Source organism: Cibotium barometz, chromosome 56 (genome assembly GCF_041138505.1).
Source record: "Cibotium barometz isolate CiBa-2024 chromosome 56, ASM4113850v1, whole genome shotgun sequence".
Classification (NCBI taxonomy): domain Eukaryota; kingdom Viridiplantae; phylum Streptophyta; class Polypodiopsida; order Cyatheales; family Cibotiaceae; genus Cibotium; species Cibotium barometz.
This window is the reverse complement of record NC_141101.1, coordinates 15,743,209-15,815,297: the sequence shown is the minus strand read 5'-3', so window position 1 is coordinate 15,815,297 and position 72,089 is coordinate 15,743,209. Positions and strand designations below refer to the sequence as shown.

The 72,089-nt window shown below is 44.0% G+C and overlaps 1 protein-coding gene across 1 annotated transcript; it reads left to right on the top strand.

Annotated features, from left to right (window-relative positions):
* Positions 1 to 18,794: 18,794 nt before the first annotated feature.
* On the top strand, positions 18,795 to 63,868 carry LOC147606955 (katanin p60 ATPase-containing subunit A1-like). Its single transcript, XM_086791519.1, has 7 exons — positions 18,795 to 19,568; positions 21,167 to 21,653; positions 56,351 to 56,551; positions 61,816 to 62,060; positions 62,171 to 62,335; positions 62,516 to 62,603; positions 63,163 to 63,868. Exons 1-7 carry the CDS (start codon positions 19,450 to 19,452, stop codon positions 63,439 to 63,441), a joined length of 1,584 nt encoding a protein of 527 aa, XP_086647645.1. The 5' UTR covers positions 18,795 to 19,449; the 3' UTR covers positions 63,442 to 63,868.
* Positions 63,869 to 72,089: the final 8,221 nt, after the last annotated feature.

Below are 72,089 nucleotides of genomic sequence, written 5' to 3'. Positions count from 1 at the left end.
TCTCAAGCCTCTCTGGTGAGTATAAGTCTCAATCTTGTAACCTAATTGTGCTTGAGTCTTACGCTAAATTAGCTTAGTTCATTCATTATGTTTGTTATTAGGTATAGCTTAGCTTAGCACTAATCACATGTTAATTAGATTAGAATTAGGATCTAAATAAATAGTTGATTGTCATTAGGGAGCTTGATCCATGAATTTCAACACATACACTATATCCCTAGCCATGTTAGCCCTCAATTTGGCTTCATGGTTGCGTTGACACTCCTCTATAAGGGCCTTAGATTCCTCAAGCTTTCTTATTTTCTCCTCAGCATTTGGATATTCTCCAACACTCTTGGGGGTTGCTGGTCTCTCTTTTGCCTGCTCATCCGGCCTCAGCACTTGATCGTCTCCTTCCCTTGATTGGTTGAAACCAGTGTCAATGGTATCTTCCTCAGATCCATCCTGAATTACGACCAAGGTGTCACCCTTGCCGACCTTTTTCACTCTTCTCCTTCTCTCAGACTTAGAGGCCATGATGGAGGAAGCCCAACTTAGGAAGCGAAACATCAGGGTCTAGGAAGATGAACTTGAAGAAGTGAACCTAGGAATGACCAAGATACAAAAATAGTCATAATCAGTGCCAAACTGAATCAGGAATTCAGAGAAAGGCTCCTGGATTTGCTAAAGTCCTACAAAGTTGTGTTCACTTGTAATTACTCATACATGAAGGGGATTGATCCTAGCTTCTACCAACACAAGCTGAACTTAAAAGAGGGTGCAACTCTTATCCGACAGAGCAGATATAGAATGAACCCCAACTACGCCAAACAAGTAAAGGAGGAGATTGATAAGCTGCTAAGAGTAAGGTTCATCTATCCAGTGGGTGGACATGGCATAATGGCTTTCACCAATAGTCATCGTCTCCCTAAGAAGAATGGGAAGTTGAGGGTTCATCTATCAAGTGGTGGATAGGGTGGAATGGATTTCACCAATAGTCATCGTCCCAAAGAAGAATGGAAAGCTGAGGGTCTGACTATCGCAAGCTGAACGCTTCCACCATATCGGATCCGCTACCAAATCATAAATTCCCTACTCGACGTAGTAGCCGGGCATGAGACATACTCCTTCCTAGATGGGTTCACTGGGTAGTATAACTAGGTAAGGATGGCCCCAAAGGATAAAGAAAAAATAGCCTTCATGACAGAATGGGGGGCTTTTGCCTCCAACGTAATGACTTTTGGGCTGAAGAATGCTCCAACCACATTCCAAAGGATGGTTCATGAAATATTCTACGAACATTTAACCACCTTCATGAGGGTGTTTGTGGATGATTTTAGTGTGTTCGAAAAGAAAGAAGACACCTCATGATGTGTGTGGAGAAGTGCAAGAAGGCCAGATTGAGCCTTAATCTAGCCAACTGTGCCTTTGCTGCTATAAGTAGATCCCTCTTAGGGCACATAGTATCTGCAAAAGGGCTAGCTATGGATCCGTGTGGCCAAGGTCGCAATCATTGTAAAGTTGTAGCCACCCAAGAATGCCAAAGAACTTGCCATATTTTTGGGACTAATCAAGTGGCATAGGAGATTCATGAGGTTCCTGGTGAATGTGGTAGTGCCCCTCTACAATCTGACGGTGAAAGATGTAGAATATGTCTGGTCAAGATCCTATCAGGAGGCATTCCGGACTCTCAAGCGGATACTGTGATCAACACCCATTCTCCAATAGGATCTGGTATTTCAGGTATTTGGTGATGCCTTTAGTGCTTTGATGCACGAAGCGCAATAAGGCTGGTTCATACTAGTTTACTATGCAAGAAGGAGGTTGTCTGAGCCAGACAAGGACTACTACACCACAGAAAAGAAGACATTGGGGATGATCTACTTAATTAAGAATTTCAGGCACTATCTATTGGGAAAAGTTTTTAAATTTCATGTAGATCACAAAGCACTCTTGTACCTGGTGAGAACAAACTAGACTTGGCTGGAAAATTAGCCAAGTGGATGCTTTTGTTACAAGATTTTGAGTTCACTATAAGGCACACCCCCAAAAACAAGCATGTAGTAGCGGATTTCCTATCAAGACTGGAGTCAACAAAAGATCCAGAGGGGGTGGAAGATGACTTCCCGAATGTGCAGCTCTTCCTCATAAACAGATAAAAACCCAGTTGGTATGATGAGATGTTGCAGTTCCTGTCAGACTTGTCTTTTTTGGAGTACATGTCTAGAGATAAGAGAAAAAAGCTGATCGTTTGAAGTAAGTCGTTCATGGTGGTAGCAGGATAGCTCTACAAGATGGGCATTAAGAAGATGCATACCCAAATATGAACAATAGGCTGTGCTGGTAGAAGCAGACCAAGGAATAAACAAACACTTTTTTGGAGAAGTCATGGGGCGAAAAGTGTTCCAGGCAGGATTGTGGTGGCCTATTGCATCAAAAGACGCAAAAAAGTTCATAAAAGAGTGTGATATGTGCGAGAGGCTAGGGTAATCGAATGATGTAGATATAATGTTACACAACCTAATATTGCCCCTAGACCCATTCCAAAAGAGGGCACTTTTTTGGAGAAGTCACAAGGTGGAAAGTGTTCCAGGCAGGATTATGGTGGTGGCCGACTGCATTAAAAGATGCACACAAGTTCGAAAAAGAGTGCAATATGTGCTAGAGGCTGGGGCAATTGAATGATGTAGACAGAATGTCGCACAATCCAATATTGCCCCTAGAGCCATTCCAAAAGTGGGGTCTAGACTTTGTTGGCCCATTCAAGCCAGTAACTCAGTGAATAGGAAATAAATACATTCTGGTGGCACGAACTACTGCATAAAATGGGTATAGGCCAAGGCCCTGAGAGAATGTAAGGCATCGTCTCAGTAGAAAAGTTTCTTTATGAAACTATCATGATGAGATTCAGATGCCCAATAAAGATAGTGAATGACCAAGGGACCCACTTCCTTAATGAAGTGATCATGAAGCTGACAGGGCAACATATGATAATACATAAGAAGTCAATAATCTACTACCCGTAGGCAAATGGGAAAGCAGAATCCACCAATAAAATCCTAAAGGGAATCCTAGTCAAGACAGTGAATGAGAACAGGACCGGTTGGGACACATAGCTACACTCAACATTATGGACAGTCCGAACAGCGTATAAGAATGCAAATAGAACTTACGCCTTTTAGCATGGTGTATGGACTGGAGGCATAAGTGCCCATGGAGTTCCTCACACACAAAGCCTTAGAATAGTAGTAGTAGAAAGGCTCTCTCCAGAAGAATTAGAGGTGCATAGGATTGAGTAAGTTCTTAAGTTGGATGAAAGGAGACTGCACAGTGCATGGACAGCCGAAATTATACAAAAAAGGAGGAAGTTGTAGGTGGACAGGAACACGAAATTCAAGATCTTCGAAGAAGGAGATGCAGTCTTGCCTTTCTCATCAAGAATGGGACCCCACCCAAGAAATTCAAGATCTTCGAAGAAGGAGATGCTGTCTTGCCTTTCTCATCAAGAATGGGACCCCACCCAAGAAAATTGAAAATGAGATGGACAAGCCCATTCAAAATTCTCAAAAAAATGGGGACAAGAACATTTAAGCTAGCAAGTCTCGATGGAGAAAGCCTAAGGAAACTGGTGAATGTGTATAGGCTAAAGCCTTATTATGGAAGAATGCCAGAATAAGAAGGAAAAGTGTGTCCAGATCCAGATCCAAATCCAGATCCAAAGAATGTTCAGCAAGTAGAATCAGAGTCCAGTCAGGATTAAGAATCGAAAACCGGATAGGATTTTGGAGAAAATAAAAATAGAAAAGAACAAAATCTAAAATTAGGCATTACATATGTAAATATGATTGCAGTGTGCATAAAGATCGAGGAGTCAGATGGTAGCAGCGTGGAGTTGGCAAGATAATTGAGGTTGCTTCCCTGAAAAAGGGTGCATGGATGGGAAGGGAAACGTGTCACATCACCGTTGCCTATTCTCAGCCCAATCATTAATGACCTCACAAATGTTGCAGTAGGCACTCATGGTCAGATTGTGAAAGGGATTTGGGGAAATCATGGAGATGTTGAGCAGTTATGGCCAGATACCTCTCCATCGAAGTCCTAATTCGCAAATCAATGTGCAAAAATGCCTTGCTATCTTGCACTCTAAACTCTATTGCTACTAAACTTTTCTTTCACCCCTGCCTTCTGTCTCTCAAACCAAGCACACTTGAAGCCAAAGAAATGGTGGAATTCCTCTCTTCCACCTTATACAAGGAGGCGGACAGGCATGCCCAATGGGGCTGGAGAAGATAAGATTATAGGAATTTGTGGAGCTGCACTTGGGAGGAGCTTCAACAAACTTCAAGGCCATGGAGTAGTTGAAGCAGCTACAGAAATCGAATATCATCATGCTCCCATCAGGTGAGAAGAGAGTTTTCAACCCTCTATATGTCACTGAGTTATTCAAATTGCCAGCTTAGGGGGAGGCTGGAATCAAGGCTGTTTGTGATGATGAGGACCTAATCAAGGATTTTAGCCCGCTAGAGGGCAAGGCCAAGGAGTTTAAGATCACAGGTACAATGGACGAAGACAGAAAAAATCAAATGCGCTTTGTGGTAAAGATGATCAATCTCACCCACAAGCCATATTGCATGTCGAGGAAGGCCTTTGGGATGGTGAAGGCTACGGAGTCCGGAACAAAGGTGGCTTGGGAGGAGATGCTATACCACAATCTGAAGGACCAAATAGAAAAAATCAATCGCCCAAACACAAAAACAAATATTGGCCCCTATTTGCATAGCCCTGTACAATGCACAAGCAGGAGCCAGAAAGGAGAAGGAGGAAGGCCACAAAGAAGATACAAGGCAAAAGAGGATGCAGGGCACAAGGAGGACACATGCCCCAAAGAAGATGTAGTTAAGAAGCCCTAGGAACAAGAAATTTATGGACAAGGAAAAGACCAAATGACGTTCGAAAAGAAAAGGATTTTTGATACCTGCGAGGAGAAAACAAGCAAGAAGGGGAGGACTACCAAGGAAGGGAGAAGTGGGGCCATAGAAGCCAAAAGCACCAAACTGCTTAAGGATGACTTGGCCGACATTGGCAAGTCCATCCTGGCAACTAGAGCAGCAGCAAGAGGCTGCAACCACCACAAGCTTGTAGCTTGAACAAGCACGGTCCGATCTCCATTGACACAGACTGGGTGTGTAGGGAGCTCTTAACTACGTGCAACGATGCATGACAGATGGATTGAAGGAGATGACCAAGCTGTAGGCTATGGTCAGGGAAAAGGATGCAGCCATCCAGATGATAGGAGCCAACAGGAACCCTTGCAAGAAGAGCTATGTAGGAGGAGGATGGAAGAAAACCACTTGGAAGAAACGTAGAGCCAGATCTGGGATCTCCAGAAGGCCAACATAGAGATCAAAGTGGAAATGGAAAAGCTGAAGGAAGCAATGGCCCAAAAAAATTAGACAAATGTGCAATTGCAAATAGAGCCAGATCTGGGATCTCCAGAAGGCCAACATAGAGATCAAAGTGGAAATGGAAAAGCTGAAGGAAGCAATGGCCCAAAAAAATAGACAAATGTGCAATTGCAAATAGATTTGGACAGGGCTAGGGAAAGCTAAGCTATAATAGAGGGCCAAGTTGCCTTAATGAGAGAGGAGCACCTTAGAGTCATAAAGGAAGTGTAGGCAAGGGCTGATAGAGATAAGATTAAGTTGGTCAAGGCAAAAGCCAGGATGGTGGTCCTGGACGACGCTGAAGAGTTTCCGGAAGTCTACGAGTTAGAGGCAGAAAAGATGGAGAAAAGGTGGCTCCTGGTGATCTTCTTCCTAATTCCTTAGTGTATCCCTTCTCTTAGTCTTCTTGGATGGTGCAGTTGACATATGATGGTTATGCGGCTCATAATCATGGCTATGCGGCTCATAATCATGGCTAAAGTTGTGCAAGATGTTGACATATGATGGTTATGCGGCTCATAATCATGGCTAAAGTTGTGCAAGATGTTGAACCCACAGGTCTTGAAGAAGCTGTTTGGGAACGTAGATTGGGAGAAAACCATGGATGAACAATGGCTACATTGGATGCAAATGAGAAAAAAATGGATGAAGAAATGGTTGCATTGGGGATGCAAATGAGACTTGGGACTTGGTGCCATTGCTTGAGGATAAGAAAGCTATTGGATGCAAGTGGGTGTATAGAATAAAGCACAACTCAGATGGAAGTATTAGCAGGTATAAAAAGCAAGAAAAAACTCATTTGGATGTTTCTTCATGATTGCTTGAGCACCTTTATATATCACCTTGAACCATTTTACATCAAAGATGAATGGACTAAATTCTCTAAACCCAATCTCAAGAATATCTTGAATAGTTCCACAATACTCAAGATTGTCCTTTATGACATTGGTATCATGTCTACTGGTCAGCACTCTCTAGGATCCTTCGCAGGTCACCTAGCGCTTCACTCATAGGAGGCCGCTTCCTTGGTCCCTCATCCACCGTACCAGAAGCTCACCATTTAAATCGAGGTTGGTCAAGACCTCGGTCAACCGTGCTACGCGAGACGTCCTCCATTGACTCTCTGTCAGCAAGCTGTTGCAACTTTATCACATCCACATATCTTCACATCACGTTTACATCTATTTACATCACTTCACATCTACCCAAGTCCACATCACATCACATCTCTCTGCACATTCACATGTCCAATTCTTTTATGCCAAATGTCTGTGTCTGCAAGTTCCTGAAGGATTCAAAGGTTTATACCTTACAAAGGTTAGAGGCTATTCTCACAGTGACTTACTCAAGTGGAATTTCAAACCTTTTTAGGATGGTGTTTCGCCAAATGACAACTCTCCGCTTTTCATACTGCACCAGTGATTTCACTTCGCACTAACAATTCAATTGGTTCCCAAGAGCTTTTCTTGAGGTTGGTGCTTGTGTTTATTCTCTTGCATCGCATTTAGAGGGTTCATATGGAGTCTAATAACCCTAATGAGTCCACAAGTGGAGATCCTAATCGTTTGTCAAACACGAAAAAGGTAGTGGCTGATCCTGATGTCATGATGACCAACGATGATCTTCTTAATGATAATTTGGTTAGCACTAAACAGTTTAAAGCTCTAGAGTCCCGTACTTTGGACATTGAGGCCAAGTACGATAAGATACTCCTCTTTCTTCAGGAGTTAAAGGATAATATGCAAGCTTCTACCACTGTAAGTGCTTCAGTGGGGGAGGGATGCCAGTGGCTCCCGCCCAAGGGGGTAACATGAATGTTGGTACATCTCACTCTAGAGATGTTGCTGCTATTCTAACAGATCTAAAACCTCTGACTTTTAATGGGAAGGAAAAGGAATGCAAGAAGGATACAGTCAACACTTTTTTACAAAAGTTGTAGGATTTGCATCGATTGCATCATACTCTAGAGGAGATATGCACGCTTAAAGCGATCTTAACTCTAGGAGGTAAAGCATATAAGTGGTGGATGAGCTTAGAGTCCGGAAATCGGCCTACTACATGGGCTGAATTTGAAAGTGCATTCATGAAAGAATTTCTTCCAGAGAATGAGATGGATCATAATTGGGAAGCGTGGGACAATTATGAGATGAGAAATCTCACATTGACTTTGTATATTTCCAATTATAGAGAAATCATTCTCAAGTTGAAAGTTATGGATGACTTTCAAAAAAATTGTGGATTTATTCGCGGATTAGATTCGGACTATAAGAATCAAGTCAAACAAAATGAGCCAAAAACTTTAGAAGAAGCAATTAAGTTTGCTCAAATTTTCAACGACACTATCGAAAAGAAAAAGCATGCGCAGAATGCACAATAGACATCTAGTGTGTTCGAGGGTTCGAAACATCAAGGTCAAAATAAAAGAAAGGGACCTAACCAAAAGAATGACCAATCTAAGAAGACTAAAGGACCATAAAGATTTCTGAAGCATGAGGATTTTGAAAGAGCTAAAAAAGAAAATTTATGTTTTCACTGCATGGAAAAGGGTCATAGTAAACGACAGTGTCCTGAGCTAAAAGAAAATGAGAAGAACCAACGTGATCAAAGTAAAGAAAAGCAAGTGCATACAATTCAAGTGCTCCCTCTAGAGACTTCTCATAAGTTTAAAGAGGTTTAAGTTTATCATGTTGATTCTACTCATGTGTGTTGTGTCACGTCATCGATGTGGGTGCCAACATTTGGACCACATGAGTTGGTTCGAATGTATGGTCACGTTAAAGGTCATAAGATACGAGTTATGATTGATGATAGTGCCATGCATAATTTCTTGAACTATACTTTAGTCAAGAAATTAAAGTTGTCGGAAAGTCCAAGTGATCATAAGTATGTGGTTTCTTTGATTAACGGCTATGATAAAGATGTATGGGACACAGTAGTTCGTGATGTTCCATTAGTCATTCAAGATCATGAGATGCATTTAGATTTTCAAGTTATGCATATCACTCGAGCAGATGTTATTCTAGGTCATGAGTGGTTATATAACATTGGTCCATCTTTAACTAGAAGTTATTTGCATAATCCTTTTGAGTTTGAAGTAGACGGTAAGAAAGTGCCCTTGCAAGGTGAACATAATGTACCCTCCTTACCTCTTATATGCTCTATGGAACTCAATCTCGCCTTGTACAAGCTAATGAAGTAGAAAACATCTTTTTGTGCTACATGAGTCTTGATGATGTCATTTCTTTTTCCACATGTGAAAACATAAGTGGTTTGAGTGAGCATAGTGTTTACATGACTTCTTTTTAATCAAAGCATGTTAACAATAAAAAAGTTAATGAATCCTTAAAGCAATTGTTACAACAATTTAAAGATGTGTTTCCAAATGAATTACCGGAAGGATTAACTCTTGTCCGTGATGTTGAGCATCCAATCAAAGTAATACTTGGCTCAAAGCCATCAAGTAAGCCTCCTTATCGACTTAGTTTTAAGGAAGCACAAGAAGTAGAATGACAGTTAAAGGAATACCTTAAAAGTAGATTCATTTGACCAAGTGCTTTGCCTTGGTTGGGCTTCACCAATTCTATTGGTGAAGAAAAAAGATGGGTCTATGCGATTATGCGTAGACTACCATGGTTTGAATTAAATCATGATTAAGAATAAGTACCCTTTACCACAAATAGATGAGTTGTTTGATCAACTCCAAGGAGCAAAGTACTTTATGAAAATCAATTTACGATTCGGATATCATCAAGTGAGAATTCGGGAAGCGGATGTCCAAAAGACTACTTTTCGAACTAAGTTTGGTCACACTGAGTTTTTAGTCATGCTCTTCGGTTTGACTAATGCTTCAGCCACATTCATGACACTCATGGATAGTGTTTCATGACACTCATGGTGGATAGTGTCTTGAAACCTTATTTAGGAAAATTTGTCGTGGTTTTCCTAGACGATATCCTGATCTGTAGTCACACTAAGCATGAACATCTCGAACACTTATAGCAAGTATTTGAGTTACTTAGGAAGCATTCACTTTATGCTAAAGAGAGTAAATATGAATTCTTCGTTAAAAGAAATCCAATACTTAGGCCGCATAATCTCGGAAGATGGCATTCATATGGATCCAACGAAAGTTGAAGCCATATTGAAATGGCCACATCCCACAAACTTAGAGGAATTATGAATTTTTATTGGTTTGTCTAGATTTTATAGAAAGTATGTTCGAGATTATGCTAAGATAATTGTTCCCGTGATGGATCAGCTTAAAGGAAAGGGAAAGACCTTCTTTTGGGGGGATTCCTAGCAAAGAAGTTTTGAAAAACTTAAGGTAGCTATAGCTCCAGCTCCCATTCTTTAAGTTGTTGATCCGAATCAACCCTTTGTGGTAAAGACGGATGTTAGTAATGATGTAGTAGTAGCAGTCCTCTCTATTGCATTTAAAAGTAAAAAGTTGGACCGAGCTCAATAAAATTATTCAGCTTATGAAAGGGAGTTATATGCTATAATTCATGCCTTAAAGAAGTGGAGGCATTATTTATATGGTGCCAGATTTGAGATAGTCTTTGATCATGAGAGTCAAATGCCTATCTAGTCAAAAAGAGTTGAAAGGATGCAAAAACTTGATGGGCACAGTCTCCAAGAGTTTGACTTTTAACTGAGATATAAAAAAGGACGTTACAATGTGGTAGCCGATTCATTGAGTCACATGCCCATGGTTCACGAGTTGAGTTTTACTCAAAGCAAGAGTGATTTTTTGGAATTACTTAAGGAGAAGTGCATTGATAATCCGCATTATGCCCACATGTGGAGTGTCATAGAGAAGAGGGATCCCATTCATGAGACAAACACTTCCACTAGCGGGTAAGTCTCGAGAGATGTCTCAAGGAGACATCTCTCGAGAGATGTCACTTACAAGTGATGATAGAAATCGTTTGAAGAATTTTTCCATCAATAATGGTTACCTACTTTACACAGGTAGAGTATGTATACCTTTGGACTCAAACATTAGGTGCCATATTTTATACGAATGTCGTGATAGTCCAACTGCTCGTCATCCTGGAATACGAAAGAAATATGCACTAGTTAAGAGACAATTTTATTGGTCTGGCTTGAGTAAGGACGTCCAAGACTATGTCTTAAAATGCCAAAAGTGCCAGGTCAATAAAGGAGAACACCTAAAGGTAGGTGGTTTATTAAGTCCACTAGAGATCCCAAATGGCAAGTGGGAGAGTATCTCAATGGACTTTATAGTTGGATTACCTACTAAAACAAACAGAGGCCACGATTTGGTTTGGGTGGTCGTAGACAGGTTGATAAAAATGTGTCAGTTTGTTTCCACAAAAACGACAATGACTACGCCTGAGTTAGCACGGCTGTTCATTGAAAATAACTATCGACTATATGGCTTACCTTCTCTGCTGTGCTGATATAGTTAGTGATAGAGATACAAAATTTAATATTCATTTTTTGCGTGCTGTCTTCAAGAGATTGGACACCATGCTAAGTATGAGTACGGCTGATCATCCTCAAAGTGATGGTCAAACTGAGAGAGTAAACCAAGTCTTGGAAGACATGTTACGAGCATATGTAAGCAAATAGCAAACCAATTGGGAAGAATATTTGCCCATATTGGAATTTACTTATAATAGTATCAAACATTCAACAACGGGATTTAGTCCATTTATGTTGATGTATGGTTTTCAACCATGAGCTCCAGTGGTGGCTGTTGGACTCGAGAAAGAAAAGATACAAAAGGTTAAATATTTTCTTCAAGATCTCCAAGAGATGACAAAAATCACAAAAGATAATGTTAAGAGAGCATAGGACCATGCTAAACATTATGCAAACAAAGATCATAGACGTCCCGAATTTTGTTTTCAAGGACAAAAACTTTTCTTAAGGGGGGAGTAATGTCATGATTACAACGGAATTATCAAGCAACCTAGAGAGCTTGACCGTCCGGGCAAGGCATGGGCGGGGTTTAGGGGAGACAAAACGACCAGGTACGGACTCAAAAGTGGTCGAACACTAGTGAGAGTGGTCGGGCACATGTGAAGAGCTGACTAGCTAATAAAAGTGTGGAGTCCTAGTATAAAGGGTCCAAAGTTAATTTTGGTTGTCGTTGGGAGGAGAACCAAGAGCTCTCAGCACCCTTGTCTTGGAGAAGAGAGTCGTGCAACTATGGCTACCTTACACTTAATTGGAATGTGCGAATGTGCACAAGGTTATTAAATGTGCGAATATGCACAAGGTTATTGTATGTGCGAGTGTGCACTAAGTTATTTCATGTGTAAAGGCCCATTACCATTTATATTTGGGCAAAGGTTTTGATATGTACAAACCTTAGGAACTTTGATATAGTTAATAATATATAAAGCAAAACCCAAAAGTGGGAAAAGCAAGCCCAAATTGTATGCACAACTATTATTAGCTCCTTGGGCTATTTCTATGGAATATAATTCTCTAAATACTCATGTCGTGGAAGTGGAGGTACACAACAGGGGGGAGATTGCACCCAATCTTGTCTTGATGGTGATATTATTCTATTTCTCTTGTCTTATGCTATGCTATCCTCTTGATATCAATTTGATTCAAGTCTTTATTTTAATTTTTGATGTATTTGTGAGTTTTTAATTATTTCTTCAAGAATGAGTTTTTAATTATTTCTTCAAGAAGATTTTAAAAAATCCCGTGATAGCAACACTCAATCAAGTGCTTGCCGAACAACCTGAATCAACGCTTTTCTGGTAGGAAGATCTTGAGTAGTTAGATACACTGTCATTAGGGGTAGGATCATCTCCAATAAGTTTTCATGACCTCAAGTACATGAGAGAAAAAAGTTCAGCAAGCGAACTCACTACTCTAACTCTTTTGCTCGGGTTTTTGTCGAACTAATGTTTCACGTCATGAAACAGTAGACTAGGTTCATGTCATGAAATAGCAGACTATGTCTCATGTCGTGAAATGTATTTCATGCCATGAACAACTTGTGTTTCACGCTTTGAAATTCATGTTTAGAATTTCATTAATCTAAGTCCAAAAGACTACTATAGCGCACTTATGGCACTTTCTTACCTTTGGTATGACAACCGTAAACAACCCTTTTCACATCGTGAAATGGGAATTCTCTATGAAATAGCAAACTGTGTTTAACGTCATGAAAATATTTTCCTGCACTTTCACGAGATAAGACTTTTATGTTTCCTTGTGTTAGTCGTGTCAGGATAAGTTGCGTTAGCTTTAGTAAGGCAATCCTGAGATTTTCGGTGCTAATTGGTGGTAGGGTTTCACGTTGTGAAATTCAATGCATTTCACGTCGTGAAATGCCTTCCTGCACTTTCATGTGTTTATCGGTCGAGCCAACAGAATGTTTTTTTCAGTGATTTAGAGTGTGCTTTTCCTACCCAATGTATCCAGAATGATTGTGTCTAGCAAAAGGAATGTAATGCAAATTGCTAGCACAACCAATGGCTCCTTATTTTTGTGATTTTCGTGATTTTTAAATAATTCCTCAAAAAGCGTGTCACCAACATCTAACTCACAATAGCAAAATCCGTGATGAGAACAACAAAATTAAAAGAAATTCCAAATGAAGCTTTCCTCTAAGCATTACCTACCAAGTACTCACACACACTTCAATACACACAAATTTTCACAACTAAGCTAATTCCTTCACTTCCACACGGTTTTTCACAATGCACTTTTAGAATGCAAAGGCAACATTGAATCTTGTATGGTAGGAGTTGGAGAAGATGGAAGAAACAATGGTGGTCTCCCCAGCTAGCGGTGCCAAAAATGTTATGGCCTACTGCACCTCCCAAGAGAACAACACACATTCACAAATGGAAAAAACAATAGACAACAACCGTCATAGGGTACTACCAATGTTCCAAGCTCACATCTCACTTGTAGGAGCTCCAATCCTCCAATCTCGAGCTCCACTATGTCACCACAGAGTCGCTCACACCATAATGCAAGGCAATTATCCTCTCACTCTCCCACACACAAGCATGGAAGAGGCACATGCAGTAGAGTACTCTCTCTCTCTCTCTCTCTCTCTCTCTCTCTCTCTCTCTCTCGTACACGACAAGAGAAGAGATCTTATAGCACAAAGGGGGATTGTGTCCTTCTATTATGAGAAATTACCTTATATACAACTGGCCCTTATTTAGATTGGGCGCCCAAAACTTACTAACTAAAGCCTTGGCTGGCGAGTATCTCATAATGTACAATATTTATAGTGTCTTTACATAACACTTATTAATGTCCTCAATGGGAGGAGCATCTTTGTTAATCCAAAATGAGATTAACAAGGTGAGATAGATTACTTTTACTTCCAAGAGGTAAGACAAGATGCCCTCACTTCCCTCTATCGAACCACACCAACCACAAGTAGAAGAGAAGTTTATAGGGAGGATCAAGATCTCATCAAGATTTTCCAAGATTAGATGGTGGAAATTGTGGGATAAATAAGTTATGTGAAGATCTGGCACGTAGGTGTATTGGGATCTTGCCCCAAAAATATGATGGTTGGTCACTTCATTAAACAATAAGGTGAGGAAATGTGCTTTGACTTTTAAGGAGTTTAGTGCTATGATTTTAAGGATGAGATGCATCAGGAGGCTAGAGAGAGTGGCGATTTTAACTTTTCAACAACAAGCACAAAGAAAGGTAAGGGGAATGACTTTGGTTACTCCTCTAATTTATTCTCTATTTTGTAGCCCATTACCAAACCATGACTCACTTTGGTCAGCCTTGTGTGGTCATTTTATATGCCAGCGGTAATGTCTTGGGAGAGGAACCAAGCGCAACAATTTGTATGAATTGTTAACCTTGTGTGGTCATTTTATATGCTAACAGTGGCAATGTCTTGGGAGAACAACCGAGCACAACAATTTGTATGAATTGTTAGTCTTTAATGCACAAGCTCGTGTGGCACTAGTAGAGATTCAAACACCTAAGCTATAAGTCTTGAATTATCGACCAAGCACTTACCAACATCTTTAGAAGTGTCAGTAGATGCATTTGAAGTCGTATGATGAGGGCAAGTGAAAACCCTTTCCACAAGAGAGAAACAACATGGATAAGTCTCCTCTAGAGCTTGTACATGCTAATCTTTATGGTGGTTTTTTCAAATTTATCTTATTGCTTATAATAGGAAAATGTGGTGGTTCTTTGTGTTTTATGTTATTGCTTGATGATTATAGCAAGAAGATGTGGTTGTATTTTCTTCAGGATAAGCCCGATGTTTATCTTTGTGGTGGTTCTTTGTGTTTTATGTTATTTTGCTAGATGATTATAGCAAGAAGATGTGGTTGTATTTTCTTCAAGATAAGCCCGATGTTTATCTTTATGGTGGTTCTTTCTATTTTATGTTATTGCTTGATGACTATAGTAGGAAGATGCATTTGGGAAAGTTTAAATACGGTATAAGTTGGTTACATGAAAGAAACCAAAGTAGTTTCATATAGACTAGAGTGGAGAGTTTACATTAGGTAAATTTAATGCTTACATGGGATTAAAGACATTGGGCCATTGCTCATACTCTTGAGAAAAATGAAATTGTGAAACAAAATAACAACATGGTCATGGAGATGGCTAGGAGTAAGTTAAAGGATGCTTAAGGGGAAAGAATTTCCAAATACCTTCTGCGCCAAGGTATCTACCACTATGGGGTAAAAAGGAGCTGTACCAAGGCAGTGAAGGGGATGACTCCTCTATACATGTATACTAGCCAAGGAAACTACCACTATGGTGTAAATAGGTGTTACACCAAGGCAATAAAGGGGATGATTCCTCAAAAGCATATTATGGTAAGAGGCCTTTAGTGTCATCAGATTTTTATGTGCATGTTCTAGACTCATTAGACTTACCAAAGGACTAAGTGGGATTCCAAAAGTAATGTATCTTCCTAGGGTATAATATGGAGTTAAAGGGTTATTAACTCTACGACCTTGAGGTAAGAAAGATCATAAGTGAGTTGTGATCTAGTGTTCATAGAGAACAATCCCATCAGGTGGAGGAGGAGGCTTTGTCCACTTTAACCCCATCAACAAAGATGTAGCCCAGAAATAACCACCACAACCACTAACTACAGACCTACAAGCTCCCATTTCAATGGCAAAGGGGAGGGTTGCACATGATGATGAAGAAGCACATAGCAATTATGATGAAGTAGAAGAAGCACATAGGAATATGCCATATCCAAAGTGGGTGAGTAGCTCTTTGATGGGAAAGCTCCCCTGTCTCTTGAGCATCATGAGCCATTAATAGATGTCCACATATCAAACAAGATCAAAGAGAATAGAGGAGAAAAAATGGGCTCAAGCACATATTGACAATATAACCTTGATGATTGAGATAATGAAAGTCTAGGAGCCAAAAGATTAGAGGAAGTAAAGGTAGATAAAAACTAGATCCAAAATAGAGGGCGGCCATAGAGTTAGAGTATGACTTCATTTTATGAGAAACCGCATTTGGTTTATGAGAAATTACATTTGGGATCTTGTGGATTGTCTAGAGAAACACAAGATCATCATCACCAAATGGGTTAGGAAGGCCAAGTACACATCGCATGGTGTGTATCTTAGGCATAGCTTATGGCAAAGCATCTCAACTTGGAGGGCAACATAGTTTACAAGCTCATCAGCATATTGGTATTGTAGCACATGATCTGGAAGCATCATCTGCAACTCAAGAATGCTAGCCAATGCCATCTATTCCACACCGAAATGATATATCTTGTTGTCTCATCATTGGCCAAGAATATGTTTTTTAGCTTCCATGTGGCTACCCCCAAGACGTTTCAAACGAATACATGGAGACCCATTAATTCTATCCATCCATTGAAAAAAAAAGCCAAATGTTAAAATACTTTCAAAGAGTGGAGGTGTTTCTTACAATTTTAAACAATTTGAAGGTTTTTATTGCTAAACCTCCCAAAATTTAGGAATTGTGAAACCTTCAAACTATAGAATTTGCATGTTATTTTCAACTTTAAGAGGAGTAAGAGGTGCAAAATACACTAAACCTCGGTATTTTTTAACACATTATAACATATGCTAATAAAAAGAATACCATAACCAATAGACGCAACCCATGTTTTTTTGGCACATTATATGCATGCTAATAAAAATGCCATAACCAGTAGATATGGTCCTATAATATCCTATCATGGTAGAGCATTTTAAAACTCTATAGCCATTATGAATAAAAACATAATTGTATTCAAGAGCATGACATATTACCATTACTCTATTTGCCTTTAACCTTGAAACCACCTCAGCTGCCCAAGGTAACATTCATGTGTGAAAAAGTTTTAATGAAGAAGGTGGTCATAAGTCAAGTGAGTGGCATCATACCTCATTTAATATAATGTCATATGAACCGTGAAAGTTTTAATGAAGAAGGTGGTCACTATCATAAGCCAAGTGAGTGGCATCATACCTCATTTAATATAATGTCATATGAACCGTGAAAGTTTGAAGGTGGTCACTATCATAAGCCAAGTGTGTGGTGTTATGCATTCTTCATTCAATATAATGCCATATGAAACACATACAAAATTTGTTATTAATGTACATTTTGTCATGTCTAAGTGACTCTTGTTATATTTTGAGGTAATCATAAATGCATTTATCAAATGTGAAGTGTTTAAATTTGTTAAATTTAAAATAAAGCTACACCAATTGATTTAGTCTTAATATATTATACTATAGTAAAATGTTTTGGTAGTGCAATACCTATTATGATTAAAAAAATTTATTGTACTCAATGGTTGAACCTATTGTCATTAGCAAATTGTTGCACAATATAGGCTTAGGCTATGTGTCATCATTCACGAATAACATAGTGATGAATAAATCTGTGCATCTTGACATATCCTTACTTTCAAAGTTCAATTATGCCAGTAATATATTACTGATGAAAATGTACAATTTTTTGCTGCAATTTTAGGTAGATGCTTTCTTATACTTCTTTGTAATTTGTATAATAAGTTTCAAGCATATTCTAACTTTCAAATTTCAATTATGCTAGTAACATGTCATAGATGAAAACGTACACACTTTTTTGCTACAATTTAATGTTTTGTTACATGCCTTATGTGAATTTTGATCACATGATCACATGTAAAGACACATGTAAAGACAATACATGGAGCTTATCTCTTCTTTTAATATGCACATGCTCACATGCACGTACATTACTCTACGTCACAATGAATGAGACTAAACATTTTACTTGACAACCTACTTTCTTTGTGGTATTCTTACTCAAGGGACGTACAAATTTTATATGCACTTTTTATTTACGATTGTCTTATTCCCCAAACTTACTTTTACAATGATAGGTGTAATGGAACTTATTGCCTTCGAGAACACAAAAAGATAACAGGAAACGCCTAGTAAAGAAATGGAATGCACTTGTTATTTAAAGTTGCATAATCTATGCTATGCACTCTTGGTGAAGCATGTGTGTGATGTTTGCTTTAAAGTTCAAAATTACACCATACAGTAATAAACTATTCTCGTTGTGGGGACAACAATGCGTGAGTGTAAAAATGCATCCTCACTTCTATCATAGAGTTCTCAAGGGGGTCTAATTGACTATTGGGTCCATGATGAGGGGGCTTGCATGTGTAATGACATCATGCATAAACTTGCAATGAATGAAACAAGTAAGCATATGTTTATCCAAGGTTTCGATCATGGTAATGCTCATTCTATAAGGTGGGGGAGATTTCATGGAAGGAAAAACTCAGGCTTGTTACAAGGGGACTCATCTTGATGACTACCTGTAAGTCTTGACTACTTGCAAGTCTACCTGCGAGTCTTATGTGTGCGAGTTTTTTAATTGCATAGTCCGTGTTCGAGGTTCATTAGACGGCAATGCCAAAACTTGGAACTTGTGCCTTTACTAGCACTTCAACACATGGGTTCCTCCTTTGACACACACTTAAGTTAAATCTTTTGTCTCCAAACTGATTGTGTGTCAGGATCTTGTCCTCCTTGATTTAGGTGGAGTCCCTCATCAAAGAAAATCCAAGGCACATCAATGAGTCCTAGTTGGGTAATCTTGCTTGAGGGGCTTTGATGGACAATTTAACCGCGGGCGAAAATTCAACTATTGTATCCGACAAGTAGGACCTTGTACATCTTGCCCATGTTTCTCTCTTTTTCATCGAGGTTTAGCTCATGGAAAAAGGTTTAGAGTGCCCAAGTTTGTAGAAGCCCATAGAATTTGGGTTCAAAATGGGAGGGGTTGCAATTGTGGTGGTCCATGCTAAAATTCAAAACACAAAAATTGGGTTCATATGCTCACACAACAGTCTCTCTCTCTCTCTCTCTCTCTCTCTCTCTCTCTCCCCCCCCCCCCCCACACACACAGATTGTTTAAGAAGGGCCCCCCCTTCAGAATACAGTATCTCTGTGTGTTTTTTGTATTTTCCTCAATCACTTGAAAAGGTTCGTATTTCTTGATTTCTAATCGAACATTTCTCTGAGCATTACCGTCTTCTCCATCTCCCAACCTGCATTGGGTTTTGCCCCCTCTTCCCTTGCACGAGCCCTTCCCTCTCCACCTGCACTGCGAGCGTTTCTGCAGGTTCTACGGTTTCTGAGGCACCTGCTCGCATCACATCTTCGTACGAATCGCTTGCTTTTGAATTACAGTGGATAAACAGACTCTCCATGAACCACCCTCGTTGTCTGCTTCGATTCTAGGGTTTCGTAAGAGTGGCACCTTCCTGCTGGCATAAGTCGTTTTGCGGTGCCTTGTTTCTGCATCACAATGAAGAGCAGCAGGAGCCATAGCCCCCTCCATGAACAATGCCTCTCCCTCTGCAGCGTTTGTAGGGTTTTTTGAGGCTTTGGATTCCATGGACAGTGCGTCTTCTGCCGCATCGATTTTACGGCTTCTAAAGCTCTCCGTGAACAGTGTCTCCTTCTCTTCGCGTTTCACATCCTGTTATGAATTGCTTCAGAAGTTGCGTGCGATTTTTTGCCTCTAGGGTACAGTGGAGAACAGGAGGATGGTCGGAGCCATAGCCGGATTGCAGGAGCATCTGAAGTTGGCTCGTGAGTATGCCTTGGAAGGGCTGTATGATACCTCCATCATCTTTTTCGATGGCGCCATTGCGCAGATCAACAAGTATGCACGTGGATCTTGAGCCCATTTGAATTCTTATTATGCTTTCGATTTTTGTTGATATACGCTACATTAAATGATTACGCTTATCTCAGTCACATCAAAATGGTTATGCGAATGGCAATTACATGAAATTTATTTGGTTCTGCTACTTTGTGCTAGCTATGCACTTGTTGATTCATTCTTGCTTATGGGATTAAGTAAAAGTGTAAACATTGCATGTGTTTGGCCATGCTTGCTTGTGCAGGGAATTCTTTTGTTATCCATCTATGCCAATTGAATTAAAACAAGTGATTTGCACCACGTTGTTCAGTGTTGTTGTTACTGCCAGTGCTTACTAATTCTACCTCAGAGGTTATCAATGAAATGACTACATGTGATTATGTGCTAGTGTCATCAATTTATGTATAGAGATATAACCACTATTATGGACATGCGGTACACTTGGGTTTTAATGAAATTAGAGGACAGTCTATGCTGCACATGAAAGTATATATATGAACGCCTAAAGATTTTACAATTTTGCTGAGACATCAGGCTGCAAATGAGAAGCACATGGATGACAACCTTGTGTCACTCTAGCTTATAGCTATCATTGATAGCTGCAACACTTTAAACTCGGTGCCAATGGTGGTTTTTGAATTTGTTTTTTCTAACTTGAGAGAGAGAGAGAGAGAGAGAGAGAGAGAGAGAAGAAAAGGAAAGATATATTAACGTCTTCGCAAGGCCAGAGACAAATCTGTATACAACAAGTCCATGTCTTGAGTATCATGGAAAGAAAAACTGAAATGAAAAGCTAATCCTAGTCATATGCAGCTCACTATGTAGTCACTATCTAGCATGCTATAGATGTACAATCATGATAGGTGGTATACTACTAGTGGAGATGGTGGGGTGTAGTACATCATACATGGGGCATGAGGCGAGGAGGACTCACATTTGTTGTGCCCTGGTGTAGCCTCTGGACTCTCTCCTCCATAGCCCTTCGGTATCATGCTTGGATCTGGGCAGACTGGGCGAGAGAGAGAGAGAGAGAGAGAGAGAGAGAGAGAGAGAGAGAGAGAGATTAAGCGTCTACTAAAGACCCAATGGGCCTATGAGACCAAAGTGATACAATAATGTCCATGGCAGAGAGGCCCAAACTATTTGGGCATGTTCTTTAGGCTTATCATGTAAAGCATCTTGCATCCACTCAAGGTTCAGGTGTGTTGGATATAGCCCTGGGTTATGCATTGTTCAGCATGTGTTTAACACGCAATCAAAGAAACGGAGTGGCCTAGGCTGGGTGGGTGCCATGTGTGTGTTCTTGGCATTGACCTGATTACAAGGGGTCGCATTGAAAGCTATACTTGCGCGTAGGACACTAGGGAGACATCCAATGTTTGTGTAACAATCTTATAAAGAATACCCTGCTTTTGACATGCAATGTGCCTTTAATAGGTTGATAAAGTGCCTTAATCTAAATCTTAATCTTGCCTTTAATTAAGCAACTCAATCTTTATAAAGTGCATTTATTGAGGTAACTTAATTGTGCTGTTTGAGGGTGTCTTGCTATGGAAGACTATTTAGAAGAAGTCTGATTTCTTGCTTTTTTACCCCAGGCATTTAAATACAGTGGAAGACCCTTTGATACGCACAAAATGGCTTAAATGCAAGAAGGATCTTGCAGAAGAAGTTGAGGCTGTAAAACAGTTAGACGCTGAAAGGCAAGCCTTCAAAGATGGTTCTGGCGTCTTTCGCCCGAACTCCCCTCACATCTCCTCTAAGCCTTTTATGTTCACACCAGTGGATGAATACCCAACTTTGGGAGGGGTTTCTGATGATCCTGATGTGTGGAGAGCTCCTCAACAACAGTATGGCAGTAGGAGGCCAACGAAAGCAGGCCAGATGAACACAGGAAGGCGTGGTATTCAAGATGTAGACAGCAAGGGACCTTCATGGGCTCGTAGAGGTGGTGCAGCAGGGTCCGGACGGGGATCGAAAAATGCCTCTGGTACTGCTGGCAGACAAGGTTCTCGATTGGGGAACAGCGCTGGTCAAGGAGGGAAAAAGCCTTCTGGAAAAACTCCAAATAAGAGGGACTCATTGGTATGCTTAATCAGATCAAGTTGTTTTCTCAGATTTTAAAGCATTGCATGACCATTTTTGTGGTATTGGTTATTGTAAGTGATCATTTCACTTACTTCTTTTAAAGAGAATCAAATTTTGATAAATGTGAAGTAAGTTTACAGCTTGCTTTTTTTGGTGCAGCTTGGCCTTTGGAGCAACAGTCATTTTTCCTCAGCATAGATGAGTGGTATCGATAATGAGACAGAGGCTATGGGTCTAATGAGGATAGGTATGCAAGGGATTTAGACTAGGTGCACGTTTATGAGGGCTCCTTATGACCCGGAGGCATTTTGCCTAATATGAGAGTGCTTGGCCAGGAACACATGCAGCAAGATCAGGCAGTTCAGAGAGCAGGACATATGGAAGGAGCTTGTTGGGTGATCATTTTGGAAGGTTTTTGGGCATGTTTCCAAGGCTTAGCCAAGTGCTGGGCAGGTTTTGCTGGCCAAAATGATTGTAAGAGAGCTGAATAGCTCTTTTTGTTGGTAGTAGGGGGTACGACAGTGTGCTGACCTGCAGAAAACAGGGGATTTCATTATAGTAGGCCCTCCCCCCATCCCGTTGCCAATTTATTCATTGTTCAGAGCTTGTAGTGCTGCTGTACATTGACTACAGGAGCTGATTGTGCAGACTCAATTTTTAATACTTCTGAAAGAACTAGGGGCTTCCTTGCTGCTTTGGCCACTGAGCTTAAGAGCATAAGCAAAGTTGTATATTCATACACTTGATGATCGTTGGGATTCGAAGTCTCATGTGTTGTGCGTGTCCCCTTGTGTGTGAACCCCGTGTTTGTGTATGTGTGTGTGTGTGTGTGTGTGTGTGTGTGTGTGCACTCGCGCGCCCTGTGGCATACACTTATTAGGGGGTGTTATTTGTATGGGTCTTCCGGGACCAAATGGAGGATAACTTGTCAGTTGATGGCAGCAGTTGGCAGGAACTTTCCAGTACAGATGTTGGTAGTTCTTGTGTTCGTCAATCAGAGGAAACTTTACAGGTAACTTATGCTCTGATGTCTCGTAGTATTCGGGACAAGGAAACTCCTGTAGATGAGGAAGTTCTTGTCAGATTGCGCAGCAGAAGACTAACGCACGTAGTAGACGCATCACCATCGAGCTCCACGAACACCCCCAACAGGCATTGCAGCATCCCTCCACCGGGCTCCCATCTCCCGGTGAGTTGCCTCCCAAAACACCGACCGGAGGAGATGATTATGACAAGGTGCCATTCTAGTCTATATATTGCTCTTCAACTTCCCATGCTTTCACTTATGGGATAATCCAAGGCACCTTCTAGCCATAGATCACACGCTCGAAATCGCCAACCTTCCAATACCCTCCCGAGACCCTCCCTCGATTCGAGCTCCGCAAGCCACCGAGGCGCGAGGGGGTCGCCTAGGACCACACACGCTTGAGCCGCCCAGGACCACACACGCCTGGGCTCTGATACCATGTCAGATTGCGTAGCGGAAGACTAACGCACGTAGGAGACGCATCACGATCGAGCTCCACGAACACCCCCAACGGGCACTGTAGCATCCCTCCACGGGCTCCCATCTCCCGGTGAGCTGTCTCCCAAAACACCGGCCGGAGGAGATGATTATGACAAGGTGCCACTCTAGCCTATATATGGCTCTTCAACTTCCCATGCTTTCACTTATGGGATAATCCAAGGCACCTTCTAGCCATAGATCACACGCTTGAAATCACCAACCTTCCAACATGTGCTCTATATACACAAAGAAGATCCCGAATACAAGACATGGTATCAGAGCAGAGTTACACGCCTCTCTCTCTCTCTCTCTCTCTCTCTCTCTCGCTGTTTTTCTGCATTGCGTTTGCTTTTGTGTTCCCAGATTTGGTCATCATCTCCGCTGCATATTCTGACAGTTCTTTCCACGGGGACCTCTTGGAAAGCCAAGTAGGTGACAGCTGATTACTTGCAGAAGGAGGTGGATGTTGCACATTCTCCAGGCTTTGTGGTTCCGGACTCAGAGGGGGTTGGTTACAGGTTTGCGAAGGCCTTGAGTGGTCTTCAGCAGGTTTCCAGGACTTGGCATCCCACCGTAATCGGTGTTGATCCTTGTGAGCAGTATGATGCCTCCTTGACTCGAAAGCAGAATGGTTCATTGATTTGGTTGATGATTACCAGATTGGACGGGAGCTTCCTGATGAGGCTGTTGAGCTCATGTTTGCTGATGACTCTTTGGAGCGGTAAGAGGCAGCTATCTCTTGCCTTGTCGACAAAGACAGAGTACCGGGCTGCTTGTGGTGCTGCTTGCGAGGTGGTAAGGTTGCAGAGACTTGGCAGGATTGGGTTTCCATTGGTGGAATCCTTGGTCATCCAGAGGCACTTTGTTCGTGAAAAGATTGTTGCTGATGACATCTTGCTAGAGTTCTGTTCTACGGAGGACAGTGTGGTGGACCTCTTCACGAAGTCGCTATCTCAGGCGTTGCTCCGGCGACACTCCAGCTCCCTTGGGTTGGTTCCACAGCCAGGAGCTGAGAAGGGGTGTTAGAAGTCATCTATTGTCTATACATATACACCAGGGCCTCTGTTGTGGGTGTGCCTGCCCGTATTAGGTGTTTTCTCATTTTTCCCCACTCTATATTTTTCCCTATTTTTCCATGATGTGGGAGGCAGTATTGGACCTGTCGGTTGTACCAGATGCTGGCCGACTGGTCACTGGCAGTCCCGACTTCTCTCTGCTGCTGGCCGACTCCACGTGTGAGGGCCGACCCTGAGAAGCTGGCCGACTGGTGATATTTACTGGTCGTGGACATTTTTGTCCTGTCAGCTGTCCCTACTGCAGGCCGACTGCATATTTGGGGCCATATAAAATGGCCCCATGGCCCCCACTCTTTTGTATCATGTTTTTGGGATTTTCCTTGTGTATATAGAGCAGAGTTACACGCCTCTCTCTCTCTCTCTCTCTCTCTCTCTCTCTCCATTGCTGTATTTTTTCTGCACTTGCTCTTGTGTTCTCAGATTTTGTCATCATCTCCGCTGCATATTCTGACAGGAGCATGTGTAACCTTGTCTATTACCCATGGCAATGCTATGACAATGATCATGTCTTAGTGTAGTGGGATGCAAGATGATATTCAAATGATGGTGTGAATTTTTACCCTTATTTGGGTTGTCTTGTTGATTCCATCCTCAAATGAAATCATGCTGGTAAATAGTGGTTCCGAGGGCGGGAACACTCAACTATCAACCAACTTAAACTCACAATTAACCCTGTGCCCTGGACACCTTCTCTCCAGTCCAGATAGCTTGGTTCTCCAAAGCTCTCATGTCTCAAGCCTATCTGTGCCTTGGGTAGATCGTCTTCAGCTGAGATAGCTTAGTTCTCCAAAGTCTTGATTTACAAATTAGTTGGGCAGCTCTAGTAGGCAACTCCTAGGAAAAGCCCAAAGCCAATGGTTTAGTCTTCAAGTCTATGAGTGTTCAAGGGCCTTCTATGAGACTACACAGTTGAGGCTAGCTGTATGGAATTGCAACAGCACTATGTGGTCTGACCCAAGAGGGATGAGCGAGACCCTCACAGGTAGGGACATCATCTTCTACACAGAGACACACCAAAATCCCGAGAGGGGACTACCATACATAGCGGGTTACGAGTGGGAGTCGGCCTTTTGGGGTGAGACCGGCATGTCATGAGGGGAACGGGGCTCGGGAGGCGTTGTGGTCATCTACAGATCACACCTTATGCAGACTTTAGCATCTTCTGGAAGGACGAGGAGGCACGGTACCTATGGGCGCGGCTAGAACTGACTTGGGAGAAGCTATCCATATTGTAGTATGCTATTTCCCACTGAGCCACTCCCCTTATGCTCAGCAGCATGGCCAGTTACCTTTCCTACCACTCTAAAGTGATATCATGGAATTCTCTTGCCTAGGTGAAGTCCTCCTATTGGGATACTTCAACGCCAAGACCGGGAGCTGCGAGTTCCTCTAGTTGATTCGGATGACCCCATCAGACTGCAAGAGCTGGACATCATTGACACGGGCCTCATGAGGTCATCACAGGACAGGAAGGTGTCAACATCTGGGAGATCACTCCTGGAGCTCAGAGCTGCACACGGTCTTGTTATTTATAATGGGATGCCCCATTGGCCTTCACTTTTATTCCACACTGAGGCGGCTCCAGCACATATGATTACATACTGGGATCTCTAGCGAGGTTCCTCTACTTGATTTGGATGACCCCATCAGACTGCAAGAGCTGGATATCAGTGACATGGGTCTCATGAGATCATCACAAGACAGGAAGGTGTCAACATCTGGGTGATAACTCCTGGAGCTCGGAGTTGTACAGTCTCGTTATTTATAATGCCCCGTCGGCCCTCTTCAGACGCCTTCACTTTCTTTCCACATTGAGGTGGCTCCAGCACCTAGGATTACCTACTAGGATCTCCAGCTTTGGCACACCTCATCCTTGACTTCTCCACCTCTCCACCCCCCATTGATAACGACCACACCCATCTCCACTTCACGCTCATGTGCACACTACCCACCCCCCACCTCTCACTACACCCAGATCCATTTTGATCACGAGTTTGATGGTGTTTACTTGGACCACATTTATCGGCCACCTCCAAGATGTGGACCCTCTTGCCCCGCTTGCCACCCCTACGTCCCAGCTCACCTCCATCCTTCTAGTGGCCGGACAACTTATAAGTTGTACGCACTAGATAGGGCTTATTTAATACACGTGGCAGCCAAAAGACGGGCTCTGGACAAGATTTGGGCCATCTGCATGTAGGCGCCCCCAATCTGGACCTAAAAAGCACACGTTTCAACTATTATTGGTGGAGGAACTCTATTGTTGAAGGGGAACTCCAGATTTGCTCATGCGCATGCGCATGCTTTTCTGTGTGCATGGGAGCTGGTCGACTGGTTCTACAGCTGCCTACAGCCTTATACCACTACTTACCGCGACAGAACTCACCCAGGTGTGGTCAGGGCTGGCTGACTTCTTCGGGGAGCTTTCTTACTGCTGGCCGGCTGTTTACAGCTCTAAAAAGCTGCTGGTCAGGGCAGAAGAGCTGGTCGATTTGAGGAGAAGGGATTTCCTACTGATCGGAGACCTTCAGGCTGTGAACTGCTGCTGGTCGATATCTTCTGTGGCTACTGAGAGCTGGTCGACTGCTGCAAACAGCCCTTCAAGGCTGGTCGACTTGTTTTGTGAGCTAGACAGGAGGAAGATGAAGATGCAGGGCTGTCCTGGGCTGATGTGGGAGTGCTATGGGCTGTCCATGGTCGTCCTACATGTGCTTTACGCCAGGAATGCTCTCTTGTGCGCTGAGGATCGTCATCAAATTCAGCATGTTTTTGTTTTGCTTTCATACTGTATTGGAAGAGATAGGTGCTAGCCAGTGAAGAATCCCTGGGCACCCGTGATGTATTTGGAAGCAGACTCCTTTTTGGTAATCTGACCATAAAGGGGGGGGGGGGTCAGCCCATCTTCTGGCCCCTTGTGTGGTGTACTGTGCAGAGTTGTCATCTTTCCTTATCTGGCATGCTTATGTGTTTATTCAGTTTTGATGATTGATAAGATTTCCGTGTTACAGTTGCCCTTCCGTTACATTGGTATCAGAGCTTGGCTTTCTACAAAGCTTGTCCCTTATATGATACTGGATATGGCTGTAAGGAGTCATTATCCGTGAGAGAAGGTTGGGATTCTGAGGTAGCCCTCGTCTTATGGTCGTGCCTCGAAAGAGGTTACTTTTGGTTTAAGCGGCAGTGAGCGTGTGGAAAGACTTCGTGGCCCTCCTGTCTGTGTAGGGGCACTGTTGCACCCTTGCAGTCTATTCAGTATCATACTTGGGAAGCTAGTAGAGAGTGATTCCGAGGCATGGAAATTCTTTTCTTTTTGAAAATCTGGTAGATACATTATAGCCAGCCAATTAGATCATTCTATGGAGGACTCTATCACTTGTATTTGCTGTATGCGGGAAGAGGATAGGGACAGGGACAATGTTGGGGCTTTGGCAGATAACGATCCACCGTTGCCTGCTAGGGCTGAGGATCAACAGGATATTGATGCTTTGATGAATGAGCTTGAAGAGCTTTGTGCTTTGCAAAGGGACCTAGATGTACATGTTAGAAGTCATCTCCTGTCTTTATCAGACACCAAGGCCTCTGTTGTGGGTGTGCCCGCTCTATATAGGTGTTTTCTCATTTTTCCTCACTCCCTTTCCCATTTTTCCCTATTTTTCTAGGGTGTGGGGGGCAGTGTAGGGCCTGTCGGTTGTACTAGATGCTGGCCGATTGGTCACAGGTAGTCCCATTTGCTCTCTGCTGCTGGCCAACTCCACACGTGTGAGGGCCGACCCTGAGATGCTGGCCGACTGATGATTTTCGCTGGTCGTGGGCATTTTATGTCCTGTCGGCTGTCCTTCTACTGGCCGACTGCACTCATGGGGCCATATAAAATGGCCCCATGGCCCCCCACCTATTGTATCTTGTTTTCATTGCGGGATCTTGTGTATAGAGAAGAGTTACACACCTATCTCTCTCCTTCTCTTGTGCTGTCTATTTTCTGCACTCTACTTGCTCTTGTGGTCTCAGATTTTGTTATCGTCTCCGCTGCATATTTTGACATGGTATCAGAGTCCTAGGCTCTTGAAAGATCTTGGGAGTTTTCTGAGCAAGAGGGGGATTGTTACGTTGCGGATTGGTGGACTGTTAGGGACTGTTCGGGAAGAGAAGTAGCAAGAGGAAGGCGGGCTAAGTTGTTGGGTAGCCACTTGCAGGTTTAAAGTTTTTTTTCCCACCCACCCACCCTTTTCAGTTACATCCCCGAGATGGCAGATTTGTTAGAGATGGCTGAGAAGCATGTGAAGATCCCAACTCTCCCCACGTTCCCAGTGGACCGTCAGTTGGACGGGAACAATTACGGCATTTGGAAGGTGATGATGGAGTCTGTGCTGGAGTCATATGACCTTGCTGATTTCATCGTTATCGAGGTTACACGGCTGGAAGCAGAGGAAGGGGAGTTACTGTCAATGAAGAAGGACCGCGAGGCACAGGCACAGATGTGGGATCGTGTCAACGCCAAGGTCCGGTCATTTATCTTCCTCAACTGCACACCACACGTAATCAATCACGTAAAGCATATGACGCTGGCCAGAGGCATATGGCAACACTTGGCTTCTCTTTATAACAGGGTATCGCCCATGAAGAGGATTTCCTTGGAAGTGCAGATGCGGGTTATGAACCCTGCAAAGTCGTCGACGATGCGGGAGCACATTAACAAGCTGCAGGCCCTTCAGCAGGAGTCCTCCAGGCTGGGAAGGAGATATCATTAGAAGATATGGCCATTACTTTGTTGTCCCACTTGCCTGCTCAGTATTCCGCTTTCTACTCCTCTTTGATTACTAGTGGCAGGCTCAGCACCATTACCTGGGAGGAGCTTGTGTCCATGGTCTTGGACCAGGAGGAACGTTTCATGAACCCTCCTCACAGCGGAGGTTCGGAGGCCTTAATTGGCCAACGGCCGAACGGCCGGAATAACAAGGGTAAAGGGAAGGCTTCACCGGAGAAGTCTTCTGAGAAGAAGCCTGAAACAGAACGAGAGAAACTGAAGGCCGAGCGGTCCTGCAATGATTGTGGCGAGAAAGGCCACTACTGGAGGAAGTGTCCTAAGTGGACTGGGAAGAGTGCTGATTCTTCAGCCTCAGCTGCAAAGACTCCTGCATTTGTGCACTTAAATGATGGACTCCGATGCTTTATCGTCTTCGAGCGAGGAGGCAGTTGGCTTCACCGCAAAGGATACCCGAGAATGGATTCTTGACAGTGGTGCTTCCAGGCACATGACTCCGTCCCGTGACTTCTTTTTTACGGCAAAGGGGGCAAGCGTGTTCCTTACATCCCTGCTCTTGGTTTTCATCTTCTATCAGTGCATGAAGTATGCAAGACTAGCTTTCGGGTGGAATTTGAGGAGCATTCAGTTGCTCTACGGGACCGTGAGACTGGCCAGGTTGTTTGGGAAGGGGGTGTGGACAATGGTATCTACAAGCTCTCTACACTCTCCTCATTGACAGGTTCTCAGGTCGGAGATCTGTGGCACTTTCGTTTTGGCCACTTAAATGTGGATGCTCTGTGGCGAGCTTTCCGGGACCAGATGGTGGTTGGCTTGCCAGATGTTGGTAGCAGGCAAGGACGTTGCAGTTCTTGCATACGTGGTAAGTAGCACAGGGAATCCTTTCCGAAGCAGGCTTCCAGGCGGGCTTCAAAACCATTGGAGTTGATTCACACTGACTCGTGTGGACCTTAGCAGATACCATCAGTGGGAGGATCTCTTTATTTTATGCTGCTTGTTGATGACCGTACCAGATTCACGTGGGTCTGCTTTCTTTCACAGAAGGACCAAGCTTTTGCACGGTTCAAGGATTGGCACGTGATGGTGGAAAAAGAGTCTGGATTACAGGTAAAGACTCTCAGGGTTGACAAAGGGGGTGAATTCTCCTCGAATGTATTTCTCAGATTTTGTGCAGATCATGGCATCAAGAGGGAACTGGCCAATACAGGATCGCCTTCTTCAGAGAATGGAGTTGTAGAACGCAAAAACAGGACTGTGGTGGAGATGGCGAGGACCATGCTAGAGCATCTCGTCCACTTTGGGGAGAGGCTGTGGCAACGACTGTCCATATCCTCAATCGGTCTCCAACGACTTCAGTGTCTAATATGACTCCGTTTGAGGCATATTTTGGCAGGAAACCTGATGTCTCGCACTTCCGGGTTTTTGGGAGTGATGCGTATGTACATATTCCGAAGAAGCAGAGGGGGAAGCTTGACTCCAAATCCCGCAAGCTTATATTTGTGGGGTATAATTCTCTTTTCAAGGGTTACAGATTGTATGATCCAGATAGGAATGAGATTGTTGTCAGCCGGGATGTGGTCTTTGATGAGCATGTTCCAGTATCCACTATCGAGGAGCCGCCACTTCTTGGAGATCCAGAAGAGTCTGATGATGATTCCCCGACCATTGTTCAATTGATCCACCTCAGTCAATACAGGAGGTTGAGCCCGCAGCTGGAGTAGAGCCCTCGCAACGGCAGGAGGCTCCACGATCTGTTGGAGTACCCGGGTGGTTGTTGGACACCCTTCGGGAGTCAGGTGTCACGGAGTTACCCTTCGAGTGGACCACAGAGGACGGCCCTCGAAGATCGCACAGAGTCCGCGACAAAAGCAATTCAGCGGAGCTTCTCCAGGTAAATTATGCTCTGATGTCTCGTATTATGTGGGACAAGGAGCCCACTTCCGTTAAGGAAGCTCTTTCACAGGATACTTGGAGGAAAGCCATGCAGGTGGAACTTGATGCCATCGAGAAGAACAAAACGTGGGAGTTGGTATCGAGGCAGTCGAAACGGTCGATCATTGGTGTCAAATGGGTCTTTAAGACCAAATATGCGTCAGAGCTGTTACTTATTTGAAAAGCCGTGGCGATGATGTTTCTGATGATGAGGGCAAGTGGGTCTTCACACGGCAACCTCGTAGGTTATCCCGTGAAGGGAATTCTGATGATGTTGTGAGCATAGTAGTCAAGGGGTTGTTTGAAACGGGTTTCCTAAAAGTTTCAAACACGTTTTAAACGGGTTTTGTAAAATCAGTCCGAAGTTTCCTATCTACAGGTTCCTGCATGTACAAACTTATATATATATATATATATATATTGTATAAAATATGTAAAAATAACACTAAATGAATACATGGAAACATCAATTTGAAGCCTATACTCTATAGTCTTTGAATCACAAATAACAAAAACCATATAATCATCCATCATCAATGTCAAACCATACAAGACACTACATAGGTTAAAACTTATAAGTTTGAAGTGTTCATGTCACATCATACATGAATCATGATGAATCAATAGTCATGGCCCAATGCCCATAAAAAAATAAGACCAAGATTTATGTTTTCTGTTGTGTCATTTTTGTGCCCGACAGATGTTTTGTACTTGTTCCATGAACGGGAGATATGTCCATGATACTATTTGCACATGCATTCATGTTTTGCATGTTTGGAACTGTTTTCGCTTGCTCTGTCTTCTGACGAGTTTTGTTGTGTGTGAACAGGTGGTAAGTGTATTGCACTTGTTTGTTTAATAGCTTTCTTTCTAACCTTTAATTTTATGAGGTTGTAAGTTCACATTCATTTAAAAGTGGGCACCCATTATGGGCCAAGGTGGGGAGGGAAACCCCACTCTTAACCCTTTATGTGTGGGGGTGGGTGCATGGCCACCTACCCACACCCCACCTTGAAACTGGCCGCCCCCATGCAAGCTTGGGGAGCCGGCCAACTGTGGTCGTGTGCTTCCTCTCCAACACCTACAAAGGAGCTCTCATACAGCTGCACACGGGGCATCTCTCCGCCTTCCTCAGGTTGCTGCACGCTGGTGGGCTGCTCCCTCTACCTTGCAGGCGGCTGCGCCACCCCGCAGGCGGCTGCAACAAGGTTTCCACTCCACTCTGCAGGGTGCTGCGCTTCCCTTCCATAAGCGGCTGCACCCTCCTCTACAGGCTGCGTGGGACTGCCCTCTCCTCTGCAGGCGGCCATAGCAGGTGGCTTTTGCACCCCTCAGGCGGCTGCGCTTGCTCTCCAGCAGGCTACGCCCTCCACTCCACAGGCGATTGCTCCCTCTACCTTGCAGGCGGCTGCGCCACCCCACAGGCGGTTGCAGCCAGGCGGCTTCTGTGCTCTTCAGCTGGCAGCTGCACCTTCTCCTCTCCAAAGGCGGCTGCGCCACTTCCTCCTCCCTTGCAGGCGGCGGCATCTCCTCCACAACAGGCGGCTGCGCCCTCTTCTATAGGCGGCTGCGTGGGGCTGCACTCCCCTCTATAGGTGGCTGCGTGGGTTTGCACCTCCCTTCCATAGGCGGCTACAGGCGGCTCTGCGCCTCCCCTCTTCAGGTGGCTACACCTTCTACACAGGCAGTTGCTTCTCCTCCTCCTCGACAGGTTGCTGCGCCCGGGTGTCCATCTCTAGTAGTTGCACACAGAGGCCTTGGGTATTTGTCTTCCATTAGCAAGCTACAAGTAAGTGGATTCAGATTTAAGTAAAGGATTTTGTTGTAAATCTGATAAAGGATTCTCTCTATACAATCGCCACAAGCATCAAGTAGAATGTGATGCTTGTGGCGATTGTATAGGGGCTGTCCTAAATCAAGAAGGGCATGGAGTTGCATATGAGAGCCGTCGTTTGCATGATGCTGAGCTTCATATGGATATCTATGAGAAAGAGCTCTTGGCTGTAATTCATGTCTTAAAGATATGGAAACATTATCTTCTTGGGGCTGAATTTGTACTCAAGACAGATCATCAAAGCTTGAGATACTTTCTATCTCAAACAAAGCTTTCGGAGAAGCAGATGAGAATGGCAAACTTTCTTTCCATGTTTCATTTTCAGATTGTGCATACTCCGGGAAAGAAAAATGTGGTGGCCGATGCATTATCTAGGAGGCCTTATGTGGCTGCAGTCTCAGTGGCCTCTCATGGGGACTTATCTGCTATGCGAGATTTGTATCATTTGGATGCTGATTTTTGCCATATATGGACTGATTTGATGGCTGGTCACTCACATGCCTCTTATGTTATCAACGAGGGTTATCTTATGAAGGATAATTGCCTATGTGTGGTGAAGGATTTGCATCCAAAGGTTATGGAGGAATGTCACGCTCCACCTTATGCTGGTCATAGAGGTATCATGCCCACTACAACGCAGGATTGAGAGATATTTCTTTTGGCCAAGCATGTGTAAAGACATTGAGGCTTATATACGTGCATGTATTACTTGCCAAAAGGTGAAATTTGACAGGCAAAAACCTCCAGGTTTGCTTCAGCCATTGCCTATTCCCTTGCAACCTTGGGAAAGTATTACTTTATTATGGACTTGCCTAGATCCCAGCATGGGAATGATGCTATTTGGACCATTGTGGACAGATTTAGCAAGCAAGCTCATTTCTTGCCCGTCAAGAAAACCATTAAAGTTGATCATATGGTAAAGCTTTTTCTTGCTAACATTGTCAAACATCATGGTATGCCTAAATCCATTGTTGGGGATAGAGATCCTAGGACTACGAGCCTCTTTTGGAGGGCTTTATTTGATAATATGGGCACTAAACTTGAGTTTTCATCAGCTTATCATCCCCAAACGGATGGCCAAAGTGAAGCTGCAAATTCAGCCGTGTTGGATTTGTTGAAGTGTTATGTGGCAGATCAAAAGACTGCATGGGAGAAGTATCTTCCACTTGTTGAGTTTGCCTACAACAATACGATCCATGCCTCCACGGGAAAGGCCCCGTTTGAGATTATTTATGGCAGAGTGGTATTGCCACCCATCCTTCGTACAAAGGATGAGATTTTTGCAGCTGATGAATATGTTCGTGACTTGGATGTAGCCTTTGCTCAGGTACGGACAGCCATTGCAAGGTCACAAGATAAGCATAAAATGGCTGCTGACAAGCATAGAAGGGACATGCAAGTCAAAGAAGGTGATTGGGTTTTGCTGAAATTTGAGAAGGCTAGGCTTCGGAACAGGCCAGGACGAGAAGGATCATATCCTAAGCTTTCTCCTCGCTATTATGGACCCTTCAAGGTGATTCAAAAGATCAATGAAGTATCATAGAGGCTTGCTTTACCTAGTCATTGAAAGATTCACAATGCATTTCATGTGAGTCTTTTCCGGAAATATGTGGGGCTAGATCCTGACGAGCCTGTCACAGAAGATGCGCCAGAGATTGATGAGCTTGAGGAGATCCTCCAGCCAGAATAGATTGAGCGAAAGCTACCTGCAGGAAAGCTTTCCAGGAGATACCTTCTGAAGTTCAAAAATTATTGGCCCATTGATGCAAAGTGGGTACATGAGGATTATTTTATTGACTACCCACAGTTGTTGCAGGCATATCTTGAGGCTTTTCAGTTGAGGACAACTCTTTAGAAGCCCGGGGGGATGTCACCAATTGGCCGACCATTTGGTCCATCTCCAGATTTGTGTCTCGTTCACTTGAGGCCAGGCCGGTGTCTCTGTGAAGGGGCGAGTATTTTTGCATAACATGGACGGGAGCCAGACTGGTGCCACCCGTGTGTTAGCAGGACGGTGTCGTATGGACGGGAGCCAGACTGGTGCCACCCGTGTATGACGTGGACTCTACCCTGCAGGCGGCTGCAGCCAGGTGGCTGCTGTGCTCTTCAGCTGGCAGCTGCACCTTCTCCTCTCCAAAAGCGGTTGCGCCACTTTCTCCTCCCTTGTAGGCGGCGGCATCTCCTCCACAACAGGCGGCTACGCCTCTCCCAGGCGGTTGCACCCTCTTCTATAGGCGGCTGCGTGGGGCTGCACTCCCCTCTGCAGGCGGCTGCGTGGGGTTGCACCTCCCTTCCATAGGCGGCTCTGCGCCTCCCCTCTTCAAGTGGCTACACCTTCTACACAGGCAGCTGCTTCTCCTCCTCCTCGACAGGCTGCTGCGCCCGGGTGTCCATCTCTAGTAGCTGCACACAGACGCCTTGGGTATTTGTCTTCCATTAGCAAGCTACAAGTAAGTGGATTCAGATTTAAGTAAAGGATTTTGTTGTAAATTTGATAAAGGATTCTCTCTACCGCTAACACCCGTTTGGTGCCGGGTAGTCCAAGCTTTTGGAGAACCACGGTCCATGGGTGCCGAGATCGGGAGAGCGAGGCGTTAGTACGGGAGCGCCTGTTTATGTGTGGTCCTGGAACACCAGTGGGGCGCTCTCCGCGGATTCTAGTGAAGGCATAGGACCGTAGAGACTTGACCACTCAAGTGGTCGCACTCCTTCGAATGTCTACTTCGAACCTCTTGTTTGGTACTGTTTTCATCTTAGTTGTACATGGACATCATCTAGTTCTTTGAACCCATGGAGCATTGTATTTGTTAAATACTCCCAATAATATATCATATATTGAGGGGGGGGGGGGGTCGGCCCGTTCCGGCCCTAGTGCTAGTGTCCATTGATCAACATTTCATTTCATTTTAATTTTCAGTTGTTATTAAGTTGTCCATTCAAATTGTGATATTTAAGTTGTGCTATTACGCGTGTGGGTGTCCAACGGAGTCTATTCCCACTTGTCAGGATCGGTTTCAGCAGTAGGCGCCTCAACGCATGAGCATTCAGCCATCTTGCATCAGTAAAACGCAGCAGTTCAGCATTCAGCCTTCAGTACACCTTGCGTTTTCTGCATCCATACAGTTTTCAGCATTCATCTCATCATCGTTTTGCTCCAGCCTCTTGGTAAAGGTAAAACGCAGCATTCATATTTATTTACAGCATTCATACTCAGTCTAGAACAATCCCAAACAGCCCCTCTCTCAGCCCTAGCTTTGCATCTCTCCCTCATTCCATTGGGAAGAGTGCATAGGCTTGTGATTGGACATCTTTGGTGCTTCTACAGAAGTGTACAGTTCAGCCCAACACTTGGTCTTTAGAGGTCTTGCGTTTGGCTTATCGTCAGTCACACCGTCGGTCTCTTTAAAGATAATAAAGCAAATACTATCTCGATAACGGGATACGGGGTTCTTCATGGGTAATTCGGCACCCCATACGGTGCACAATTCTCATCACTCTCTCATATCTGTCTAAAGTTTGAAGTATTAAAGTGGATTGCTAAACTCGTGAAACTCCGGATACAGAAGATGGTGTGAGCATTTGTGTGACAGGATCCTCCAATACGAATACTTCTGCTGCATGTTACAGAATTTGTGCGTGATTTTATGGTTGCCCCTCTTGTAGGAGCAGACATATTATTGGTTATTCAGTGGTTTCACAAGTTTCTTCCTGATGTCAAGTGGGACAAGCACACCTTCGAGATTAGTCGGAATGTGTCAAACGCCCCAGTGACCATTAAGTGTGAGCCAGGAATTTCGAACTTTTCGCTCATAAGCCACTTGCGGGCTAAACAAGCAATTAGGAAAGACGCACATTGTGCGATGATATACATCCAGAGTGCCTAGACGATGGCCAGTGCTTCTGAGAAGTATTTGGCTCTCCATGAAAAGTTCCAGAAGATTTTTCTTGGGGACAATCTCCTTCCCCAGCTCCCCCCATCCAGACCGGAGGACCACAAGATTGATATCCTCCCAGGCTCGGAACCCCCGAGCAAGTTTCCATATCGCCTTTCCAAGGCAATGGAATCAGAGTTGGACCGCCAACTCCAAGAATTGTTGCAATCTATATTCATCTGCTCCAGCGTGTTGCCATTTGTAGCACCGATTCTGTTTGTCAAGAAGAAAGATGGGTCTTCTCGTTTTTATGTCGAGTATCGTGCACTCAATAAGCTGACTATCAAGAGTAGATTCTTGATGCCTCGAATAGATTATATTCTTGAGAGGCTAAATGGGGCTAAGGTGTTCTTGAAACTCGATTTGAAGAGTGGGTACCACCAAGTGAGGATTGTTGAGGGGGACATCCCCAAGACGGCCTTCCGTACGGAACGGGCCCATTATGAATTTGTGGTCATGCCTTTTGGCTTGATGAACGTCCCAGCCACATTTAACCTCGGAAATTGATTGGAAAGTGTGTGTTCATATTTCTAGACGACATACTAGTATTTTCAGCTACGGTTGAGTAGTATGACATTGATGTGGAGAAAGTCTTGAAGTTGCTGGAAAGCAACGAGCTCTATGTCAATGAGAAGAAATCGGAATTTTATTTGTTCGAGGTTCATTACCTTGGATATATAATAAGTACAGAAGGCATTCAACTTGATCCGGCTAAGGTGGTTAAGATTGTCAATTGGGAAGTACCTCAAACTGCTTATGACATCAGATCCTTTGTGGGTATATGCCAAGCATACTCCACCCACATAGACAAGTTTTGACCTCTCGGCGGATCTCACCGATCTGCTAAAGGGTGTCAAGACAAGAAGGCAATGGATTCGAATGACTCCACGAGTGTTGGAGGCATTCAATAATCTCAAGGTGGCTTTATCAGAAGCGCCTTGTTTAGTACTTGCCTCGTGGGACGAGCCATTTCAGGTGATCACCGATACGAGTAACTGTATTACGACATTATGGTTATCTAGTAGCTTACATGTCTCGTAAGTTACTGCCCGCAGAGAAGAATTACTTAGTCTACGATCGTGAACTCCTTGCAGTAATACAGGCCTTGAAACATTGGAAACATTTTCTCTATGGTCGTGACTTTGAGGTTCGCATTGACCATCAAGCATTACGCTGGATTCAAACAATGCTAAGTGCATAGTGGAGTGACCGACAACACTTCTGGAGCCAGATATTCCAACAATTTGGTGGTATGATTGAGTACCTTCCAGGAAAGGCCAATCCAGTGGCTAATGCTTTGAGTAGGAAGGGACAAGTGACTTTGATTCAGACCACTAAACTCGATCTTCTTGGTACGGGATTAGACAACATGAAGCACACGTACGTGGATTCCGAGGAATTCGGTACATAGTGGGAACAGGCATTGGATGCCACGGGACCATGCTACTTTTTGATACGCGATGGTTGGCTTTTCTACAAAGGCCGACTATGTGTCATGAATTCGTTCAGGGTAGCTCTTCTCCATGACGCCTATGACGCCATTACTGGTTGTCATAGGAGCATGAATTCGACTTTGGAGAAATTGGAACGGCAATATTATTGGCCAAAGATGAGGGGAGATGTGTTTTCATATGTACAACACTGTGATATTTGTCAAAAGGTGTGAGCTCCTCGTGGGGAGAAGATAGGGTTGTTACAGCCCTTGCCAATTCTTGAGGGACCTTTCCAAGATATTTCGATGGACTTTGTCACGAATCTGCCTCCCAGTCCGGGTAACCGTAATACTCAATGCTTGACTATAGTCATAGTCATCTCCTCCGGCCGGTGTTTTGGGAGGCAGCTCACCGGGAGATGGAAGCCCGGTGGAGGGATGCTGCAGTGCCCGTTGTTGGGGGTGTTCGTGGAGCTCGATGGTGATGCGTCTCCTACGTGCGTTAGTCTTCCGCTGCACATTCTGACATGGTATCAGACTCTGGGCGTGTGTGGTCGTGGGTGGCTTAGGCGTGTGTGGTCATGGGTGGCTCAGGCGTGTGTGGTCCTGGGCGACTCCCTCGCGCCTCGGTGGCTTGTGGAGCTCGAATCGAGGGAGGGGGTTGGAAGGTTGGCGATTTCGAGCTTGTGATCTATGGCTAGAGCGTGCCTTGGATTATCCCATAAGTGGAAGCATGGGAAGCTGAAGCGCCATATATAGGGTGTGGTGGCACCTTGTCATAGTCATCTCCTCCGGCCGGTGTTTTGGGAGGCAGCTCATTGGGAGATGGGAGCCCGGCGGAGGGATGCTGCAGTGCCCGTTGGGGGTGTTCGTGGAGATCGATGGTGATGCGTCTCCTACGTGCGTTAGTCTTCCGCTATGCATTTTGACAGAAAACTGGTCCCATGTGAGCCTAGTCTGGGATGAGTCAGTCAGGGTTCCACTCCAATCGTCCGGGGTCAGGTGTGCATTGGCCTGCAGATGAAACAGTGCCAGTCCGTGCTGTGAGTCTCCCTCTAGAATGATGTTAGTGGTTCTGTGTATCTGGTATGACACCGGATGCCAAACCAGTGTAGACATTTAAGAACAGATATGTGGGCATGGGGGAGGTGTAGAACCACCCCCATAGGGGCCAGGAAGGCCTTGGCTGTGCCCACCAGCCATGGGATGGGCTGTAGGCCAGCCCTAGGGCCCCTGGACAGGCAGCCGACAGGGCTGGCCCTCAGAGGGCTGTCGGCCAGGTGTGGGGCAGCCCACACAGGCTGCCCAGCAGCCAGAGATAGAAGCACATGGTGGCCAGCCCCCCATTTGTGTGATGCGCAGGTTTTTCAGCATTAAATGCTGATTATTCAGGTCGTGAGGCTTTTTATAAACAGCTGCCTGGTTTTAATCCAGCCGACCAGCACCCTGGAGGGGTATAAATACCCATAGCATATTTTCAGTCCAATCATCTCAGATTTCACCAAGTGTTGAAGCCAATCAAAGGGCTAGGACAGCCAAGGAGAAGCTAATGCAAAGGGGTGAAGGATTAAAGGTCAAGGGCAGAGGATTCTCCTCAACCAAGAAGGTTCAGGTTCATTCTTTTATTTTCAGTTTTGCATCATTCCAATAAAAGAAAATACACCATCAAAGAACATGTATGGCTTGTGAGGCTTGACATGACAGGTATGGCTTGTGAGGCTTGACATGATAGAACATGTGGCGCTTGTGAGACTTGACATGACAGAACATGTGTGGCTTGTAAGGCTTGACATGATAGGACATATGTGGCTTGTGAGGCTTGACATGACAGTACATGTGTGATTTCTGAGGCTTGACATGACTCTGGCTTATGAAGCTTGACATGACAAAACATGTGTGGCTTATGGAGCCTGACATGACAATATATGTATGGCAGATACAGCTTGACATGGTGTGCCTTTCTTACAGTACATGTATGGAATATGCAGCCTGATAGTGTGTGATTTTTCTCAGGACTAGCAACCCTGGTGCTCACTTCGTACTTATGTTTTGGGAAGGATTCAGCATCCTTGAACATTCAGAAAAGCGGCTTATGGATTTATGGATATTTGGGACACGATTGGCTCTTGTGCCTGTGTTTGGTTATTATCAGAGTTATTGGCTCAGGATATGGATACAATTTCTTGATACGGTTGGCTCTCGTGCCAGTATCCGACTTCGGATCGTGGATTTGGAATTATGGCCCTAATGCTGGAATTATGTAATACTACTGATGGATAGTGGATCTGCTATACTGAAGGATATTTCAGTGGTATCAGGCTTATACAGTTGCGGACAACGGTCTTATAAGACGGAGGGGATGTCACCAATTTGGTCTCCTCACCAAGCTTGAACAGTGTTTCACACATTGTCGGAACCAAGGTGTGAACGGGGATTTTCCACAGAATAAAATTGGAGCACTTACTAGCAAAGTTTGACTTGAAAGATGGCAATAGAGTTTGAACTACAAGGGAGTTTATTTAATGGTTTAATTTTTAAGGCGACAAGTTCACACATCATTAAAGTGCGGCCGGATTTATCACCTTTTGGACATGCATGTGTGAACGAAAAAGAGGTGCCTAGAGGAGTCTTGACCAACAAGCTGGGAAAAAGCACATAAGTTGATATTTTTGACTATTCAATCACTTTTGGCCAAAAATAGAAAAAAACCAGCTATTTTGGGGCTGGTTGTCATTTTTGGCCAAAAGGCGAAAAGCTCACCTATTTCAGGGAGGATGCGTATAAGGTAGAGGTGGCGGGCAGCATTAGCTTTTCTCTCTCTACAGGCCAATTTTTCTCTCTCTACAGGCCGATTGCAGCAGGCAGCCTCTCTCTTTTCCCCTTGCACTGGCCTTACAGTGGGTAGTAGGCAGCCTCTCTCTCTTCCCCTTACGTTGGCTGTACAGTGGGCAACAGGCAACCTCTCTCTCTTCCTCTTGCGCTGGCCGTACAGTGAACAGCGGGTTGGATAGCTTCTTCTCTCTCTTCGCCACTCCCTCCTGGCCATCGGTTCAAGGGCTATTTTTGGAGGAATCTGGGACAGTGATTTGAGAGCTTTTTTGGGATTATTTTGGAGAAATCAGGGATTGATTTGAGAGCTCCTCTAAGGCAAATTTGAGGCTCCGTTCTGGGGGGCTGTTTTGGCATGGATTTCGGGTCTGGATTTGGCACCATCTTGGCATTCCTATGATTTCTCATCTCCAGGCCCAACGAGCTATCCCCAAGGGAGCGGAAGGAGCATTGATTTATGCTCAAACAGCTTCTATCTCAACGATAATAGTTGTCTCATCTTCTTCGGTCCCTTAGTTTGCAGATCTCCTTTCTCATTCAAACATTTTGCTTAAGGATGATCTCCCACCAAGTTTCCCATCCTCTTGTCTTGAGGATCATCATATCAATTTGGTCCCTAGGGTAGAACCTCGTAGCAAGTTTCCCTCTTGTCCTTCCAAGACTCTCAAGGGCAAGCTAGAAGAGCAGTAAGTACTCAAACATTTGAAACCCGTTCCTTATGGACGTGTTTTCACAGTCAACACATACCATCAAGCACTTAAGTGGCTCCTGACGATGCCAAGTGCCCAGTGGAGTGATCAGCACACTAAACAGGGTAAGCTCATCCACTAGTTTGGAGGAATGATCAAATACATCCCTAGTCAGCATAACCCAATGACAGATGCTCTTAGTAGAAAGACCTGCATCTAGACCATTCGGGAGTCTACCATTCTCAAAATCTATGGAAATGACTTGGATAGCATGACCAATCCGCATATCGATTCCGCAGAGTTTTGTAGTGAATGTAGTTTGGCTCTCAATTCTGAGCCTGACCATTATTCAGTTCACAGACAGGCACATAAGTCTAGACGAGATGTCCACTTCAAGGAAGGGGATTGGGTCTATTTGCGCATCATGAAACAGAGATTGAAACAAGTGGATAAGCGCTGTCCCAAGCTTTCTTTACGTAGTTTTGGACCTTTTCCCATAATTAAAAAGATAAGTGATGTCTCCATGAAGTTGAAGTTGCCTAACAGTTGGATGATGCATGATGTTTTCCATGTTTCTTGGCTAAAACCATATGTTGGACGAGAAGTGTTTAATGTTTCAGATGAACAGTAGCCAGATGTGGTAGATGAATCAAAAGTCATTGAGCTTGAGCAAATCCTTCTTTATCGTTGGAAGCATGGTTCTGGTCGATGACTCCGTCAGTTCTATACGAAGTTCCGAGATCGAGGTACCCACGAAGCAGTTTGGCTACATGAAACCGGCCTCTGATAGAAACCAGAGTGCGGTAGACTAGCAGTCACCCGTCCACTTGTAGTCTAGATGTGAAAACAAAACAGATTGGAGCTAGAGTGCCCAAATCTGAAAACACAGCGACACCTGTTGGCCCCAAAGCTTGGCGCCCCTTCCGGTATTTCTTTATTCAATTAAAATAATATGAATGGCTGAGTACAACACAAAAATCAGCCAAGAGTTTACACCTGTATGTCCAATCTGACGGCCCACAATCCCTCTTAGCACAGAGGATCTATGCACACAGATCTGTGCTCCACAATAACACACTGTGCCTCCCTCTGATCAGCCAAGACCACTAAGCAGGCCAGCCATGGGCATACGTCTGGCATAACTCAAGTGCATGATACATCATCTCAGCTCATACATACATATGCTGTCCAAACTCTGTCTCAACCCTTGTCAATCTGCCATATCCCTCCTCTCACAAAGGGCCAGATAACTCATATCTGCAACAGACATCAAGCAGTAGAAAGAGAGATAGATGAACGGAAACGAAGCTTACCAAATTCAGCTCGTGACACAGCACTGGAGGAAGCAACGGTACCAAACTGTACTTGCAGGCACTTGTATCCACAACCCTGCTTCACATATGTGCTTGTACTTGCATGTATCCTCCTCCTGATGTTCACTCTTATGCTGTCTTTGAAAGTACAGATCTGAAAAACAGCCCCATACCCGTCTGTACTACCTCGGGATACGTGCCAGGAGTTGTACTTGCACAAGCAGCTTGCTGTCCTGATTCTGGTTGCTTGAATCTGTGTAACCAGGCCTGTCCAGCAACCTGTCATGCGCCGCCCGCCGCAGATACTTGTTGTACGTGACTGTCCGTACACTGTACGGCAGTCGTACAATATGGTACTGGCTGTGTACTTGCTGGTACAGCTTGTACAGGGCCTGTGCGCAGAGAATCCAGCAGAGAAAACAGCGCTTGCAGCAGTTTACAGCAGCAATACAGTACTTGTAGTCGTACAGTGAAGTACGGGCTGCACACGTGGGTAGTACGGCTGGATATGCAGAAGAAAACAGCAGCAACAGCAGTCTTCCACAGCCGCCTCCTTCTTCCACAGCTTTTCCACGCTTCTTCTCTCACTTTTGCTCCACGACTCCCAAAAGGGAAGAGAGAGAGAGAGAGAGGAGAGAGAAACACTTACTCCAAAAGTGGAGTGGCTCTCTTCCCCAAAATAATCCCTAGGGCCCCAAACTTTAATAAGTCCCTAGTCCACTAAGGCCTAGGGGCAAACTTTAATAAACATTAAAGTTTAATGTTTCTAGTTCCCCCCTTCACACCTAGGGATGTCCGCACATCTTAAACTCTGTCCGGGCACCCCCCATGTGAATCATAAACTCTGCAACCACCATGCCCACACTTGTACTGTTCCATTTTCACAGGGCCATGACATACCCCCCTCTTGAAAAATGGCAAGCGTCCTCGATTGCATTCTGATGATGCATCAAAATATCCAAAGTGAAATATACAATATGGCAAGATCAGCGTCCCAATCTCTCTAAGCCATGCACATGTATCAACATTCACTGCAAACCAATGGCGCTCTGACACATAACACTTGAGAAGATCCAACACTGTAGAGTTAGCCTCTTCTGACTGACCATCTGTCTGTGGATGAAATGACGATGAAAACTTGAGAGTTGTACCCATGTTGTCAAACAACCCTCTCCAAAACAAACTTGTCATCCGTGGATCACGGTCACTAATAATAGACGTAGGCAAGCCATGATACTTGAAGATGTTCGCCATGAACAACTTCACCATATGATCCACTTTAATTGTCTTCCGCACGGGAATGAAATGAGCCTGCTTACTGAACCTGCATATGATAGTCCAGATGCCATCATTTCCCGTTTGTGTCCGTGGAAGATCAAATACAAAATCCATGGCAATGCTCTCCCAAGGTCTATCTGAAACCGGCCTCTGATAGGAAACCAGAGTGCGGTAGAAGCAATCACCCGTCCACTTGTAGTCTAGATGAGAAACAAAACACAGACTGGAGCTAGAGTGCCCAAATCTGAAAACACAGCGACACCTGTTGGCCCCAAAGCTTGGCGCCCCTTGCGGTATTTCTTTATTCAATTATAATGAAATGAATGGCTGAGTACAACACAAAGACCAGCCAAGAGTTTACACCTGTAAGTCCAATCTGACGGCCCACAAATCCTTCTCAGCACAGAGGATCTATGCACACAGATCTGTGTCTTCAAACAACACACTGTGCCTCCCTCTGATCAGCCAAGATCACTAAGCAGGCCAGCCATGGGCATACATCTGGCATAACTCAAGTGCATGATACATCTTCTCAGCTCAAACATACATGTGCTGTCCAGTCTCTGTCTCAACCCTTGTCAATCTGCCATACCCCTCCTCTCACAAGGGGCCAGATAACACATATCTGCAACAGACATCAAGCAGTAGAAAGAGAGATAGATGAACAGAAACAGAGCTTACCAAGTTCAGCTCGTGAAACAACACTGGAGGAAGCAACAACACCAATTTGTACTTGCAGGCACTTGTATCCACAACCCTGCTTCACACGTGTGCTTGTACTTGCCTGTATCCACCTCCTGATGTTCACTCTTATGCTGTCCTTGAAAAATACAGATCTGAAAATCAGCACAGTACCCGTCTGTACCGCCTCGGGATACGTGCCAGGAGTTGTACTTGCACAAACAGTCCACTGTCCACTCTTCTACCTGCCTGTATCTGAGTTTACAGTCCTGTCCAGCCAGTTTACGCCACCTGCAGCAGCCTGCAGCAATTGTACTTGCTGTACCTGGCTGTCTGTACACTGTACGACAGCCGTACAGTACTGTACTGCTGTTGTACCTGTTGGTACAGCCTGACCAGACCTGTGCGCAGAGAATCCAGCAGCAATTAACAGCCGCCTGTGTGCAGCGTGGACCAAGGAAGTGCCTGCAGCCTGTCCGTACAGGCTGTACGGCTGGTTTGCACAGGAAAAACTGCAGCAAAGAGTCTTCAGCAGTCGCCCTTCTCCTTCCACTTCTCCACGCTTGAGTACATGCGCTTCAAGAAACTCCACGATTCCCTCTTGTCCAAAAGCTAGAGAGAGAGAGAGAAGAGAGAGATACACTTACTCCAAAAGTGGAGTGACTCTCCCCCAAATTAATCCCTAGGGCCCCAAACTTTAATAAGTTCCTAGGGCCACTAAGGCCTAGGGGCAAACTTTATTAAACATTAAAGTTTAATGTTTTTAGTTCCCCCCTTCACACCCAGGGATGTCCACACATCTTAAACTCTGTCCGGGCACCCCCCATGTGAATCATAAAATATTCTGACTCTGCAACCACCATGCCCACACTTGTCCTGCTCCATTTTCACAGGGCCATGACATACCCCCCTCTTGAAAAATGGCAAGCGTCCTCGATTGCATTCTGGTGATGCATCAAAATATCCAAAGTGAAATATACAATATGGCAAGATCAGCGTCCCAATCTCTCTGATAGAAAACCAGAGTGCGGTAGAAGCAATCACCCGTCCACTTGTAGTCTAGATGAGAAACAAAACACAGACTGGAGCTAGAGTGCCCAAATCTGAAAACACAGCGACACCTGTTGGCCCCAAAGCTTGGCGCCCCTTGCGGTATTTCTTTATTCAATTATAATGAAATGAATGGCTGAGTACAACACAAAGACCAGCCAAGAGTTTACACCTGTAAGTCCAATCTGACGGCCCACAAATCCTTCTCAGCACAGAGGATCTATGCACACAGATCTGTGTCTTCAAACAACACACTGTGCCTCCCTCTGATCAGCCAAGATCACTAAGCAGGCCAGCCATGGGCATACATCTGGCATAACTCAAGTGCATGATACATCTTCTCAGCTCAAACATACATGTGCTGTCCAGTCTCTGTCTCAACCCTTGTCAATCTGCCATACCCCTCCTCTCACAAGGGGCCAGATAACACATATCTGCAACAGACATCAAGCAGTAGAAAGAGAGATAGATGAACAGAAACAGAGCTTACCAAGTTCAGCTCGTGAAACAACACTGGAGGAAGCAACAACACCAATTTGTACTTGCAGGCACTTGTATCCACAACCCTGCTTCACACGTGTGCTTGTACTTGCCTGTATCCACCTCCTGATGTTCACTCTTATGCTGTCCTTGAAAAATACAGATCTGAAAATCAGCACAGTACCCGTTTGTACTGCCTCGAGATACGTGCCAGGAGTTGTACTTGCACAAACAATCCACTGTCCACTCTTCTACCTGCCTGTATCTGAGTTTACAATCCTGTCCAGCTAGTTTACGCCACCTGCAGCAGCCTGCAGCAACTGTACTTGCTGTACGTGGCTGTTCGTACACTGAACGGCAGCCGTACAGTACTGTACTGTTGTTGTACTTGCTGGTACAGCCTGACCAGACCTGTGTGCAGAGAATCCAGCAGCAATTAACAGCCGCCTGTGTGCAGCGTGGACCAAGGAAGTGCCTGCAGCCTGTCCGTACAGGCTGTACGGCTGGTTTGCACAGGAAAAAGTGCAGCAAAGAGTCTTCAGCAGTCGCCCTTCTCCTTCCACTTCTCCACGCTTGAGTACATGCGCTTCAAGAAACTCCACGATTCCCTCTTGTCCAAAAGCTAGAGAGAGAGAGAGAAGAGAGAGATACACTTACTCCAAAAGTGGAGTGACTCTCCCCCAAATTAATCCCTAGGGCCCCAAACTTTAATAAGTTCCTAGGGCCACTAAGGCCTAGGGGCAAACTTTATTAAACATTAAAGTTTAATGTTTTTAGTTCCCCCCTTCACACCTAGGGATGTCCACACATCTTAAACTCTGTCCGGGCACCCCCCATGTGAATCATAAAATATTCTGACTCTGCAACCACCATGCCCACACTTGTCCTGCTCCATTTTCACAAGGCCATGACACTATCCGGAATAGGTAAAGGCTGTAATAACCCTGGTGTCTTCTGACGGTCAAACTTTACCTTCTGACATACGATGCATTGCCTCACAAAGGCATCAACATCTCTTCTCAAGGTTGGCCAATAAAAGAAAGTCTCCACTGCTTTTACCGTGGCGTCAATACCTCTATGACCTGCATACGGTGGCGCATGACTTTCAATCATAACCTTGAGTCGCAATGGCCTGGTAACACACAGTCTGCCATGCATCAATAAAAACCCATCTCTGAGAGTATAATGCTCATGCCGCTGACCCTCAGACATCTGATCATACAACCTTTCAAAATCCTCATCATGGGCATACTGCTCTTTCATTTCATCAAGCTCATGATGATAAGCAAGAGAAACTGCAGAGACCTGTGGCTTGCGTGACAAAGCATCTGCCACTACATTCTTTTTGCCTTCCACATGCACAATCTAGAAGTGAAACATTGACAAAAAGTTTGCCCAACGCATATGCTTCTCTGAAAGCTTAGTCTGCGTGAGGAAGTAATGCAAGGTTTGATGATCTGTCTGTACAGTAAAATCAGCCCCAAGCAAGTAGTGTTTCCAAGTAGAAAGAGCGTGAATTACAGCCAACATCTCTTTCTCATACACCTGTAAATGCTTCTCAGCATCTTGCAAAACTCTACTCTCATAGGCTATCACATGTCCCTCTTGCATGAGAACTGCACCAATGCTACTTCCACATGCATCACACTGGACAACAAAAGCCTTTCGGAGGTCCGGTAACACCAATACTGGGTCCGAAGTAAGCTTTTCTTTGAGCTTTTTGAATGCTGTAATTTTCCGATCAGCCCATCTAAACGGAGTTGCTTTCTTTGTCAAAGCATGAAGAGGCGAAGCAATTTCAGCAAAGTGCCGTATGTATCGCCTGTAATAGGAACACAATCCTAGAAAACTGCGTACATCATGCATGGTCCTCAAAGCTGGCCAATTAAGTATTGCTTCCACCTTTGCTGGATCCATACGGACTCCATGACTAGACACAATATGCCCCAAGAAATGTATCTCCTGCAAGAAAAACTCACTCTTCTTGCCATTAACCACCAACCTATGGTTTCTGAGTTCTGCAAATACAATGGCCAAATGCCTTCTATGCTCTTCCTCAGTTTGTGAATGCACAATCATATCATCAAAGAATGTGCCCACAAACTCTCTATGAGGCTTGAAAATCCTGTCCATCATTCTGTTAAATGTGGCAGGCGCATTCGTTAAACCAAAGGGCATAACCAAGAACTCATACAACCCAAACGTGGTTCGGAATGCTGTTTTATGCACATCCTCGGGTCTAATGCGTATCTGATGATATCCGCTTTTCAAGTCAATACGACTGAAAACTGTGGAGCCCTGTAAGCGGTTCAAGATGTCATCGATCCTCGGTATGGGGAATCGATTCTTGATGGTATTCTTGTTTAGCGCCCTGTAGTCAATACACATACGCCAAGAACCATCCTTCTTTTGCACTGAGAGCACAGGTGAGCAAAAGGGTGATGAGCTAGACTGTATCAACCCTTTATTCAAAAGCTCCTGCACCTGACTCATAATCTCTTCCTGTTGGGCTGCACTAACACGGTACGGCGGTCTATTCGGTGGAGTACTACCAAGAATCAGATCTATGGCATGATCTTCTGGCCTCTCAGGAGGTAATTCTCCTGGCAATGACTCGGAAAAACAGTCTTGAAACCCACATAAGAAATCAGTCCTGTCCTTATCTAACATAGACAAATTAGACTTAGACTCATCATCCTGTGCATCCTTTACATAAATCAAGTATGCGGAAAGATGCTTTTTCATTACTGATGAAATCGCTGAAGCGGATACAATAGGAACAGATTCCCCTTTGAGTTTTACATCCAATACATGTTCTTTTCCTCTATGAGTCAGAGTGATTTTCCTATTGTAAGTATCCACCACCGCATGTACTCTGTGGCACCATGGCATCCCCAACAAAACATCACAGCCATCCAAAGGCATGATGAAGAACTCTTCGCTGTCCACATAACCCTGCAAATCAAGCTGAAGCTTCCCAATGATAGGAGTAACGGGTTCTGCATACCCTGGACAAGCCATATTTGCCTCATGTAACGGCCCCATCTCCTCTGCGCGAATCCCCAATCGGCCAGCCAAATCTGGTGAAATGAAGTTGGCTCTAGCACCTGTGTCAAAGAAGATCAAAGCATTCTGATCTCTCACTTTGCCCCATGCCCTGCACAACTCTGTAGCTTCACCACCTAGCTGCTCCCCCACAAGATCAGGAACTAAGCCTGCAGAAGGCTTTGGTTTCTTTGGCTTGGGCTCTCCTTTATTGTCAGGGTCCTTTTGGGACTTTCTTTTGGGACAATTGAATGACATATGCCCCTCTTCAGTACAGTAAAAACACTTTTGAGCATCTCTCAAAGCCTGTCTTTCCTCAGAAGTCCTCTTGGGCATTGGCAACTTCTTATACTTTGTCCCTGTAGACCCTTTAACATCACGAGAAGCATGCCCAAATTTTTCAGCTTTCTTGCTCAATTTCTTACTGCCTTTAAACCCAGATGAACCACCTGTGAGTAACGCATTAGCTGTCATAGCATTTTCAATCATCTGTGACATATTCGTTACTCTTGTCTTTATACAATAATCTCGTACCTCTTTGGGCAGCCCACAACAATACTTCTCTACCTGCTCAGATAATGGCACGGCACGGTAAGAAGTCACTGGGAGTAAAGCTTCCCAAAACTTCTTGTTATAATCCTCCAAACTATCACACTTTGAAGCATCCAATTTGTGCCATGCGGTCATAACATCCACCTCAAATGTAGATGTGAGCCATACGGAAGAGAAAACCTGTTTGAATTGGACCCATGTAGTGGGTGCTATGCCCTGCAAAAGAAGAGTAGACCACCACTGCAAAGCATTGCCCTTGAGAAAAGTGGCAGCTTTCCTCACCTTAGAGGACTCTGTAATTCCCACTAGAAAAAGCAACATCAAACTGCTGTAAAAAGGTAAGTGCTTTAAGTTTATCCTTGGCCCCACTGAATGTGTCAAACTTCACTGCAGCTCCCCCTTCCTTGTAATCCTCCGCCTTTCCCATAGGCGTTAGATTATCATATGGAAGTGGTTTCACAAGATTGCTGCCCCCAACATTCATACCCATCATTGGGTCAACATTTCCCATTCCCACACCAGGCATACCATACATTCCAGCCATGTTTCCAAACATTCCATTATGCATACCTGGCTGCATACCACCAAACATATTGCCTTGCATCCCAGGTTGCATGCCTCCAAACATATTTCCTTGCATACCGGACTGCATACCACCATACATATTCCCTTGCATGCCAGGCTGAAAATTGGCTCCAAAAGGCCCATACATACCCATGCCTCCCTAAGGATAACCCCCAGTCATGGATTGGAACACTGAGCCACCACCAAAATAACCTGGATGCATATTCTGCTGAGGAATAGGTGGCTGTCCATAGAAGGAACTCTGTGGGTTAGCACCAAAAGCATGCTGCATGTTTGGAAATTGTGCAGGAGATGGATCCTGTGGAGTGGTACCACTATGACCCTGAGGAAGATTCTTTGAACGAACCTTCTTCTTCTTTTTCTCGGGCTCTGTGCGGGGCTCTATGCGGGATCTCATAAATTCAGCAAATCTCTCACTCTGTGTGAGCTGCATAAAAGTATCCATAACACTAGCCAAGCGATCTTTGAACCGAGCATCATCATCCTCTTTACCATGCACATCTTCTGGCTGTGTTACATCCTCATAAGGCTCAACATCTGCAGCCTGTTCTCCTGCAAAAATATCCTCAGATACATCTCTCTCAAGAGAAGTCTCTTGCTCTTCTTCTTCATGATAGAAGTACTCTTCCTCTGTATCAGACATGTTTGCTGAATTTTCAGCGATGGCTTTCTTCAAAGCAACCACGAGCTCACCCCCTTCAGAAAGTTGATGATTGGTCCCGGCAACGGAACCTTGAAACCGGCCTCTGATAGAAACCAGAGTGCGGTAGACTAGCAGTCACCCGTCCACTTGTAGTCTAGATGTGAAAACAAAACAGATTGGAGCTAGAGTGCCCAAATCTGAAAACACCGCGACACCTGTTGGCCCCAAAGCTTGGCGCCCCTTCCGGTATTTCTTTATTCAATTGAAATAATATGAATGGCTGAGTACAACACAAAAATCAGCCAAGAGTTTACACCTGTATGTCCAATCTAACGGCCCACAATCCCTCTTAGCACAGAGGATCTATGCACATAGATCTGTGCTCCACAATAACACACTGTGCCTCCCTCTGATCAGCCAAGACCACTAAGCAGGCCAGCCATGGGCATACATCTGGCATAACTCAAGTGCATGATACATCATCTCAGCTCATACATACATATGCTGTCCAAACTCTCTCTCAACCCTTGTCAATCTGCCATACCCCTCCTCTCACAAAGGGCCAGATAACTCATATCTGCAACAGACATCAAGCAGTAGAAAGAGAGATAGATGAACGGAAACGAAGCTTACCAAATTCAGCTCGTGACACAGCACTGGAGGAAGCAACGGTACCAAATTGTACTTGCAGGCACTTGTATCCACAACCCTGCTTCACATATGTGCCTGTACTTGCATGTATCCTCCTCCTGATGTTCACTCTTATGCTGTCTTTGAAAGTATAGATCTGAAAAACAGCCCCGTACCCGTCTGTACTACCTCGGGATACGTGCCAGGAGTTGTACTTGCACAAGCAGCCTGCTGTCCTGATTTTGGTCGCCTGAATCTGTGTAACCAGGCCTGTCCAGCAACCTGTCATGCGCCGCCTGCCGCAGATACTTGCTGTACCTGACTGTCCGTACACTGTACGGCAGTCGTACAGTATGGTACTGGCTGTGTACTTGCTGGTACAGCCTGTACAGGGCCTGTGCGCAGAGAATCCAGCAGAGAAAACAGCGCTTGCAGCAGTTTACAGCAGCAATACAGTACTTGCAGTCGTACAGTGAAGTACGGGCTGCACACGTGGGTAGTACGGCTGGATATGCAAAAGAAAACAACAGCAACAGCAGTCTTCCACAGTCGCCTCCTTCTTCCACAGCTTTTCCACGCTTCTTCTCTCACTTTTGCTCCACGACTCCCAAAAGGGAAGAGAGAGAGAGAGAGAGGAGAGAGAAACACTTACTCCAAAAGTGGAGTGGCTCTCCTCCCCAAAATAATCCCTAGGGCCCCAAACTTTAATAAGTCCCTAGGGCCACTGAGGCCTAGGGGCAAACTTTAATAAACATTAAAGTTTAATGTTTCTAGTTCCCCCCTTCACACCTAGGGATGTCCACACATCTTAAACTCTGTCCGGGCACCCCCCATGTGAATCATAAAATATTCTGACTCTGCAACCACCATGCCCACACTTGTACTGTTCCATTTTCACAGGGCCATGACACTAGATGAAGAGTTATTGCAAGAGTACCCTCCGTTGTTGGCGGACTACTTGGAAGCCATGAACCTGCCGCCAAGCTAAGCAAGAGGGAATGTCACATGCACTTTGCACTGTAGCGCATGGTGACAAGATGGGTCATCATCAGTGGATTTGATATTTTTCGTACGCCGTGACTCCATTGTAATCCTTAGTCTAGGATATACTAGGCACGAGCTACGTAGGTCATTTCTCAACCTTAGATAGTCAGTCAGTCAGTCAAGTCCCTTAACCCACTTGGAGAGAATCATTCATACATATAGAAGTCATAGAAGCGTTAGGGTTTGCATGAGAACATGTTTGCATTTTGCATAGCATTCATCCCATATGCATATAAACCATCTAGACTATTGCAGAAGCCTCATAATACCATTCCGTATTTAATCCTATTTATATGGTATTTTTTTCTATAATTTTTCAGCATTTTATCATCATTATTCTATTTATCCAATCGTGTAGCTTTAGGGAGCCAGTTGGCCAGCTTTGCAACCAAGTGACCAGCCCATAAAGTGCATATAAATAGCATTGTTTCTCATCATTCATTCATCTCATAATCATCAGCCTTTAAGTGTTTCAGTCTTCAGCCACTTGGAGCTTCATCACTTGAGCATATAGAGCATACTTTAAAGTTCAGCAAACGCATCAGCCCATATTCAGCCAAGGAAGGAAGTGCTTCTGAACCTGCGTTTTCAGCATCCATACATTATGCTCTATATGCTCAAGTGATGAAGCTCCAAGTGGCTGAAGACTGAAACGCTTGAAGGCTGATGATTATGAGATGAATGAATGATGAAAAACAATGTTATTTATATGCACTTTATGGGCTGGTCGGTTGGTTGCAAAGCTGGCCGACTGCATGAAGGCTGAAAACGCAGGTTCTGAAGCACTTCCTTCCTTGGCTGAATATGGGCTGATGCGTTTGCTGAACTTTAAAGTATGCCCTATATGCTCAAGTGACGAAGCTCCAAGTGGCTGAAGACTGAAACGCTTGAAGGCTGATGATTATGAGATGAATGAATGGTGGGAAACAATGCCATTTATATGCCCTTTATGGGCTCGTTGGTTGGTTGCAAAGCTAGCCGATTGGCTCCCTAAAGCTACACGTTGGATAAATAGAATAATGATGATAAAATGCTGAAAAGGTATATGAAAAATACCAAATAAATAGGATAAAATGCGGAATGGTATTCTCAGGCTTCTGCAATGGTCTAGATGGTCTAGATGGTCTATATGCATATGGGATGAATGCTATGCAAAATGCACACCCTAAGGCTTCTATGACTTCTATATGCATGAATGATTCTCTCCAAGTGGGTTAAGGGACTTGACTGACTCTCTAAGGTTGAGGAATGACCTACGTAGCTCGTGCCTAATACATCCTAGACTAAGGATTACAATGGTGTCACGGCGTACAACAACAAAATGCACACCCTAAGGCTTCTATGACTTCTATATGCATGAATGATTCTCTCCAAGTGGGTTAAGGGACTTGACTGACTCTCTAAGGTTGAGGAATGACCTACGTAGCTCGTGCCTAATACATCCTAGACTAAGGATTACAATGGTGTCACAGCGTACAACAAATATCAAATCCTAAAGGGTTCTACTGCTGTATAGTATTGCACTGATGATGAGCTATCTTGTCACCATGCGCTACAGTGCAGAGTGCATGTGACATTGTTTGAGACTGATTTGCACTGGTTTATGGTGCTGATTGGTGCTCAGTTTTCTTGAGCAAGTGTTTGTAGAGCTTTGTGGAAAATCTGATGCAGGACTGCACCCACACCTTGGTTTGGTTGTAACAGTTTATTCATTGGAATAAAACAGTTCCTACGTGGGGCTGGCCGTTTCGGCTCAGTGTAGTGTTTTGATATTGTTTATGGTTATTTCTGCTATGTTTTGATATCTTTGTTTGGCATCTGAAGTGTCTGTTTATTGTCCTGTCTGGTTTCACTTGTGGCACTTGGTTGACCTCCTTTGGTGGCCCATGGGCTGCCCATGTGCAAGGCTTTTAGGTTGGCCATAAGGCAAGCCTATGCCTTATGCTCTACATGCTTCTACGTGCTTGTTATACGTTCCTATGCGAGGTGACCTACATGCTTTGTTCTCCAAGTGGGTTAAGTGACAGACACTGACACACCTAAGGCTTGGAAAGACATACGTAGCTCGTGCGTGAAATGTCTTTGGACTAGGGTTTACAATGGGACCACATGATAAGTCAAATAATCCCTAAAAAGGTACTAATGATGTACAAGTATAGCACTAATGATGAGCCAGTGTGTCACATAGCACGTTAGTGCATGGGTGCATGGGACACCACACCCCGTGCATATCACGAAGAGTTGCTAGAGTGATTATTTCATGTTGATGAAGGCGATGTACTCTGAGAACTCGGGCTTAAAGGAGCCTTGGAGCAAATGCGTGCATAGCATTACTTCAAAATACACTATTCGGGATGGGTGGTTGTACTACAAGGATCGACTTTTTGTCGTCAAGGGCAGTGATTTCCGCCAAGTGCTTCTACACGAGGCACATGATGTTCCCATCTCACAACACCGTGATGAGGGCCAGCATTAGAGAAGTTTTCCTGTCTTTTTTTTTGGGCCTCGCATGAAGCAAGATGTTCATCAATTTGTGTGGTTTTGCTAGGTCTGTCAGAAGTCAAAGTAAGCTGTTGGTAAGCTTCACCCATTGCTAGTTCCAGAGTTGCCATGAGAGGACATTTCTATGGATGTTGTGGTTGGATTGCTAAAGAGCCGGAGGTTCCAAAAACTTTAGCAGCTGCAGCTGAAAGTCATGTCCATGTGCAACTTGATTAGGGCACGCATGTGACACATAATCATTTAAATCAGAGAAGAAATATTAAAGAACGATAGCCACCAAGCCTTCTCCAGCAATTCCCACCAAGAAGCTGTTAGAGCAAAAAAAAGGAATAAACAGAAGTCTTACAAGTCACAGATACAACAGAAGATAGGGGTGATCAGAGACCAAGGAATCACAACATCGAAGTACCAAGAAATGATTAACCCCGTGTAGCTGGAGAACCTGGCAACTCTTTAGGCTAGTGTTGGCAGACATAGATGAACTTCAAGGGTTTGTAGGCTTGATATGATTTCTCTTGCTAACTTATTATGGGTTATAATCAATTGATATATAGAAAATGGTTTTGCTGATATTAAAGAGTATCTGCTAATGCTGGTAGAATGTCTTTTTGAATGCTCATGGCTTGTTACCCATTTCATGCATATACTATCTTGATACAGAGTTCTACACCCACTATTGGGCACTGATGACGTTAGTGGGGATGTCGTAGTATCTAGTCCATACTATGCATAATGGAGTTGATAGTTATATAGTCTTGTGGGTTGACTACCATGAGTATATAGCATGCACATTCCTAAAAGGTGAATTTGGGCATGTTCCTGTATTCATCTAGGTATATATACTATATGCTTCATGCCATTTCTTATTGTTGTTTTTTATGTGTTCATGTGTGTGTAGGGTGGAGCTGATGACGAAGAAGGAAAACAAAGGAAAGGACGTTATGAGGGGCCCGATCAAGAGTTGGCAGCGATGCTCGAGAGGGATGTTCTGGAAACAAGTCCGGGGGTAAGGTGGGACGATATTGCTGGACTTGCTGAGGCAAAGAGGCTGCTGGAAGAAGCTGTGGTGCTGCCACTGTGGATGCCAGAATACTTCCAGGTATACGTGCAAAATTTATCCTTAATGCCAAACCATAAACTTGCATAGTAACCGTGGTAAATTTTCAGATAAAGAACCACAAGTTGCCAACAAAGTAATGCATCTTTACACTAGTTGCCAACAAAGTAACACTAGTTGCCAACAAAGTAATGTCCTAAAGGAAATGGTCACTTCCTTGTCATGCATAGGAGACCGTAAGAGGTATACTTACTTTATGATGAATTATCTACTATCTTTCCATATGATTAACCCTTTTTATTGTGTTACATGCTGTAGTCGGATTCATACTCTATCTCAGAGGGCAGCCCTCTTTCATGCACAGAAACTAGCTAATCACATGTAAAAAGGTTAATCGAGATCTGAGAGCCACCGCCCACGCTCCCCCCCCCCCCCCCCCCCCCTTTCTCTGGTGCGCGCTGCCCACCCCTCCGCTTCCCTGCCCGACCCACCCACCTCTTCGCATGCCCTTGGCCTCCTGCTTTTCCTGCTGTATCCTCCACGTCCCTGCCCGACCCACCCTAACCTCATTGTGCAAGGCGTTCATCCCTTGCTGTCCTTCTTTTTCTTTGTGCCATAGTTTGTCGGTTGTATTTTCTCGGCACCGCTAAACCACACTTGGTCCTTTCTCCTCAGGCAGACTCTATGGCAGCCACTCCGTCAGCCCCTTGGCCGATGCAGCCACTCCTCCTTGACTCCCTAGCCCCTTCTCCCTTCTGCTTCCCAGAAGACGGTCACCCCTTGGCATTCCTTTCAAGGCTTCTCCGACCCTGTGGAGACCCAAATCCACTCTTCACCAGTGATAGATTTTATTTCCTCTGGAGGCTCCTCCCTCATGATGGGCTATCCAGTGGACTATGCCTTCTTCAGGTGGCCCTCTTCAAGAGTGCATCCACCGTCAAGAAGACGAACTCCACGTCTGTGTGGTACTGTACCACTCACCGCTGACACCATTAGATGTGGGAGCGCCTGTCCTTTCATTCCTCATGAGCATGCAATCTGCAGCAATCTGGACGGATGAGACCATGGACTCCACCCTCAAGGAGCAGTCTGTCTATCACTCAGATACGTTGCATTACCAGCGGGTCTCCACGGCCATCGAGGAGGCTTGGCTGATAGTCACGATGGAGCTTCTTCGCCTCATTCCAAAGAAGGGGCTCCATCTGCTTCCACCTCAGCTTCTTTGTGGAGAAGGGCATCTATAGTTACCTCCATCTTCTGTGGAGAAGGGCATCTCTTCATCGGCCTGAGGCGACGCCAGATAGAATGTGAATAGAGGCCGCATCCGAATGGGGCCATCTTGCTTCCACCATTTGGGCTTACTTGGAGCGGCTCCGACCGTGAGGGGGCAACCACTACTCCGCATTGAAACCCGCCCTGAAGATGCTCCCGCAGATGGAGACCCTTGCTGTGGCTTGCCACCTCACAGATTTGCTCCATGAAGCTAGCTTCACGGAACATTCAGAGCTTGGGAGGAGCCCACTTCAAGCTAGGCACCCAATGGATTCGTGAGGAGCTTCAGTAAGCCCTGGTAGGGGGCGCCATTGATGTTTTTATGATTTAGGAGCATCACCTTATAGGAAGCCACACCCACTGTTGCAAGAGGATTCTCCTGGGCAAGAATCAAACTAATTGGTCCCCAACTTTTGGCCTCCTGGGGAACTAGGGGGGAGTTTGCATTTCGGTGAGCTACGGAGGGACTGATCGCTGTGCACAAGCTGCTATTTCTGGGCAGCCCTTGTTGATCCATCTTTTGGGAATGCATTTTTGTGCATTTTACCGAACCCCCTTGGTGCTTCTTCAGCGGCATCACCTACGGCATATAATTAAGCGCTAGAGGCAGGCGCATACGGGCGAAAAATCAGTAATTACAGGAGGATCTTGGGTCCTAAGGCCAGTTGAAAAAAAACATGCAGACAAAATCCCAACTCACGGGACTGGTTTGCTAGGCAATCACAAGTTCCTGAGCAAACTTTTTGCCCCAAATACAAGGCTGCAGTAAGTGTTTGAAGTGTCTTGACGACACTTGCAATGCAAATCCTTGCACATTCATTGCTCAAATATCCAAGCAACGCCTATAGAATGAAAAGCCCCAAATTTGTATGTGCCAATGGGCTCAATTTTGTGCCAATTGCACATAAATCACAAAAGTTTCAAAACGAATTTCAGAAAAGCCCCAAATCCCTGCACATTCATAGCTCAAATATCCAAGCAACGCGTGTAGAATGAAAAGCTTCAAATTTTGTATGCACCAATGGGCTCAATTTTGTGCCAATTGCACATAAACCACAAAAGCCCCCAAATTCTGTGTACCCTGTAGCTCTAATTGTGCAATTAAGCACGGATTTCAGAAAAGCCCCAAATTTTACTGAGTTCAGAAAAGCCCCAAATTTTACTGAGTCTTGCTCCTTGAATTTGCAAAAGCCCCAAAATTTGTCCTTTGTACGGTATCATCTGCAAGTTCAAAGCATCACTAAATGACTAGAGTCAAATTGCAGACTTGTAGATGGCGACAATCAAGGTGGGTAGGTACAACAGCAGGTTGGGTAGGTACATCAACTGTAGCTGGTCAGAATGGCAAGCGATGGCAACTGCAGTTGGTCAGAACAGCAAATGACAGGCGACGGTGAACATAGACAGCAGCTTAGCTGTAACGGCGGTGGGAAGGCAGGACCAGAGGCAATGATGGGGAGCTTCTGTGGATGGAGACGGGAAGTCGACCATTTACAAGGTGACGGCGACGGCAAGTCGGTCGGAACGGCGACGGAGGAAAGGCCCCCAAAAAACAAGGAATCTAGGCCCATGCCACGTAAGGCACAAAGTGGGTGGGGTGCCGCCGCCCGTTGTGCTTGCAGCTCCATCCATTGGTTGGGCTGCGGTGGACCTCCTTGCACTAGAGCCACGAGGTCAGTTGGAGAAAATGGGCGCCGGTGGTTCAGTGCGCACTAGCGCTGCCAGTGTGGGCTGAGCGAAGGGGCGGCAGTGAAGAGGGGGTCAGCGAACAGAGGTCCGTCCAAGCAGGCAGTCGCAGGTGAACAGAAGTCCGTTCAAGCAAAGCTTCGCGTGCATGTCCAGGTCTCTCCTGGGGTGACCAGCTCTGATACCACTATTGGGCGTGCTCGTTCCTAAAAGGTGAATTGGGCATGTTCCTGGGCGTGCTCGTTCCTAAAAGGTGAATACACCTTTTAGGAACGAGCACGCCCAGGAACATGCCCAATTCACCTTTTAGGAACGAGCACGCCCAATAGTGGTATCAGAGCTGGTCACCCCAGGAGAGAGGGACTGCCTGGACATGCCCAATAGTGGTATCTGATACCACTATTGGTTCAGGGGAGCTAGAGCTACACACAGAAGCAGGCACGTACACACATATCACATAGATGGTGATGCAAAACTGTAGATTGCATTGGAATGTGTGGAGCTGAGAAGTCAACATACAAATAATATGAAAATATAACAATAATGAAAAAGTGGGTGTCATTTCACACACACTGTGCTAGGGGGAAAAACCCAAAGGGAAAAAGTGCCCCTAGTTATGCCCTGTTCACATGTGGCACTACAACCATGTAATATATGCCAATAATAAACACGAGTGTGGAAGTGTATTTAATGACCCAAAGATGCACATCAACTTCATAAGACATTGACCCACTAATGTGCAAACATTAAATGCTTAGAAAGTGGAACAACTGAACTTGGAAAGTACACAAAAAGAGTAAGAAAAACACCAAAATTAGTGTACTCTATATGTCTGTATGCCGTACAGAATTCTGCCGAATATCAGCAGGCCTTTATACCCTCAACCAAAGCTTGTGTGGAGTTGGCTTGTCCTTAAGTGTGCTCCAGCAAGAGTCTTCAGGGGAGCACCATGTATGCAAGAGGCATCAGCTACATGCTTGAAACTGGCTGAATATCAGCAGATCACGAAAGGGGAGAAGTGATGATCAAACATTGAGGAGGGCTGCAGTATTTATAGGTGTTTTGGAGGGGCACATCAGATAAGTAAGTCCGCAGATTTCCATGCATCAGAAGGACATGTATAGCAACCAGCCTGAGGTGCACACGACTACACCAGCTTTGCGCTCTCGCGACCTCTTTTCCATCGACATAAGGTGGCGCGGCAGCTTGGAGGGGTGGCGGCAACCTTCTTCGAAGTTGGCGATTTTTTTTTTTGGGGGGGGGGTGGGGGGGTTCCTCAATAGTCGGGCTGAAGACCCCCAAACCTTAGTCTACTTGTTTTAATATTTTACTAAGGTTTAAAACCTTATTTAAATGGTTGTTAGGGGGTTGTTTCTATGCTATACACAAAAGCCCTAATTTTTGCCCCTTGTCACACCTTAAACATGCTAAATATATACATCATATGAAACCTAATGCAAAGCTCTATCTCATAGCTCCTGTTCCCATGCAAATGGTCCATCTCTGTAAATGTACCTTTACGGGCTCACAACCGGGAGATGACCATGGCTAAAAATAACATCTTTAATTGTCCTCCACTTGTACAAGAGTGTCACTTGTGGTTTGGTTTCTCCATGGCAACATCATTAGCACCTTTGAGGTTGGCCCCTGGGGCCAACTGTTGTCCTCACAGTGGGAGCCTGGAGACGACCTTCCGCCCTTCCCCACCACTTTCCTTCCTGTTAACAGGATCAGAGTTGTGAGGCGCTAGGGACAGACGTAATCCATTGATCCTCTGTCAGAGGCGTTGCATCCTGGCGTCTATGGCTTTGGGAGAATGGCCCTCTTGTTCGTGTGCAGTGGGACTCAGGAGAGTGGTAGTGGCGCGATCCGGTGTCTCCCTGCCTCCCCCCCCCCCCTCAAAGGGCTACATTCCTTTTTTTGATTGCATTGCTGTGTGGGTAGACGGATTTTACAGCGGTCCGTTGATTGCACCCCTGCTGCCCAGCCACACTGGCAGACCTAGAGGCTAGGGTGTGCCTTCCTCCTCCATCGAGGACTTCTGGCAGCAACTATGAAGCAGCTTCCTGCCACGGAAGGTGACACTTTTTCTTTGGCTACTGGTCCACAGGAACCTTGCACGAGAACTAATGAAAGGATCTTCTTTGGAAGAAACGAAAGAAAAAAGTTGGTGACTAGCATCATTGATGTATTATATTGGCTGAGTTCTTGTATCACATTGATGTACTATATTGGCTGAGTTCTTGTATCACATTGATGTATTATATTGGCTGAGTTCTTGTATTACCTTGATGTATTATATTGGCTGAGTTCTTGTATCAACTGCTGTCATGTCCTGTTTCATGCAGGGCATACGTCGGCCTTGGAAAGGTGTCCTCATGTTTGGCCCTCCTGGAACTGGGAAAACTCTTCTGGCCAAAGCTGTTGCAACAGAGTGTGGAACCACATTCTTCAATGTCTCTTCAGCAACATTGGCTTCGAAATGGAGAGGGGAGAGCGAACGCATGGTTCGCTGTCTGTTTGATCTGGCAAGGGCATATGCCCCGAGCACAATATTTATTGATGAGATTGACTCATTATGTAATGCTCGTGGGTATGTTCTATGTTGGTGCTGTAGCCAGGGATTGCCATGGCAGTATGTTGTTCCTTACTGTAAGTACATGCCTTCTGGCTCGTATAACTTTGCCTAGTGCTGGTTTTCAGGGCCTCTGGAGAGCATGAGTCTTCACGACGTGTGAAGTCTGAGCTGCTTGTGCAAGTGGATGGTGTCAATAACAGTTCGAGTAGCAGTGGTGAGGATGGAGAGAAGAAAACAGTCATGGTGTTGGCAGCCACAAACTTCCCATGGGATATTGATGAAGCACTCCGGCAAGGATTCCCTTTTTCTTTGTTTTTGATATCAACTCAAAGAAGGAAGCCTTCATAGAGCTTTCCTTCTGAGGTGGATAAATTGCTGATTACTGTTTTGCAGTGTGATGGTGAACCCTGTGATCATGTGTGTACCGAATCTTTTTACTTTTAATCTCACATTGGCTTCTGACTGGGCAGGCGAAGGCTAGAAAAGAGGATCTATATACCTCTTCCAAATGAGGAGAGTAGACGTGAATTGATTCGTATCAACCTTAGAGGTGTTGAGGTCAGCATTTTTCCTCTTTAACCAAGTAGTATATCATCAAATCTTGATCTGCCTATTTTTATCATACTCTATTGCTTGTAGCACACCGATGCAAGCTTGGTTAAAGAAGCATCCAAAATACTAGATGCTCGTAAAGTGTACTTCAAGGCTCACTACCACCATATGACCCAGAGGAGGGAGGCAAGCTGTGCAAGATCACTGACACATCTTTTGAATGCTATGAAGCAAAGTGGCTAATTGTTGTTTATGATGGCATTGATCCAAGTTGTCCAAGTTGGTAGCCAAGATAAGGCACTGTAATGTCCTTAGGTAGGCGCCAAGTCGCAATGTGCAACGATGTTTGATGTCCAAAATACACATCTTATTTAAAGTGGTCATATGAAGGACTCCACATCATTTAAAAGAAGTACACCACCTTGTACATGCCCAAGAGAGGGTCGATGTTGAGCGTAAATTTGAATGAGTTTGTATGCATGCTACATCACTTTTTTTTTTTGATGAAGCTCAGCGTGATCATGGTTTCCTTGCTAATGATTTTCCTGTGTTGGATATTGGACAGGTGGCAGCTGACGTGGATATTGGTGAGGTGGCTCGTCGTACGGAGGGATACAGTGGAGATGATCTGACTAATATTTGCAGAGATGCTTCCATGAATGGGATGAGAAGGAAAATTGCTGGGAAAACTCGGGATGAGATCAAGAATATGACGAAGGATGCAATGCAGGAGCCTGTTGCCATGTGCGACTTTGAGGAAGCTCTGTCCAAAATCTCGCGCAGCGTCTCAGCTGGTGACATCGAACGCCATGAGAAGTGGTTTGCCGAATTTGGCTCAGCTTAGCCATTGATGTTTATGTATACTAGCTAATGCCTGCTTTCTGGGATGAACTTTAGTTGCCTTTGTTCATCCTAATTTATAAATTTTGAGCCCCAATTGAGAGACAGTATGAGTCTTTGTGTGGCACATGCGCTTGCACAGGCTAGCCCCTTTTCAGCAAATGGTCAGTTTCAAAGGCGACCTGCCCCCATTGGTCCCAATTGGAGATGTAGGCTTTTCAGCCCAAGAGGCCATGTTTGTTGTCTCGACAGTCTGTGTATAGTGATTTTGATAGGCACACACTTGGTAACATGCTTATTATCCACCATTACTGTGTTTTGCATGTATTTATGTGGTAAAAAGGTATCAGTTTCAAGGTGCAGTGTATTGTGCAGAGCTTCAGTGGGACAGAGCGTGAAATTTTTAATGCAAATCTAAAGTTTTTGCTTAACTTTATTCAGTCTACTTAAAAAAAGAAGAGAACTTACAAAGCTCAACCAGTTTTAATCGTTAACGTTTCTTCACTATCTTGAGGCTTTAGATGGGGAGATTTGTGTTTTTGAAGTCACAATTCTTTGGTCTGCTCGTAAAATCTGATCGTCTTGTGTTTAAAAAAGATTGTGGGTGTTTTAGATACATGTATTTAAAATATTGTTGTAATACTTCATCTAAGACAAAAGAAGAGAGAGAGAGAGAGAGAGGGCCATTTCCTTATTGGCTTGGACATTTGAATGTCTATGGAACGGCTGGATGAGGTTGCAAGATGTAGTGGTGTTGCATGCTTTCTAAACACTTAAAAGTCATGTTCATCTTTCAGTGACTTTCTCACAAAAAGCTCTGTGACGGATCACTGTGCAACTAATTGAAGAAAATACTGAATGCTATCCTTAGAAAATTGTCACACAGCACAGATGGGTGCCCAGGGGGTTAGGGGACGAGAGGCAACACGATCTAATGCTTGCTCACAGAAGATGAAGTTTAAATTGGTACACAAGGGCAGAGGAGTGAGGAAACAGCATACTCAATTCTAACATAGAACAGTTCTTTTGACATGCTAGAGGGGAGGAAAGGGGTGTGACTTGGAAAACCTTAAACTAGAAAGAACAACCCACTATGCTCAGCCAGGTATAATAGTGTCGGAATCAACCACTTGAGTGATAATTTGGTGGTTGATGAAAATGCACACCCCTCCTTGGCTCCCGTGAAGACCACAAGCTAGGGACTAGAGGAGAAACTCCTCACTATGAACGGACCCACTTCAGTTAAGTGATGCTTCTTAATCATGAGGACATCTAGCCATGCACTACCATCCATCTTGTGCCATATTCAAAGGGTAATACCAAGACCACGGACCTTCCAAGAGACAATCCCCATGGCTATGGGAAGAGGTTAATATTTTTAATTATACATTAAATAAACACAAACAATCTATGCTCGTAAGGTTTTAAGTGTGGAAGATAAGCATATGGGGCTCTAGAGACCTTACACATGGATTTATGTGGGCCATCTGAAAAGTCAAAAGGATGCTTATGAAGAATCTGATAATGGGTACCTAACATGAGGGGTGATGTTCTTAGAGCAAAAAGTGGTTGGTGGTGATCTATGAGAGTTGCTCACGTTATGGTGACAATTTCTCAAGAACAAATTGCTCACATTATGGTGACAATTTCTCAACAACAATGATGATGCTAAAGAAAGAGAAATGGAGGTAGACCTATTAATGATGGAGAACTCATTTATCACATTAGTTAGACCACTATGAACGAGAAGGAGTGCAATTATGCTTACTCATTAAGACTTTGACCTATCTCTCATTACCTAGAACTCTTCATCAAACATGATGTGGAGGCATACACTCACCTTCTCTATTATAACCAATCACACTTCATAGCTAACATCCTGCAAAATTTTAATATGCAAGACTGTAATCCCATATCAACACCTTTGTTTGATGTGTGATGTACTGATGCGGCCTCCTCAGACATCAAGGCATGATCATGATCATTAGGATGAATCATAGGTTACTCAATCATCGTAACATATATAATCCACTTTGCATTCATCATTAACATGTTAGCATTAGATCTCATAGCATGATCATAATAGAAATAATTGATGATCATCACTTAGCACACATCATAGGTATCAGAGCACCTAGTAGCTATCTTCTTCAAGGTGTCTACAAAGGTCCCAAGGAGAAAAGCTTCTACACATAATTTGTTTTCTGCTCAAGCAATGGCCCCACAAAAGGTGAACTTGATAACTTTGCAAGCTACAATTAGGGAGGTCAAGCAACAAGTACAAGAAGATTATCTTGCCCTTCAAAGGCAATTTTCGATAGATGAGGTTGATCTCTCAACCATGATTCAAAACATCTTTGACAAGCTAGAACAACAGCCTCCTTAAGAACTTTTTTCAAGATTGAGAGAGTCCATGCCTAGTGTCATCAGTAATGACAGTGTGAAGGAGAAAACCTTGATGGTACCTACCATCATGACACGCTCCTTCATGGACATGCCCTTTTGTCAGTCTGGAGAGACACCCATCACTATGTTCCACATGGCCTTTTGGTGGTCTACCCACTCTCATGTGCCAGACTTGCCAATTGTACAACCTTGCCCCTTAGCATTTAGGAGCTGGCTGCCTTAAACACAACCCTTGTCAAGACTTGGCCTCATCAACTCTATGTCAGAGCTAGTTAAGTGTCAGTTTATCACGTTGATACATGTTCACAAGACATGGCTTAGATTGGGGTTTAAGCCATTTGTGGCTAAATTGCTCTTGCAATTCTGTCCCATAGAGATAGTACAAGGGCATATAATGAGGTCTCCATGTAGCCCAAGAGTATGCATGTGGTTGGTATCTCCTGATGGGCATGAGATGATTGTCATCAATGAAGACCATCAAGTTGTACCTTTTGAGTATGTACGTGTTGCATACCCATAATACCATCATACCATGGGAATTGCAAAATTGCTTACCCATGATACCATCATACCTTTGTATGGAGTGGGGCATCTCTTATGCATGTACCTGAGGTCACAGTGGATGGTGATGCCATGATCTGGACCAAATGAATAGATGAATGGGGAGAAGGTTGTTCTGTCATTAGAATGCATCATTAGGTTCCTTAACCCCTTGAGATCATATTTAGCACTCATCATTAATATTGGTTAGCATTAGATTTCATAGCATGATCATCATCTTGGTCATCATAAAAATAACTGATCATCATCAATGGTTGTAAGCATTCTTATTTATAGCATTGTAGAATCAGATCATAATTGATTATCAAGACTTTTCCTTTGAGAAAAAGACTTGGAAACCTTAAGATTAATAAGAGATTAACTTTTCCTTAAGATTAATAAGACTTGGAAACCTTAAGATTAATAAGAGATTAACTTTTCCTTTGAGAAAAATACTAATAAAGAGATTACTGCAAAGGTCAAGATTAATATGAGATTAATGCAAAGGTGAACCAATGCAACTAATGCAAAGGTGAACCAATGCAAATTTCCTAGTTTTTTCCAGCATACCTCAAGATTAATAAGATATTACTGCAAAGGTCAAGATTAATAAGAGATTAATCCAAAGGTGAACCAATGCAAATTTCCTAGTCTTTTCCAGCATACCTCAAGATTAATAAGAGATTAATGCAAAGGTCAAGATTAATAAGAGATTAATGTAAAGGTGAACCAATGCAAATGTTCTAGTCTTTTCCTTGAGGAAAAGACTAGACTAGGAAACCTCAAGATTAATAAGAGATTAACTTTTCCTTTGAGAAAAAGACTAGCATACCTCAAGATTTATAAGAGATTACTGCAAAGGTCAAGATTAATAAGAGATTAATGCAAAGGTGAACCAATCTAGCAAGTCCTCATTTGATGGAACTCGACAATAATCACTACCCACAATCAAGCTCTTCCGTTACACACTTCCAGCAATTGGCTGTGGTATGAGTTTTGTTAGGATTATTTAGAAGCTTGGAAGTTTATTAATGCCATGGTATTATGGGATCATGTGCAGACACTGGCATGCATGATGTGTGATGAGTGCCTACTTAAGCTGATTTTAAGCTAAATTCTAAGCTAGTTGCTCATACTCACTCAATTGAGTAGAGACTCTCTTCAATTAGCCAAGGACATAAACCATAAAATTAATTCTTCATTAAAAAAAAATCTAAAATTTGTGAAATTTGGGCTAAAATAATTGAACTAAAACGTCTTTGATTTTTTTTATTTTTTATTTTGTAGATTTTCCAAAATTCAGGAAATAGAATACATGTTAAAATGAAAATATTGCAAGTCTATTGTATATAATTTTGCATGCCTTTTGTGAACATTATTAATTACTGAAACCAATATTTAAACCTTCACCTTAAGCAATTTTTCTATATTGTACAATTTTTTTAAAATTTCATTACTAGAATCTTGTAGAAACTAAGAATTTGTAAATCTTCCAACTCAAAATTTCAATGTATTTCTTGAGTTTCAAATGAAGGTCCAATTACACTATGCTTGGGTTTTTTTTTTCACTAAGCAATGAGACTTTGCCACCACTCAAAGAGCAACATGTGGTATCTACCACATTGTTTGCATGCTTTGTTACGGGCAAGAGACACAACCAACAAATATTCAACAACATGAGTTTTAATAAGCTTGTTTGGATGCGGAATAGTGGTATTCTGTCTAAATTTGGAGCCACTCCAAGTGGAAGTAAGTGCATATCTCAAAGAAAGAACACATGGCATTGACTTTCACTCTAAGTGATTGCATGATGATTGTTAACCACACTCTGTTGGTTAACATGGTTTCACTCACTCGACCTACCATAAGGTGCTTTGCCATCTTACCCTCTCGAAGGGGACATATCTTTTATAAGATGATGTTGGAATATGTAAAGCGTCCTTACCATGTGCTTATCAAATAGGGAAAGTCTACGGACTCCGTATACATACTTACTTAACACTAGTAATAGAGGCCGCACCATTTTGAAGTTTGGCCTGCCTAGTATGAAAACTAGTCACTTGTATATAAGCCATTTTTGACAATAAGCAATAGAAAATCATTCACTTGCAATAGTTTACTTGTGAGCTATTTTCTTTTCCTTCTTCTTGCTTGCATGTATGCTATTAAGTCTTGCACATTTGATGGAGGTTGTCTTGTTGCATTAGTAGCTTCCCACAAAGGGAAGTTGCATTTTGTGGCTCTAAAGGCAAGACCCAATGACACATGCTTCGACAAGGCTAAGGTTAGCGATTGACTTAAACATATTTGGCACCTGCCTGGCTGCCGGTGGCGAGGGACTAGTCTAAGGCTTAGCTCCATCCATCCATCCATTTGAAGCTATTGGGATTACCCAATATTGCTTAGTGTTGATAGGAGGTCACACTAAAAAAAAATATAGTTTTGGAGTCATTGGATACGTTTAGTTGTGTTTAATTTTGATTTAAAGTATATTTACATTAGGGCATTTGAGTGTTCCATCTATTGGAAGGGATATTTGCACATGAAATTAGAGCCCAAGAGGCTTAGATTCATTGCTTTAAGCCAAGGAATAGCTTAGCAATTGTGATTTAGAGTGGATTCCACTTGAAAACATGAGCAATAAGTTCCAATATAGTGGATTAGAGTGGGATAGTCAATTATGTTTATGTATTTCATATTTTTTCATGCATTGTTTGAATTGGTAGCTCAGAAGCATGACATATAATAAAAAACAATCCAAAAACACTTAATTACTTGCATACCAATCATTAAGTAGGACTAGGACCATTAATCCAAAAACCTCCAAAAATTAGGCCAAACGAGCTCTCGAGTCGGGGACGTGAGCCCACAGCCCCATGTAAAAGGACGTGAGTATGGGCATATGAGATTATAGACGTGAGCTTGGACATATGAGCCATGAGCTTGGACATCTGAGACTGGATACATGAATCTAGAGGCATGAACCTGGATACGTGAGCCTGGACATGTGAACTTGTAGACCCGAGCTTCTAGGTATAAGCCTAGAGCCATGAACTTGGATATATGAGCTTAGAAAGTGATCTTGCACATGTGAGTCTAGAAGCGTGAATCTAGACACATGAGGCTAGCAAAAAGAAAAAGTGTCCTTTAGAAGCACTAAAAGCCTTTGATGTAAACCCAAACCCAATTTGGACTAACTATTGGAAATGACAATACTATCAATTGTAGTGCATCAAACCACACTTTCTCAAATCTACCGAGGCTTCAATCCCAAGCACCCAACATAGTGCTCCCCTATTAAAGGGGCTAGACTCCTTTAGATCCACCTCTAGAGAGGAGATTTGGAAAGAAATGAGCTAACAAAACATAGAGGTGAGCAGAGGAACATTGGAACATCTAGAAATAGGAGTTTTCAAGCTCTGGATTCACCAATTGGCTTTGTAAACAACGTCGCCAATTTTATGAAGAAGGCATTAAATTACCCTACCTCTTTGGATGAAGAAGCTCCAATGAAAGAGCGGGACCAAGAACCTAAAGATTCGCTCCCTCCTCCGGAAGCGATCAAACCACATTGGGATGTCCCAAGCGGATCCCACGACCAACAAGCAGCCTAACAACCGCAGTTACGATAATTGTGACATGTCTCTTTTTCTATACCATTACACCCAACAGCAAGCGCATACAACATGAGAAGTCGTCCTGCTCTCCATAGGAGCTCATTATAGAAGCACCTTTACCACAAAACCGAGTTCTCATTCTTCTCCAAGTTGTTGAGATGTTAAGCTCAACATGAGTTGACACTCACGAGGTGCCTGCATGATCGTTCGACATTTATATCACTGGCGGGTTTGGTAGCTGGCATCGACATATCTTTGCCAGAGATTCTACAGCTGGACTACACCGACTAGTCCACATCTACCCACTTCTCTTAGAGTGTTCACATTATGGACCACTTGTATATACGCTATTATGTGTGTTAGTCACTTTATCTTCTTTGTAGACCTCTTTTGTTGTGTGAAGAACTTAGAAGAATTTTTAGCCTCTCACCTTGTGTGCTCTCTTCTAGGGTTTGTGTGAGTAAGTGTGTGCTTGTAAGAGCTCAAGCTCTCTTCTCCCCTGCATCTTTTCATGGTATCAGAGCCTGGTTCATGCTAAGGACTGAGCAGCAAGCAAGAGAAGCACAAGAAGCAGTACAAGGATAAGAGCTTCATCTACTCTTCTGTCTTTGTGTTGGCTACTACACCCTTGTCGGGAGCTCTTCGGGAGGCACCGGCAAACGAACTCCAATTGAGGATCTTTCTTTGCGGGAGGAAAGCTTTTGGGCTGAAAACACATTTTGGGGCGTCTAGACCTCCGTTTTCAGTTCGCAGGCGTTCACTAGCACTGTGGGTAAGTTTCGATTCTCTGCAAAACTCTGTTTTTGGAACTGTAGGAAGGGCGATTGGTTGTGTAGACATTGTGTGTGCTGCAAAGAGGTCTCAAAGTTGCCATTGGGTGTATGTATGCAAAGTAAGGTCATTGGTTGTGACAGTTTGGGTGTAGTATAGTACCGCTCTGCAGAGAACACAACAGTTTGTGCAGGTCAAGTAAAAGTGCTGTTGTTGGTAAATTTGTGTTACAGAAAAGATGTTGAATGATAGAATAAACTAGATTGTTGTAGACAAGCTTGATAAGAACAACTTTCATGATTGGAGGTTTAGATTGACAAATTTCTTGATGGGAAAAGGTTACTGGGACTACATTGAAGGTGAACATGAGGAGGCACCGGAGATTAATCCAACTACTGTAGATATAAGTTCAAAGATTGGAATCAAGGAGTAAGGAAAGTCATATATTGGCTTTCTATCATCATATAGGACACTATGATTGGACATATACATGATGCCAAGTCACCTAAGGAGGCATGGGACACCTTGGTAAAGCTGTATGAAACCAACACTAAGGCACGAAATATTCAGTTGAAGAATGAGCTTCATACTGTGGAAAAGAAGAGTATGTTTGTGAATGATTATACTTTGAAGAGAGGAGGGAGACACAATATGGGATAACATTGCTAGAACCAAATATCTCCAAGATGTAGCACCTGTGAGATGATTTATTGCTCATTGAGATCAATTTACAATCGGTCTTAAGAACAAGGGTTCTCTATCGGTCAAGGAACTACATCTTTAATGAGTGTTTGTTGCCCACCACAAGGCAAAATAGACCTAGTAAATAATTTGTAAGACAAGGATGTAGAAATTTTCCACTCAAACCAAGCGTAGGGGACGCATATTCCAAAGCCTTATTGGCCAAGGGCACCCAACCAGCATATAACTAGAGTCCTAGTCAAGGACATGAGCATGGATGAGTTAGCAGATAATATGATAAACCATTTAGGATGGTAGTGTAGGGATAACCCCAAGGGAAACCCTCAAGGCCAGCTATAGCCAGCACCTCAAGCATGACACCCACATCTATTCCCATGAGGAGGTATTGTTTGGTACACAATTTGTGACAAAAATTATCGTGGTGCTGGCAAAGAGCATCAAATTATTGTTTTCTAGGCCTTCTAGAATTGGGCACTCCATTGTTGGTACCAAGGAAACCTAGCAGGGTGGTGGACTTTGGGACCACAACAAATGTTCTTTGTGCCAAGGCAACCATTGGCTTTACCAACCCCACCAGTAGGCACAACCTCTAATGCCTACTACCTATCAAAACCCT

What these genes read in the sequence shown, in the direction of transcription:
- LOC147606955 (XM_086791519.1), top strand. Translation starts at nt 19,450, where the DNA reads ATGGTCGGAGCCATAGCCGGATTGCAGGAGCATCTGAAGTTGGCTCGT. An exon ending in TCATTATGTAATGCTCGTGG is followed by an intron (nt 62,061 to 62,170) that starts GTATGTTCTATG and finishes GCTGGTTTTCAG; the next exon opens with GGCCTCTGGAGAGCATGAGT. An exon ending in TCAACCTTAGAGGTGTTGAG is followed by an intron (nt 62,604 to 63,162) that starts GTCAGCATTTTT and finishes GATATTGGACAG; the next exon opens with GTGGCAGCTGACGTGGATAT.